General features: G+C 33.1%; 4 protein-coding genes and 2 long non-coding RNA genes across 7 annotated transcripts; all 6 read right to left on the reverse strand.

The window, feature by feature from the left end:
• Positions 1–19,553: 19,553 nt before the first annotated feature.
• Positions 19,554–21,172, reverse strand: LOC146951054 (uncharacterized). Its single transcript, XR_015027775.1, has 4 exons — positions 20,947–21,172; positions 20,773–20,867; positions 20,535–20,593; positions 19,554–19,728 (listed from the first exon to the last, which is right to left on the reverse strand). It is a non-coding gene; the product is annotated as an uncharacterized LOC146951054 (long non-coding RNA).
• Positions 21,173–24,795: 3,623 nt separating this feature from the next.
• Positions 24,796–25,212, reverse strand: LOC146951055 (uncharacterized). Its single transcript, XR_015027776.1, has 2 exons — positions 25,022–25,212; positions 24,796–24,940 (listed from the first exon to the last, which is right to left on the reverse strand). It is a non-coding gene; the product is annotated as an uncharacterized LOC146951055 (long non-coding RNA).
• Positions 25,213–27,157: 1,945 nt separating this feature from the next.
• On the reverse strand, positions 27,158–36,336 carry LOC146951056 (uncharacterized). Its single transcript, XM_085747014.1, has 8 exons — positions 36,066–36,336; positions 35,339–35,566; positions 34,758–34,960; positions 34,206–34,650; positions 33,753–34,112; positions 33,497–33,675; positions 30,396–33,374; positions 27,158–30,061 (listed from the first exon to the last, which is right to left on the reverse strand). The coding sequence occupies exons 2-8, from the start codon at positions 35,538–35,540 to the stop codon at positions 27,431–27,433; spliced, it is 6,999 nt and encodes a 2,332-aa protein (XP_085603140.1). The 5' UTR covers positions 35,541–35,566; positions 36,066–36,336; the 3' UTR covers positions 27,158–27,430.
• Positions 36,337–38,341: 2,005 nt separating this feature from the next.
• On the reverse strand, positions 38,342–44,159 carry LOC146951057 (NAD(P)-binding Rossmann-fold superfamily protein). Of its 2 annotated transcripts, none has more exons than XM_085747016.1 (12): positions 43,827–44,159; positions 42,500–42,548; positions 42,287–42,304; positions 41,133–41,248; positions 40,951–41,064; positions 40,446–40,496; positions 39,815–39,903; positions 39,674–39,734; positions 39,472–39,546; positions 39,210–39,320; positions 38,825–38,948; positions 38,342–38,735 (listed from the first exon to the last, which is right to left on the reverse strand). In XM_085747016.1, exons 1-11 carry the CDS (start codon positions 44,088–44,090, stop codon positions 38,826–38,828), a joined length of 1,071 nt encoding a protein of 356 aa, XP_085603142.1. In that variant the 5' UTR covers positions 44,091–44,159; the 3' UTR covers positions 38,342–38,735; position 38,825. The 2 variants fall into 2 exon arrangements, with proteins under 2 accessions (XP_085603142.1, XP_085603141.1); XM_085747015.1 differs by having other exon boundaries at positions 38,342–38,744.
• A 2,881-nt stretch (positions 44,160–47,040) lies between these two features.
• TOP6B (topoisomerase 6 subunit B) lies at positions 47,041–54,288 on the reverse strand. Its single transcript, XM_085747017.1, has 19 exons — positions 54,109–54,288; positions 53,966–54,018; positions 53,765–53,862; positions 53,566–53,671; positions 52,632–52,769; positions 52,376–52,427; positions 52,204–52,268; positions 51,960–52,066; positions 51,784–51,886; positions 51,552–51,637; positions 51,273–51,469; positions 50,579–50,694; positions 50,364–50,449; positions 49,973–50,045; positions 48,652–48,743; positions 48,370–48,508; positions 48,188–48,282; positions 47,899–48,073; positions 47,041–47,394 (listed from the first exon to the last, which is right to left on the reverse strand). The coding sequence occupies exons 1-19, from the start codon at positions 54,194–54,196 to the stop codon at positions 47,248–47,250; spliced, it is 2,016 nt and encodes a 671-aa protein (XP_085603143.1). The 5' UTR covers positions 54,197–54,288; the 3' UTR covers positions 47,041–47,247.
• Positions 54,289–61,390: 7,102 nt separating this feature from the next.
• On the reverse strand, positions 61,391–66,749 carry LOC146951059 (cyanogenic beta-glucosidase-like). The gene is made up of 13 exons (XM_085747018.1): positions 66,336–66,749; positions 66,045–66,114; positions 65,288–65,346; positions 64,651–64,726; positions 64,475–64,552; positions 64,278–64,365; positions 63,829–64,084; positions 63,639–63,754; positions 62,415–62,632; positions 62,290–62,321; positions 62,103–62,205; positions 61,783–61,891; positions 61,391–61,659 (listed from the first exon to the last, which is right to left on the reverse strand). Exons 1-13 carry the CDS (start codon positions 66,498–66,500, stop codon positions 61,488–61,490), a joined length of 1,542 nt encoding a protein of 513 aa, XP_085603144.1. The 5' UTR covers positions 66,501–66,749; the 3' UTR covers positions 61,391–61,487.
• Between the last annotated feature and the right edge of the window lie 5,340 nt (positions 66,750–72,089).

The raw sequence follows: 72,089 nt of genomic DNA on the forward strand, positions 1-72,089 counted from the left end.
ATATGCGGAACAGTTCTTCTAAAATTCCTGGCTAGTTGAGGTTCCTTGATTGTTATTTTACCAAATTATCCTTGTTAACTATATATTTGTTTTCCACCAAAGTAAAATAAAACTTTGAGAATAGCGTACATAATATTTATTGGAGGGTATAATTGGACAGAAAAATTATTCCATCGAAAACTGAAAATGACATCTATTTTAAAACAATTTTTTTACTAAAATGAAATTCATTTTAAAACGAAGGGAGTACATCGCAATTTTGACTTGATATGCTTCTTCTCTTTCTCAATTTTCAGTCACCTTTTTATTTATATTTTCAACTTGAAAAAAAAAATTGTATGCTTTAGACCATCCGAGTTGCAAAAACATTGGTCACAAATTTTGACTTGTATGCTTTATACCAGACCGAACCGAACACCTTTCAAGTTTTCGGCTCAACCAGCTGATCCGTACCGATTTTTAAAACATTGGTATGAATACTCCAATTATTCATGTTAGATGTGGATTTCTAATCACTGAAGTCACAAATTTTGAAGAATTTTTTAATATAAGACTTGATTAAAAATATCAAAAAATTAGGAGCCACACACATTCCTTTTTCCTTCACTTGTCACGTGACTCTATGAGATCCCTTATTTGTTTCTCTTCTTCCTGCGTCAAACCAGATACGTTTTCTTCTCAGTCGTAGCCTTTGCATGCTGACCATTCGACCTCTATTTACAGCGCACAACCTCTCAAACACTTCTTCAGGTATTCCACCTTTCCTTTCTCTATTCTTTTTCTTTTTCGATCGATCCATTTTTTTCCTTCCATTTTATGATCTCTCACGTTCATATTGTCTCGCTTTTCGTTTCTTTTTCCTTTCAACTATTTTAAGTAATTTTGATTGTGTTTTTTGTGAGATATCGTCGGTTACGATTTCTGAGTTATCACCGATCTAATATAAACTGCATTTAATGTAAATGAATTGAATTGATCGAGTGTGAAATGATAATTATGTGTGTTTTCACAGTACTCGAGAATTTCTTCAATAGATTTATTTTTATAATGTAATGCTAGATGAATCTCAATTAATTGTACTTGCAGATTCTACTATTCTGAGAAACAGGTTTATTGAAAACACATGGAAGTTTGAAGTTTTAAGCATAATTTTATTTACCGAAGATCCGACCCTCTCCGGTCAGATTTCGACTCCCACCTTACACCTTTTAAAAAAAACTATCACCATAGAAATAACCCCCTCTATCTATTCTACAAATCCGAGAATTGAGATGAAATAAGCATATAATTGGTTAAAATTCACTCAAAGTTATTGATGGGGAAAATGAGAAACGTGAATTTTTATTTAAATTTTTGTAGTTTACAATTTTTTTTATATGAATTTGGATGGATTTAGTTTCTTATTTAGAGTTAGGGTATTGACTAACATTTATATATGTTCGAGTTAGGGTTTGGGAAATCACGCTGCATCTTCCATATCTGTTGTGTTGTACCTTTTTATTTTTATTTATTATATTTTCTATTTTGCCTAAAAGAAAAAATCACAAATTTTGAAGAATTTTTTAAAGGGTTAAATATGTTTTTAGTCCTTACACTTTGCGCCCATTTGAAGAATAGTCCTTACATTTCATTAAATATTTTTAAAATCCTCACATTTTCTCTCCGTTATCAAAATTAGTCTCTGGTGTTAATTCTCTAACGAAATGTTGATGTGACAGTTAGTTGGTCCCAATTATTTTAAGGTTAAATATGTTTTTGGTCCCTACATTTTTCGTGACTTTGAAAAATAGTCCTTGCATTTCAATAAACGTTTTTAAAATCCCTAAAATAATAAGGACAATTCTTCAAAGTCATGCAAAATGTAGGGACCAAAAACATATTTAACCCAAAAATAATTGGGACCCACTAACTACCAGATCAGCATTTCGTTAGAGAATTAGGAGCAGAGATTAATTTTGATAACAGAGATAAAATGTGAGGATTTTAAAAACATTTAATAAAATATAGGGACTATTCTTCAAAACACCATAAACTAATTTTGATGACGGAGATAAAATGTGAGGATTTTAAAAACATTTAATAAAATATATGGACTATTCTTCAAAGGGGTGCAAAATGTAAGGGTTAAAAACATATTTAACCCATTTTTAAATTCTAATGTACTCCCTCCTTCCCGGAATATCTGACCCATTTACTAAAAAAAAGTGTCCCAAAATAACTGAGTCATTTCAATTTTCAATACAACTTTCATCATTCCCAATACAATATAACTCTAATTAATACTACTTTCATCATTCCCAATTCAATATATTTCACTTTCCCCTTTATTTATATATTTTTCTTAATCAATGTGAAAAACCAAACTGACTTAGATATTCCGGAACTGAGCGAGTAATAGTTAAAGACTTGATTTCTTATTTTATTCAAAAATGAGAAAAAAATTAGGAGCCACACACATTCCTTTCATTGGTCACGTGACTCACTCACCTTTTCGGATACCTTTTTCTTTCTCTTCTTCCTACAGCCATACATTCATTCTCATTTAACACAGAATGAGAAAGCAGATAAGCTCTCTTCTCTCTTCCAACATCAGAGTTGTAGCCTTGCATGCCAACCGTTCGACCTCCATTTAAGAACACAATCACCACCATTGTTCTTCTCTCATATAGATTTTGCGATGGTGGAGGACAACAGACATGCAACGCCACCGAGGATCGAGATGGTAAAAACTCACTCAAAGTTATTGATTTTATTTTCAGTAGTTCACAATTTTTTTATCTGTATTTGGATGGGTTTAATTTTTCATTTGAGTTAAGAGTATTGACCAACGTTTATATATTTTCGAGTTAGGGTTTCATAGAAGGTTTTTATTTTAATGTTTTTCAGAGTTTTGATTTCTAATTTGATTTTTTGTTGATGTTTCTTCAAAAGACGGAGGATGAAGCATTGTACAAGAAGAACGACACTTGTAAATGTACTCAAATTAAAGTATAAGCCTCTGCATGTGAGTTTTGTAGATTTCTATTTGTTTTGAACATCTATGTATCTTGGTTTCTTATTGATCTATGAAATTTAAATTGGTTTTTTCAAAAAATCTTAAGTGTATGCTAAATGGGCTAATCTGCTTTGTATGATAAGTATGCTTTTTGTAATGAATATTCATCCACCTCAATGTCTCAATTTTTAGTAAAGGCTTTTTGTTCATAAATTTGTATTAATGTGGTTGGATATGTATTGGTGCCATATTTATATGTATTTTTCATATTGTTTCTCATGTTATGTAGTCATCACTTCCATTCATGCACACAAGTTGCAATAATTATCATATAGATGCATTTTTTAAGAACAAGCCTTTACTAAAAATGTTAGTATTTTCCTAACTAACCTTGTCAATTTACTGATCTAATATTTAAGAACATGAATTGAGCCGCTACTGCTATAAAATAATTCAAACAAAGCTAAATCTCACTTTTTTTTTACTTTTTACTTCCATTTCATACTTTATCGTGATATGCCTCTGTTGATCTTTATTCCTGGAGTATTATGTTTGATATCGTTTCATACTTTCTCATGATATGTTTTTTTTAATTTTTATTCCTGGAGTATTTTGTCAAAACTAAATATCTACTTTATGTCAGTTTATTTTCATTTGTATCTCTTTGGTCTTTAGAACTTTGAAGTTTCTAGCTTTCTCATGTTTTTTATACTTAATTTGTTGTTTTATGGACTAATAGAAAAAGGGTTTAAAGTCACAAATGCTGCAATTTGACAGAAAAATAAAGCAGGCCATGTTAAATATAGAGCTACATATATATGGAAATAATTCTGTCATGGAAGGAGCAACCTGTTTGATGATTACCACTTCAAAAATCAAATTAATGATACTCATATATGAATATATTTCATAAAATGTATAAGCTTGCATATTTTTTCTTTGTAGAAACACAAATTGACTGTGTCAAATTGGTCGAGAATAAGATTATGGGCAAATAGTAACATATCAAAGGCCAATCAATACAAATGATGTAGAAGAAAATTAAAAATATATGGAATGCATTGACTAATCAAGTATGTATATATATAGTAATATGCAATAGCAACTTGCAGGTCCGCATTTTTAGGCAATACCAATAATAATATGAAATAGCAGTACCGACTTGCAAATTGCAATCTATGGCAACGATACATAACACATGCCATTTAAATCAACTCGCTTTAATAATCAACCCTATTAGTAATAAATATAACCGAATACAATTACTAATTTAATGACCTAACATTAGTGGAAGCTACTTCGAATTTTTTTCACTTATTTGTTCACAAAATTGAATTTGGTCAGTCCTTGTCATGTGTTTACGTTATCGATGTCATGGTTTCTTCCCAAAATCAGTTGATTGTGAACATGAATATGGTTCTAATTTGAAGTTGCTAGAGTGAAGAACTTGAAGTTATATTAAATTATTAAATTTCAATTCCATACTGATCAAGGCCCATTCCTTACATGTGATGGTGGCGGCTGTACTATCGTTGCAACAGAAAAGTCGCATCCAACATCAGAGACTAAGCACAGCAGAAAAATCGCCTTCAACATCAGAGCAGGTATTTAACCTTCTGCTTTCTGGTAAATTGGAAGTCAATTAGTTCCATTTAAAATGTGATGTTTTTACAAACTCCACCATGACAGTCTCTATCAATTTAACAACATTATTTTAAGGATTTTTAAGATCTTATGTGAAGTTATTTTACGATGGCAATCCTATTTTTAAGACCTCATTGTTCATCACTTTTATTTGCTACATGTTGGGTTTTGCCAAGTCTATACTTCTAAAATGTAAACGTTTCTGTACCTGATGAAAATTGAAATTATGTTTCAAATTGGTAAACACGTCCTTATGCATCCGATGAAATCTAGATACGAATAGTATTATTCATCATTTGGCAAAACCCAACATCATTTGTAAATGTTACATGTTGGGTTTTGCCATGTATATACTTCTAAAATGTAAATGTAATCTTGTCCCTTATGCCAATTGTCATAGAATAAACTATCCTTTATTAAGCTTGATGAGTAGTTCTTCAATAATCAATTTCTCCTTTTACTGTTTTATTGTATCTTGCTTGTTTAATTTCATTTTTGTTTTGTTTTAATATTTAATATGTTTTGTTTCTTGTTTGATTGTTTGTTTGTTAGTATTGGATGTGGTTGAGTTTGGGGAGCTGCTAGAAGCAACAGTTCTGCAAGGAGTCAATAGTTAGACATGATGAAAACAAAGGCATGTAAGTTTTCCTTTTCTATCTAATACCTCTTTTTCTCTTATTAGATAAGCATAACCAACCCTTTCTAAAAGAATTGAGAAAGAAAGAAGATTGTGTTCTGAATTAATATGTTTAAAGAATGCATAGGGATTTCTTTTCCTAATAAAGTCTTTTTTCCATATACTTGCTATACAACTTCGAAATTTTAAAAAGCTAGGTGTAGAAGTGACTTGTGAGCATTTAAAAGGTGAATACACAAAGAACTTCCAAAAAAAATATTTTGTTTTTAAAATGCTTACATTTGCCTCCTCATTAAGATATTATAACAAGGGTATCCAACTGCAAAAAATGAAGAGGATGATAGAAATTTTATGAATACCATTAAATGATAAGTTAAAAAGTGAAAAGCAATTGTTGTTTTTAGTTTTGGTTATCATTTTGTGAAAAAAAATCCAGCTTTGCATTAGAATTTATTAGTTTGAGTTTAAGTATAACTTCTGTATAGTTTTTTGATTTATAGAAAAAAAAATCCAGTTTTAAACCTAATTTCTTGGGTTTGAATTTTAGTTTAAGTTTTGTATGATAATAAATACCATAAAATGATGTATAGCAGAATAAAGAGGTTAATCTGTATTGGATAGTTGGCTGTTTTAAACAATCTCTCCCAGACATATGCAAACCTTCAAAGCTGCATATGCGATTCTTCCCGTGGACTTGGACTTGATTTGAAGTTGACTCTCAATGAGTATACATTGTAAAATGCTGCATCAATTTTTGAATCTTCTTATCCAGAATACAACTGATGAAATATGATACTTGGTTTGAGTTCAAAAGTGAAAACTGAGATGTGCGAGTTACATTTGAGCATTCATAGGTTCGGTCGTGTAGGTTTCTTGTGCTGTGCCTAAAATTGACAAGATTTTTTATAAATTAGTAACACTACCCTAAAACTTATGCATATCTTTCCATAACAAAAAATACTTATGCATATCTTATTGGTCTTATTGAACTGTTTAAAATATGTACAACGAGCTTATTGTTCAGTGCTGTTTTCTTAGTATTGTATAACCATCTTCTACTTTGATTTATAACACATTATAATTCTTAATCCTATTTCTTGTATATCTTGCTTCCCTAACGTGCAATTACGAATGCATTCTTACTCTATTGGTTGGCTTATGATACTGGGATGTCAGTGGCTCAATTGTTCATTTGAGAATTCACAAATAACTTTCAAGTATTGATCTGGAGGACTTCTAATCCTAAAGAACTCTTTGAAGTATTGATCTGCAGGACTTCTGATCTTGTTTCTTAAGCTAATGTGAAAATCTCTTTGAACTATTGATCAGCATGAAGATAAAAATTCATCATCAAAACCATTTGGTGGGTTTGGAGAAAACAACTATTTGAAGAAGCATATGACCGAAGGTAGTATAGCGTATATGAGAAAGCTGAAGAACTAACAGACAGAACATATTGGACTTCAATTCTTGGAGGAAATTCACAAAGATAAGGAAACGTTGCCTTATAGCAGCCATGAAGGTACTATTATTTTTATTTTAGATTGTTTTTAATCTTTTGGCTAACCTAAAAACAAATTGATTCATATATTTTTATGACCAACTCACTAAAAATTGAAACCAATAGTGAAAAAACAACCAAGTAGTCTATATTGCTTACATGAAAAGAATCAAATTAAATTTAAAATTTGTGAATTGAGAGTTTCTTCTAAATTAGGATACATCATGTAGATTCTTTTTAGTATCTCTTATGCGTTCAACTGATTGCTCTTGTTTTTTGTGGTTAATATGCACATTTCCAGGGCAGCAACTTAGTGAGTTATGATGAGAGACACCCACTTCCCCCAGCTAGATTCACATACTGTACGTTTTTCCGTCCATTTTAATTAAGTTTATTCTTTAATCAATTTACTTTGTTTTGTATTTATAGCCTAAGTGTAACGCCCCATTTTTATTCTATTATTTTTAGTGGATGTTTGAGTGTTTTATATAATTTTATATGATTTATTTGGTATTTGATGTGTTGTATATTATTTAAATGAATATGGCTTTATTATTTGTGGAAATATTAGGAGAAATAAAAATAGGAGTAAAATATTAATATTTTGGTTAATGGGAGTTAATTAGTAATTATGAGAGTTTAGTGGGAGTTAAATGAAAAGAAAGAAGTTATATTTTTGGGAGAAAAAGAAAGAGAAGCAGAGATAAACAGTTTCACGTACAAACAATAGAAAAACTGGTTTTTGGAGAGAAAAAGGAGAAGAACCAAGAGAAAGCTAGGAGAAGAGCTAGAAAGAGAGAATCCAATCGTTTTTGCTGTAGAATTTGCTGAGATAAGGTAAGGGTGGGATTCCTTTCAATAATCATAATATATAATTTGAAAATTGATGAATTTGTTGTTCTTGGTTTTTAGGGTTTGAGAAGTTATGTTAGATGATGAATTATGATGAAACTTGTTGTTGAATTGCATGATTATATGTTGTTTTATCCCCTAAGTTGTCTAATAAACCTGTAAACATGTTTCTAATTCATTTTGGGTGATTAGGGGATCAAAAATTGGGTTTTGGAGTGAAAACTGGTCTGTTCTCGTAAATCTGTCCATGTCCCATCGTAGTACGATGCTGGGAAATCGTACTACGATTTTTCCAGCAGCAAACAAGACTTTTTCAGTGTATCCCATCGTAGTACGATGCATTCCATCGTAGTACGATGTAATAGTGACAGCATTCCCCTGTTTCGTGTTCTTGCGTCTTTTTCACCCGTTTCTGTTTTGAACTGGCCTTAGGTGTAAACATGAAAGTTGTAGATAATTAAGTTAGCTTTAAAATGGCCTTGGTTTGGAGTGGAAAAGATTTGTAGATTTTGAGTTATGATAAAAATAGTCCAAGTGGATCTTCAGAAAACTTTAAGAAAACTTAGCATAACCAATCCCAAGTTAGTCCAAAAACATATGGTTGGTTTCCCAACTTCAAACTTAAGTGTTAGGGACTTAGTTGAGGTGTTTTATGGGTATTTGGCTTATGTCCTATTGATCAAAACTTAATTGCTTTTGAAGGATGTTTTAGACTTAGAGATGAATGTAATTGATTTATATATATGCTATGTTGTTTGATTTCCGTTGTTGATGTCGTTGTATCATCTGATGTCGAAGTTGGGGAGTGTGTCATAATTGTTGTAGGCACATATGTTGTTGTTGTAGTCGTTGTTGAAGTTGTATGTTGATATACACAAGTCGAGTCCATATGCATACTCATGTTCTGTTGGGGGCTTATGCCCTGGAATGTTTATCATTCAAATCGTTGGGGGCTTATGCCCTGGAATGTTTATCATTCACCTGTTGGGGGCTTATGCCCTGGGATGCTTTAACCATCCAAATCGTTGGGGGCTTATGCCCTGGAATGCTTAGCATTCAACGCGCGTAGATTGGTACCACCTGCATGATGCATTAGTTGTTGTTGTCGTAGCATTGTTGGGTTGTTGTTGTCGTTGTAGCATTGTCGAGTTGTTGTCGTTGTCGCATTGTCGAGTTGTCGGTGTCGTTGTGGATAACGTTGTTGTTGTTGTTGTTGCTGTACCTTGTTGCTGAAAATAATTATGTCGTTGCCTATGTGTTTATTTAAATACATTATTAATAATGCCTGTTGTGATATGCTTTGTTGTCTTCATTAATTTGATGAATTATATATTATTATTATTGGATAAGTTTCTCACCCCTTCTGCGTATATGTTGCCTCGACCGTGGGTAATGTGCAGGTACTGATGACTTGTAGGTTTGGTCGGCTCAAGTGTCTAGGGCTCTGATACATACTAGGATGGGGAAATCGTTGCGAATGTCTTCTCATTTCTTTTATGTATCACATATTTTGGAAAAGACTTGCTATTAGAGTTTATCGTTGTTGAAAATAAAGTTGATTTATGTTGGGGCCTATGTGCCAAGATTTTCATTGATGTTGAATTTTGGTTGAAATTATATTTTTAAAGAATTATTCCGCTGCGGTTTATTAAGATTCTTTATGTTGGTCTTAAATAAATAGATATTTTCTATTTATGAGTTTTTCGAAAAGTAGTGTGACACTCCGTTGTGTGAATACTCTGATTATAATAATTAATATTACGTTGTTGGGAGAACGGGGTGTTACAATTGGTATCAGAGCAGGTCGGTCCGTCCGGCCAATTAGTAGAGTCGTGTCGAGCCATGTAGAGTTGTTTGACAATTTATATTGTCTTAGTTGTGCTGATTTTTGTTGTTATGTAGAGTAGAGACCTGGAGGCTACGAATATTATCTGTTACAAGAGAAATAGAATGGCTGGAAGAAACGATGCTGCGGTGGCTGCTTCATTGGAAGCTGTGGCCCAAGCTATAGGACAACAACAGAATGCTGGTGCTGGTGTTAATGCTGATGTAAGAATGTTGGAGGCCTTTCTGAGGAATCATCCTCCTACTTTCAAAGGAAGGTACGACCCTGACGGAGCACAGACATGGCTCAAAGAAGTTGAAAGAGTTTTCAGGGTTATGCAATGTACTGATGACCAGAAGGTGCGTTTTGGTACGCACATGCTAGCTGAGGAAGCTGATGATTGGTGGGTGAGTCTCTTACCTGAATTAGAGCAAGGTGATGCAGTTGTGACTTGGGCTGTGTTTAGGAGGGAGTTCCTAAACAGATATTTCCCTGAGGATGTTCGCGGAAGGAAAGAGATTGAGTTCCTTGACTTGAAGCAAGGAAACATGTCAGTGACGGAGTATGCAGCCAAGTTTGTGGAGTTGGCTCAGTTCTATCCACACTATACTGGAGACAATGCTGAATTTTCTAAGTGCATAAAGTTTGAGAATGGTTTGCGTGCTGATATTAAGCGAGCCATTGGTTACCAGCAGGTCCGTGACTTTTCTGCTTTGGTGAGCAGATGCAGAATCTATGAAGATGATACCAAAGCTCACTACAAGGTGATGAGTGACCGTAGGGGTAAGGGACAGCAGAGTCGTCCGAAGCCTTACAGTGCCCCAGCTGACAAGGGCAAACAGAGGATGCCTGAGGAAAGGAGACCCAAGGGAAGAGATGTTCAAGCTGAGATAGTTTGTTACAAGTGTGGTGAGAAAGGCCACAAGAGTAATGCATGTACTCAACGGGATGAGAAGAAGTGTCATCGTTGTGGCAAGAAAGGGCATATCATGGCTGAGTGCAAGCGTGGTGACATGGTTTGCTTCAATTGTGATGAAGAGGGTCATCTTAGTTCTCAGTGCAAGAAGCCTAAGAAGACTCAGACTAGTGGGAAGGTGTTTGCATTGGCCGGTACACGAACGGCTAATGAAGATCGACTTATCAGAGGTACTTGTTTCTTTAATGGTACTCCTTTAATTGCTATTATTGATACTGGTGCTACACATTGTTTCATTGCTGTTGATTGTGCAAATAAGTTGGGTTTAGTTATGTCAAGTATGCCTGTGGAAATGGTTGTTGAAACTCCAGCTAAGGGTTCAGTAACCACATCGTTTGTTTGTCAGAGTTGCCCTATATCCATGTATGGTAGAGATTTTGAAGTTGATCTTGTATGTTTGCCATTGACGGGTATGGATGTGATCCTTGGTATGAACTGGTTGGAATACAACCATGTGCATATTAATTGTTTTAGAAAGACGGTGTACTTTTCTTCTGCTGAAGAAGAGAGTGGAGCAGAATTTTTATCTACCAAGCAGCTGAAGCGGTTAGAGCATGATGGAAACTTAATGTTTTCCTTGATGGCGTATTTGTCTGTAGAGAGTCAGTCGATAATTGATAGATTGCCCGTGGTGAATGAATTTCCTGAAGTTTTTCCTGATGAGATTCCAGATGTACCACCAGAGAGGGAGGTTGAATTTTCGATCGATCTTGTGCCGGGTACGAAGCCTGTGTCGATGGCTCCTTACCGTATGTCAGCCTCCGAGTTGGCAGAATTGAAGAAGCAGTTGGAAGAATTGCTTGATAAGAAGTTTATAAGACCAAGTGTGTCACCTTGGGGAGCACCTGTGTTGCTAGTTAAGAAGAAGGATGGTAGCATGAGATTGTGCATAGATTACCGTCAGCTGAATAAAGTGACAATAAAGAATAGGTATCCACTTCCGAGAATTGACGACTTGATGGATCAATTAGTGGGTGCTCGCGTGTTTAGTAAAATTGATTTGAGGTCAGGTTACCATCAGATTAAGGTGAAGGATGAAGATATGCAGAAAACGGCCTTTAGGACACGGTATGGACACTATGAATATAAAGTGATGCCTTTCGGTGTTACTAACGCGCCTGGTGTGTTCATGGAGTATATGAACAGAATTTTTCATGCTTTTCTGGATAAGTTTGTTGTTGTATTTATTGATGATATCTTGATTTATTCTAAGACTGAAGAAGAGCATGCAGAACATTTGAAGATTGTGTTGCAGGTGCTGAAAGAAAAGAAATTGTATGCAAAGTTGTCAAAGTGCGAGTTCTGGTTAAGGGAAGTAAGTTTCCTTGGCCATATTATTTCTGGTAGTGGTATTGCAGTGGACCCATCGAAGGTTGAAGCGGTATCACAGTGGGAGGCTCCTAAGTCAGTTACAGAGATTAGAAGTTTTCTTGGTTTGGCTGGTTATTACAGAAGATTTATCGAAGGATTTTCGAAGTTGGCACTTCCATTGACTCAGTTGACCTGTAAAGGTAAAGCTTTTGTGTGGGATGCTCAGTGTGAGAATAATTTCAATGAGTTGAAGCGGAGATTGACAACGGCTCCAATTTTGATTTTGCCAGAGCCAGATAAACCTTTTGTTGTATATTGTGATGCGTCCAAGTTGGGCTTAGGTGGTGTGCTTATGCAAGATGGCAAGGTAGTGGCTTATGCTTCGAGACAATTGAGAATACATGAGAAGAACTACCCTACACATGATTTAGAGTTGGCTGCTGTGGTTTTTGTGTTGAAAATTTGGAGACACTATTTGTACGGTTCCAGATTTGAAGTGTTTAGTGATCATAAAAGTCTGGAATATCTATTTGATCAAAAGGAGTTAAATATGAGGCAGAGAAGGTGGCTAGAGTTGTTGAAAGATTATGATTTTGGCTTAAATTACCATCCGGGTAAAGCTAATGTGGTTGCAGATGCCTTGAGTAGGAAAACGTTGCACATGTCGGCTATGATGGTGAAAGAATTTGAATTGCTGGAACAGTTTAGAGACTTAAGTCTTGTTTGTGAATTGGCACCTCAGAGTGTGCAGTTGGGTATGTTGAAAATTAATAATGATTTCTTGAAGAGTATCAAAGAAGCCCAGGAGGTTGATGTGAAATTTGTAGACTTGATGGGTGCTAGTAATCAGAATGCAGATGGTGATTTTCAGGTTGATGATCAAGGAGTGTTGAGATTCCGAGGTAGGATTTGTATTCCTGATAATAATGAATTGAAAAAGTTGATTTTAGAAGAAAGTCACAGAAGCAACTTGAGTATCCATCCGGGAGCTACAAAGATGTACCACGACTTGAAGAAACTGTTTTGGTGGTCTGGGTTGAAGCGAGATGCCGCACAATTTGTATATGCTTGTTTGATTTGTTAGAAATCGAAAGTTGAACATCAGAAGCCTGCTGGTTTGTTGACACCTTTAGATGTGCCGGAATGGAAATGGGATAGCATCTCCATGGACTTTGTGACGAGTTTACCAAACACTCAAAGAGGGCATGATGCCATTTGGGTTGTTGTCGATAGATTGACGAAGTCAGCACACTTTATTCCAATTAATATCACTTATTCGGTAGCTCAGTTGGCGGAGATCTATATTCATAATATTGTGAAGTTGCATGGTGTCCCGTCGAGTATTGTGTCGGATAGAGATCCGAGGTTCGCTTCGAGATTTTGGAAGAGCTTGCAAGAAGCTTTGGGCTCTCAGCTGAAGTTGAGTTCAGCTTATCATCCGCAAACAGATGGTCAGTCGGAAAGGACGATTCAATCATTAGAAGATTTGTTGAGGGTGTGTGTACTTGAGCAAGGTGGAGCTTGGGACAGTCACCTACCATTGATAGAGTTCACGTACAACAATAGTTACCATTCGAGTATTGGTATGGCACCTTTCGAAGCTTTATATGGTCGAAGGTGTAGGACTCCTTTATGTTGGTTTGAGTCGGGTGAAAGTATTGTGTTGGGACCTGAAATAGTTCAGCAGACTACGGAGAAGGTCAAGATGATAAGAGAGCATATGAAAGCATCGCAGAGTCGACGGAAGAGTTATCATGACAAGCGTAGGAAGGACCTTGAATTTCAAGAGGGTGACCATGTGTTCTTGAGAGTCACCCCTATGACCGGTGTGGGTCGTGCATTGAAGTCCAAGAAGTTGACTCCAAAGTTTATTGGTCCTTATCAGATATCTGAGAGAATTGGCACGATGGCTTATAGAGTTGGTTTACCACCACATCTTTCGAACTTGCATGATATGTTTCATCTGTCGCAACTTCGGAAGTATGTAGCGGATCCTTCACATGTTATTCCTAGAGATGATGTGCAAGTTAGAGACAACCTTACGGTGGAGACTTTACCTTTGAGGATTGATGATCGCAAGGTGAAGACGTTGAGAGGCAAGGAGATACCTCTAGTGAGGGTTGTTTGGGGAGGAGCAACTGGTGAAAATCTTACTTGGGAGTTGGAAAGTAAGATGCAGGAGTCATATCCTGAGTTGTTTGCTTGAGGTAATATTTCGAGGACGAAATTCTATAAGTTGGGGAGAGTTGTAACGCCCCATTTTTATTCTATTATTTTTAGTGGATGTTTGAGTGTTTTATATAATTTTATATGATTTATTTGGTATTTGATGTGTTGTATATTATTTAAATGAATATGGCTTTATTATTTGTGGAAATATTAGGAGAAATAAAAATAGGAGTAAAATATTAATATTTTGGTTAATGGGAGTTAATTAGTATTTATGAGAGTTTAGTGGGAGTTAAATGAAAAGAAAGAAGTTATATTTTTGGGAGAAAAAGAAAGAGAAGCAGAGATAAACAGTTTCACGTACAAACAATAGAAAAACTGGTTTTTGGAGAGAAAAAGGAGAAGAACCAAGAGAAAGCTAGGAGAAGAGCTAGAAAGAGAGAATCCAATCGTTTTTGCTGTAGAATTTGCTGAGATAAGGTAAGGGTGGGATTCCTTTCAATAATCATAATATATAATTTGAAAATTGATGAATTTGTTGTTCTTGGTTTTTAGGGTTTGAGAAGTTATGTTAGATGATGAATTATGATGAAACTTGTTGTTGAATTGCATGATTATATGTTGTTTTATCCCCTATGTTGTCTAATAAACCTGTAAACATGTTTCTAATTCATTTTGGGTGATTAGGGGATCAAAAATTGGGTTTTGGAGTGAAAACTGGTCTGTTCTCGTAAATCTGTCCATGTCCCATCGTAGTACGATGCTGGGAAATCGTACTACGATTTTTCCAGCAGCAAACAAGACTTTTTCAGTGTATCCCATCGTAGTACGATGCATTCCATCGTAGTACGATGTAATAGTGACAGCATTCCCCTGTTTCGTGTTCTTGCGTCTTTTTCACCCGTTTCTGTTTTGAACTGGCCTTAGGTGTAAACATGAAAGTTGTAGATAATTAAGTTAGCTTTAAAATGGCCTTGGTTTGGAGTGGAAAAGATTTGTAGATTTTGAGTTATGATAAAAATAGTCCAAGTGGATCTTCAGAAAACTTTAAGAAAACTTAGCATAACCAATCCCAAGTTAGTCCAAAAACATATGGTTGGTTTCCCAACTTCAAACTTAAGTGTTAGGGACTTAGTTGAGGTGTTTTATGGGTATTTGGCTTATGTCCTATTGATCAAAACTTAATTGCTTTTGAAGGATGTTTTAGACTTAGAGATGAATGTAATTGATTTATATATATGCTATGTTGTTTGATTTCCGTTGTTGATGTCGTTGTATCATCTGATGTCGAAGTTGGGGAGTGTGTCATAATTGTTGTAGGCACATATGTTGTTGTTGTAGTCGTTGTTGAAGTTGTATGTTGATATACACAAGTCGAGTCCATATGCATACTCATGTTCTGTTGGGGGCTTATGCCCTGGAATGTTTATCATTCAAATCGTTGGGGGCTTATGCCCTGGAATGTTTATCATTCACCTGTTGGGGGCTTATGCCCTGGGATGCTTTAACCATCCAAATCGTTGGGGGCTTATGCCCTGGAATGCTTAGCATTCAACGCGCGTAGATTGGTACCACCTGCATGATGCATTAGTTGTTGTTGTCGTAGCATTGTTGGGTTGTTGTTGTCGTTGTAGCATTGTCGAGTTGTTGTCGTTGTCGCATTGTCGAGTTGTCGGTGTCGTTGTGGATAACGTTGTTGTTGTTGTTGTTGCTGTACCTTGTTGCTGAAAATAATTATGTCGTTGCCTATGTGTTTATTTAAATACATTATTAATAATGCCTGTTGTGATATGCTTTGTTGTCTTCATTAATTTGATGAATTATATATTATTATTATTGGATAAGTTTCTCACCCCTTCTGCGTATATGTTGCCTCGACCGTGGGTAATGTGCAGGTACTGATGACTTGTAGGTTTGGTCGGCTCAAGTGTCTAGGGCTCTGATACATACTAGGATGGGGAAATCGTTGCGAATGTCTTCTCATTTCTTTTATGTATCACATATTTTGGAAAAGACTTGCTATTAGAGTTTATCGTTGTTGAAAATAAAGTTGATTTATGTTGGGGCCTATGTGCCAAGATTTTCATTGATGTTGAATTTTGGTTGAAATTATATTTTTAAAGAATTATTCCGCTGCGGTTTATTAAGATTCTTTATGTTGGTCTTAAATAAATAGATATTTTCTATTTATGAGTTTTTCGAAAAGTAGTGTGACACTCCGTTGTGTGAATACTCTGATTATAATAATTAATATTACGTTGTTGGGAGAACGGGGTGTTACACTAAGCATTTCTAATAGATGTGATGGGACAAAAGGCTTATTAGCATAGTGGAATAATGTAATTTTGACAACTTTTGTATCTTCTGGCCAACACTAATATAAAAAGTTCCTGATTTTAAATAATATTTCTAATTAGGACATTCAAGTAATCTTGACCCTTATGCAAATTGTCATAAGATAAGCAACAATTTATCAAGCTTAATGTATAGTTCTTCAATAATTAATTTCTCCTTATTTAGTGAATACTGTTTTATTGTATCTCGCTTGATTAGATTCATTTTTGTTTTGTTTTAATATTTAATATGTTTTGGTTTGATTTTTCTTTGTTTGTTAGCAATGGGATATGGTTGAGTTTGGGGATATGGAAGAAGCATTAGTTCAGCAAGGAGTCAAAAGTAGACATGATGAAAACAAAGACATGTAAGTTTTTCTTTTCTATCTAATACCTCTTTTTCTGTTGTTAGACAAGCATAACCAACCCTTTCTGAATGCATAGGGGTTGTGTTCTGAATGAATATATTGAAAGAATGCATAGGGGTTATGCCGTTTCCTATTGAAGTCTTTTTCCACATACTTACTATACAACATAGAAATTTTAGAAAGCTAGTTGTAGAAGTGACTTGTGAGCATTTAAATGGTGAATACATAAAGAACTTCCAATAAAACAATATTACGTTTTTAAAAAACTTATAATTGCCTCCTTATTGAGATGTTATAACTTAAACTTCTGAATTTAGAGAAGATATATAATTTACTTTATAATAAGGGCATGCAACTGCAAAAATGAAGAGGATGATAGAAATTCAATGATTTATTTGAACTATAGTCTCAATTGTTTTACCTTTGACTATGTGATAGGACCCTTTCCTTGACCCTGCGTATGCGGGAGTTTTAGTGCACCAGGTTGCCCTTTTTTTAAATTATGTGTTTCCTTTCTCATACACTTTTAAGTGATAATGGGTATAATCTACAGCATCAACATTGTATTTGGGATTCTAAATTCTTGTAATGATTTTGTAAAAACAATAGTTTTTATTTGGATTTTATATAAAAAACGAAATAAACATGTTTTGAAGGCAGAGTCGAGTATTATAAGGTGGGATGTTGTGTCAAAGCTTCAACTTGTATCTACATATAGCATAGTAATGGTAGGTTGTGATGTTTGTCAATGATGCAATATGTTTGTTCCCTGCCAGTCTTGAGGGTGGTGTTTACGCTCAGAATTGGTGATCTTTGTATTTAGTTCAAGGATAGTTCTTTATAATAAGTATCATTGGAGTAATGTTTTAATGTAATTTGCCTTTTCGAATAGTATAAGATATTTAGTTTCACCAAATTTATCAAGATTTGGGTACTTAGTATATGCCTTGTTCCATGGCCCTTTTATATGAAGGATAGTTTTTTTTAGTATATGCCTTGTTCCATGGCCCTTTTATATGAAGGATAGTTTTTTTTGTTTTGTTTCAATTTGCTTCCGTTATTATCTATTCTTCTTGGGGTGGCATTTACAAGTTCTCTCCTAGGTTACTTGATAATTAGTCATACTAAATCATGATGCTTTATTAAGCCAGAATTTGATGTGATATTTCAGTGACGTATCAAATGGACGGATGGCTACGATGGGCGTATACATATACATCTATGATTTCCTCTTTTGACAGGTCTGTTATCTATTTCAAGCCTAATAAATCATATGTTTGACCATATATATAGCAAACTTAGAGAATTTTGTTCATGACTAAATGTTTTAGTTATTAGTAGCCAAAATACGATAAATGGCAATTTCTTAATAATTTTATGATCATTCTCAATATAGACAAGCATTCTCAATCTCAATAAAGACAAGCAGTAAGGAAGGGAAATTAAAATCACTTCATGGATTTACTAATCTTGGAGGTTAACCCCTCCATTCTCCTTATTGTATATAGACTTGTTTGGGAAATTTAAAGGACTCAGAGGTATTTGGCCTAAAGAATCCAAGACTCGGACTATTAATATTTTAAAAAATTGCATACATCCCTCTCATTTATATCTATTAATCATTTTTTTTCTTGAATAAGCTAAATTAGCTCACCTAAATTGGTATAACTATTAATCATTATTTTAGAACCATTTTTTTAACTATTTATCACATAAAAGAAAATAAATTAATCGATAATAGGACCGAGTTCAATCAAGTATGACTTCACAACAATTTATGTCCAATCTTTGAGATATCAAAAAAATTCTTGATATGATACTTCAAAAATCTTGATGGAGCCATGGACAATTTTAAAATATTCATAATTTTAAAGACTTATTTGAGATTGTCTTACAAAATTAGAGACAGTTTACTCTAACATAAACTAAATACCCTTCTACATCGATCCCATTAGATTTATATGCACTCAAGTGAGATTCATGTATATTTTAATCAATAAAATAATAAAGAGTTTGTTGAAAAGTGTGATAAATAACATTTGCTAATACTTTTATCTATTTAGAATTAAATATTGAATATTGATTTTGTTCTCATAATTTTATCAAACAAACCTCTTTGTTTAAGCTAGTACCATTTACTACAAATTATTTTCAAGGCTATGTTGTTATTTATGTTGCTATTTGAAAAGGAAATCAAATAAATAATTACAGCCAATACAGTTATTTCTAAGTAGCTAAATAAAATTACTTCTTTGATTATATTTTTAAGAAATATTTTTAAATCAACAAAAAAAGAAAGATATATTTGATTCAAATTTTAGATGAAGTATATCATTGATTTAAATATTTTTTATAAATAGGATCATAGCGAATAATTACTATGACTCGAGTTTTACAAAATTTTCAATAAAATAAGGCCACATTTTTACTCATAATAATTTTAGCTTATCCTTGTGTATTTTTTTAGGGGTAGCGATGAATTATTATTTCTTTCTTGATGAAAAGCACATGTGGCTGCCTTATGTGCCTCTCTCACACGTGTCAGCATCACCAATGCTTATCTTTATGTCATTATCCATAGTGTTAGGGCTGGACATCGGTCGGTTTCGGTCGGAAATCGGTCCGAAAACCTAAACCCACACTAACCCACGGTTTCAACTCCTAAACCCACTTCCGACTGTTTAGAGACTCGGTTTAGTCGGTTTCGGTTTCGTCGGATAAGACGGTAACATCGGTCGGTTCAGTCGGTTCACCACTTAAAGGCCAATTTGAATTTGGACAATCATTTTAGAAAAAAATACTTATCAATAGAAAAATTCTGTTTTTTTTCCCTTAGTTATTCTAAAACTGGGCCTGTGTTGAGATTAATATAGTATAGTTTTTCAAATTGGAGCATTCAACGTATTTTTAAGCTCATTCATACTTATCTCAAGGTTAATCAATTGGCACAACATGCTTAATAAATTACAATTTTAAACCACTTCAAAGTTCCATAACAAGACATTAATTACAGTCATCCAATATAAAAACTAAACATAAGCTTTTTCACCATCATTATAAATCAATGGAGCAAGCTTCTTGCTGATTTTTCAACATAAAGAAACTTGAACCAGATTGCTGCAGAAAACAATGAAAACCCATAAGCAATGATAATTATTGTTAATCTTAAAAGGAGAACAAAATAGCAGAAATGGTGGTTATTTATATAAACATTTGTTAAGAGCTTCCAAGTGAAAGTTATTCTAAAAAGGTATAGAATAAAACTAGGAAATAAAGCCATCAATATACACAACTGATCAAGGAAAAAGAAGCAGAGAGCGCATTATTTGCATACACTTTGAATACACATTACATCAACTTGATTACATGTTTTCATCATACACTTTGAATAAGCCAATGGAACCAAGAAATAACCAATATAGGAAGCAAAGAAACAGAACTCAATCTTAATCACGTTTAGAAAATTGATTTTAAACATGTTAAATATAAACCTTACCAAAAGCAAAGACAAACATGTTTACTTGCATACATAGATACATAAATACATACATACACTTAAAACAAAGAAAGGAAACCATGTTTACTTACAACTCCATACACCAACACTGATTATCATCTGTAATTCTTAAAACCAAACCCAACCTTGACTTTCTTGATTGCTATTGTGTATCATCATTCTACGTTTAAAACAATATGTCTCCAATACATCAAAAACAGAAGTTACATATCTACATTAATCATTAAAAAAATGAAATGATATATTTACAATTACAACAATAAACAAATACAAGTGATCAAATACACACAAATCAGTATTATGTTTTCAGAGAAAATATCAACATATCAGTACAAAAAATGATTATATCGTTTATCATCATCCCTAACTAATGAAAAATCAAACAACATATCTTAATAGCTTTTACCTTTTTATCAGTTATAGTGATAAGATCAATTTCCTTCCTCATGCTCTACAAGTAATAAGCTGAAATAAAAGTAACAAAAAAAAAGTGTTAATCAAATCAAATAAATAACAAATAAGCGTATAAATCAAATCAAAGATGTGTTCTTTATAGAAAAAAAACCACAAACTAAGAACTGTAAATGTCAATTTTACTCATCTTCCAAAATTAAAAATGACAAAATCAAAACCCTAGCTCCTACCTTTTATCAATCAACGATAAGAAATGAACAAAATTAAATCTTTTTAAATGATAGACCACCATAGCTCAACAGTATTGGATAGGAGATGAACAAACCTAGGTCAAGACAGAAGTGTGTGAGACAAATGTTAAACTATGAATATAGGGAAAACGGAAAAAAAAAACCATTACATACTATGTAACGATGATGGTGGATAGTCGTTGATGAGACGAGAGAGCTGGAACAGGCGAAATCTGGAAGTTGAACGGAGGAGGAGTGAAACAGCGGTGGAGTGAAACGGCGGAGGAGTGGTTTTAGGGTTTTACTGGGATGGGGAAATGAGTCTGAGTGGTGTTTTATATAAGAATGACAAACGACATCGTTTAAGAGTGGAGTCTAAACTTTTTTTATTATATTTTGTAACTTGTGACAGCCTGTGTGTTGCTGTGTTACATGTGTTATATTTTATTAATAAATGATGATAATTATATAAGAACTGGGCCGGTCGGCTGCGGTTTCCGTTGGGCCTGAATAAAGAAACCGAACCGATCCATTCATAACCAACACTACCCAGTTTTATTGACCCGTGTCAACCGGTCAACCCGTGTGACCCGCCCGCTTCGGTTTCATGTGGGCCGGATATTACGGTTTCGGGCGGAAATGAATTATTTGTCCAGCGCTACATAGTGTTAATATTATGTGGTTCCCATTTGCCTGCATGTGTTCCCTTCTTACCCTTCTCTTTTCTTTCTTTTTTTCACCTTTTCCTTCTCCACCACCATTGCATCCACCTTCTCTCTTCTTTTTTCATCAACTCCGACCGCTTCATACTAAAATAAAACCACCATCATGATCCCCCCTTTCTCCTCTATAAAACTCTTATCTTTAGTTTTTAGATCTACAAACTCTATTTTTTAGACTGTCATTTCTGGTTCGTTTTCCAGCCATCACAAGCTTCCATTGACGAAACCAAGTTACAAAGTAGAACCTCCTTGATATTCACAATAAAACCCACAAATAAAAATATTAACTGGAGTATTTTCACCTCAGCTATTTGAAGGAATGTTGTTTGAGGTTTGTTTGTTCTTTTTCACTATTTTTGAGGATCTACCAATTTTTGCATCGGATAAAACAATGTTTAAATTGTCTAGAACAAAGCCTCGTTTCTTGTAAAAATATAGAATAAAAATCCATCTTCTTTTATATGTACATTTTTTTTATTTGAGTAAAAATTAATCACAATTTTTTTTCTGGAAAATTTCTTTCTCTATTTTTGTCTTTGTACTCTGCCATTTTTTTAATTCTAAATTTGTTTGTAACAAAGTCTCAACTTTATTCCATTAGTTTATATTTTGTTTATTTGTGTAAAAAAAGTAGTCTTTTTCTTCTTTCTATTATTATTGTTATTATTATTATTTTCTTGGGTTAAGAAAAAAAATGTGACTCCTCTATATTTGTGATTTAGCATTTTGGTATTTTGAAGATTTTTTTTTATTTTAAAAATCTGTCTATAACAAAGTATTTTCATCTTCTCAATATGTTTCTAATGACATGTTAATGAAGGTATGAGTTTTATCCTTTGAGTGTTAATTTTGTTTTCTACAACTTGCATTTGTTGTGTCCATATTGTCTTTGTTGATACTCATATCCCGATTCAAATGGAAATAATAATAATAAGATGATAATCTGATCTAAAGGTCTTACTCATCCAATTTCCCATGTTATGATGAGAGCCATTACACCTCGGCCAAATTTGATAAGAATTAAAACTTTAAGGATACACCTTATGCATTTGATTATTATGTGGAACATGCTTTCAAGTACCTTTCTTGGACTTTTGGTGTTGTAAATCAACGATTTTTGAATGGAATGCAAGCACTGCATAAAATGTGTTAGTTTTCTTTCTAAATGTATGTTTAGAAAAGTTGCATTTTTGGATATAATTTACTGGTGTGGGTGCTTCAAGCACTGTCTAGAATATAAATCAACAACTTGAATATAACAAGCAAGCACTGCTCAATAATAGATAAACTGCATTCTTTAATATAACATGAGAACCTTTTTGTTAAATTATATTAACACCTTGGACTTATTGCATAAAAAATAATCATATGTGCTTCAAAAATTTAAAATAATTTGTGTTAGATTCAAACATACTTTATGACTTGGCTGTAAGTGAGGTAAATTTGGGTTGTTTATCATTTTTTTTTTATTGGTGGTAAATAAGTCTAAATGGTTGAATATTCTTACATATGTTGAAAGAGAAATAACAATCTATGACACTGCACTCTAACATATTGTCTTATGTTCCTGCACTTTCTATTAACATTTTTATTTCGTGCACTGATAACTTTGTTTCTTCTTGGTTTTGGATTAGGGGGGGAGATGAACCTGACATCATTGCAACTTTCAAAGTCATTGATGGTGCCTGAAACATCAACGGTCTATGAAGTTTTTCGTCGAATGGCTGTTTGCAGAGTAGATGCTCAATTTCTAACTGATTCAAATGGTAATTTACGAACTTCTTCACTATGGAATGGATTACTTAATTATGATTTGGTGATATAGTGATCATTTGAAGAAAAAACAACTTTGCTCGCTAATATCTTGGGTTTGAGTTAAAGTTTAACTTGTATGATTCAGTAAAAATCATCTTCACATGATACAGTCATCTTGAATCATACATTTGAACACTATCATAATTATTTCATACATTCAAACAAAGCAATTATATAATGTTAGCATCCTGAATTTAGCACCAATATCAAATAAACAAACAAACAAACCAAATTTCCCTTTGTTGACAAATAACTAAAGCAATTAATGATGATTAATTCGATCAGTTTGGTAATATCTGTTGGGAATCTTTCAAGCAAAAGTTATATTATTTCCTGCTTTATGTTCTTGATAAGTTCTATTATATTGCAGTGTTGCATAACCCAATTATACTCATAGACTAATTTATGGTTGTTTAGCCTCTTAAAAGGAATGCTTACATGAAAAGAAACAAATTAAATTTAAGCTTCTGAATTGAGTGTGTCTCTTATGCGTTCAACTGATTGCTCTTGTTTTTTGCAGTTAATATCCTTGAGGGTGATGAGACAACCACTTCCCTCGCCTAGATTCACCTACTGTACGTTTTTTTCTCTCCATTTTAATTATGTTTCTTCGCTAATCAATTTACATTGTTTTGTATTTATAGCCCAAGCATTTCAAATAGATGTGATGGGACAAAAGGCTTATTAAGTTATTAGCATAGTAGAATGACAATTTTTGTATCATCTGGACAACACTAAAATAAAAAGTTCCAAATTTTAAATAATATTTTTAATTAGGACATTTAAGTAATCTTGTCCCTTATGCCAATTGTCATAGAATAAGCTCTCCTTTTACTGTTTTATTGTATCTTGCTTGTTTAATTTCATTTTTGTTTTGTTTTAATATTTAACATGTTTTGTTTCTTGTTTCTTTGTCAGTATCTGATGTGGTTTAGTTTGGGGAGCTGCTAGAAGCAACAGTTCTGCAAGGAGTCAATAGTTAGACATGATGAAAACAAAGGCATGTAAGTTTTCCTTTTTCTACCGAATTTCTAAATGAAAAACATGAAGTCCTAATGTGATTACTAATAATATGACAAATTTTGGTTTCTCGGTAAAAGTAATATGAAAAATATGACACTTTGAAAAAGCTGCAATTCAAAGTATCATATTTACCGAAAAACCTGAAGTCTTAATCTTTTTGAAACCCATATGTTTTTTTACTTCAAAACCTGAATTTAATCTTTTAACTCTACATGAGATAATTCAACAAAGAAGCCTTTAACTCTAAATTACATGTACCTTTTTTGGACTCTTGGTGTGTTGTAAATCTTCAGTGGTTCTTGAATATTATGCAAGCATCCCTTAGAAAATATGTTACTTTCTTTTTAAATGTGGTTAGACAGATGTCATTTTATAATAAAAATTGGAATTTAAACTTGAACAATAAACTTTTCCTGGTGTGGGTACTTCAGGATGTTCAAAATTTAAATCATCAACTTAAATATAACAAATAAGCCCAGCTGAATACAAAAAATATTATAGATTGCTTCAGGATGTTCAGAATTTAAATCATCAACTTACAATTAGAGCCTTCAAAACTTTTTTGATGAACAAACATTGTCTTCACAATTTCTGCCTGCAAAGTACACCTAAAAAGGATGTATATTAGAATTAACATACATTAAAATGGTCCTAATTAGAAGGATGTATATTAGAAATATAAGGAATACCTTTGTATATCTGAGAAGCAAGAAATGAAGAGGTCAACCACTATGGTTTGGAGTAGTACACAATTTATCTCGTATTCCTTCATATTTGTTGTTGTCTCATTCATCAACTTTCTCATGTAATAGCTTTTCTAATAATTTTATCCATCTTCAAATTTTTTGCAGGGAATACAAAAGAAAAGGAAACAAATGAAAACTGATGAAGATTTCAATGACAGCTATATAGAGGTGGAAGGAAATGGAAATTGAAAAAGATCTGCAACGAAGGCATTGTGTATATATAGAAAAATAAAATCAAAACTTTCAAATTGTGTAGTGTTTAAAATAATGTTTTTTTGGCCATATAAGGTGGAGCGTCTGTATTGTTTGTAATATTAAACCAATTAGATGTACATTTTATATTAAGATATAATCAAACCATCACTTCCTAACAGCAGAAAGCGTTGAAACCGCAGAAAACACAGGTATTGGGGAGCGTGTTAATAGGGAATGCAGATCACATGGTCTTAAAAGAGGCAAAATCAGGAATTAAATATGTTAATAGGTGTACTTACCTATTCTTAGCAATAATGATGGGTTATTAAGCGGGCCACTCCCTATTAAAAACTCAAAACAAGAAAATTAACTCTAAATTACTCAGAAATTGCCAAATCAGCAGAACAGTTCCCTTGAAATAGCTCTATTTATATAAGGGTTTTGATTTACAACCTTCAAATAAGCCAAAGAAGGATGTAGGTCGTCCAAAGAAATTAACACATCACCGTCAATTCACCACTACTCATTCCAAACAGGAATAGTGTCCCCCATATCCATTGCACCATCTTTTTCCTTCTTTCACAAAAATTTGTGCATTCCAATTTCCAAATATTTTTTCCATACATATCTGGAATATATTGTGGCCAAACAATGCTAAGAGGAAATCACACTTAGGAAAGAACTTATCCTTGAATAATCGAGTGCAAGACAATGTTTCCCTGTACTTAAAATAATTGCGCCCCAAGGTTCATGCTATTGTATCCTTTAGTTTTAATGTACATTAAAGCAATATAATATAAGAATGGCTGATCCGAAGGACCAATTCCACCATCCACCAGCGAAGGACCCAACTAAAATCAGAGCAAAACTCTGTATAGACTGATCTAACACGTGAATTGTTTGCCTCTAAGTGATTCGAACTCGAAATCTATAAAGGAGCACACTCATAAGTCTCAATATTTCACCACGAAACAACCTTTGAGGGTTGGGCTATCAAATTATTAATATTTGCTTGAGGGATGAGATGAAACTACACATTAGTAGTCACATATCTATCAAGTCTCTTTTTAATTGCTCTATTTTAAAAGCCTGTCAATCATGTAAAAGTATAGTCTTCAAAAGAAAGGAAGAAAAGAAGAAAAAACATTCCTTTACTCATAGTCAATATGTGAGTTTTTTTTTTTTTTTGAGGGAATGCGAGTTATTATTATATAGTGGAACAAGTTTTACTATAGTGGAACAACAAAGTTTAGCCTATCACGTTGGAGCATCATAATTGAGTTATCCACACACTAATTTTAAATAAATCCACCTAAAATCTATAGTAGACAAAGCATTACACTGGAATATTGTCTCAATGAATCAATTTTGATCGTGATCCGTTGGTCTAAAACTTTGGAATAATGCTCTCGTCACACATATATAGATATTTATATAATTTAATAAAAATTGAGAGAGCAAGTTGTTATTTTAGAATCATTTACTACACATACTAACAAATTAATAAATTTTGTTACTTTTAATTGACTTATTTATCAGTTTTCCTTAATATTCTTAACTATTTATTATCTCATTTTATTTCTTTATTTACAATAAATATTTAAAAATATTTTGATAAAATAATAATTAATATTTAATTAAACTTTAAAGCCTTAAAAAAAATTGAATTGAACTTTAAAAATAACAAGTATATAGAATATTTCTCCTTCAAAAAAAGTATATAGAATATTTCTAAAAAATGACAAACAAAAATGAACGGAATAGATATATAATACAGTAATGAGTAATGACCCACATTATTATATGGTAACATATTATCATATATATATATATATATATATATATATATATATATATATATATTTTATCAAGAATCATATCACATCATTAAACAGCTTGGGATAATTCTTTATCATCATAAAAATCAAACCAGGAGTGTGTCCCTAGCATTTCTCAACATACAATATACCACATACACATAGTATGTATAATTCATGTTGCATATTACAATGACTTCACTGAATCATGATGAATCAATATAATTTTGTAAAAACTACACCGGGCATATAAAATCATGACATTTCACCATGTTTTCAACAAAGTCACCGTGATACCAAACATGCACAAAATATATAATTGAAATGAATATGATAATATCTATCTTGACCTAATGATTTCACCTTTCATGGCAAGAGACAAAGAAGCAAGACTTGCTTCACACTCAACTTCCACACCAGGCATAACCGCAGCTCTACTACCAACAAACCCATCTTCACCAATCTTAATCTCTCCATATTTCACCATTCCACCTTCTTCACCTTCATATATATGTCCAAACAACAATGCCTCTCTTCCAATACAACCACCTCTCTCAATCTTCACCATTTCAGGATTCAACATTGCTCCGTTACTATCCACATAAACACCATCCATTTCAATCTCAGCACCCATCATTTTCATCCAAATCACAGACAAAAATGAGCCATTTGTTATATCCATGAAGTAATCACCAACCAATGTTCTTATAGCTTGCCATGTGCTATCAAAGACAATTCTTTTACTCCATATAGGTATTGTTTCACCAAGTTTCCTTTTTCCTACAAGTACCCTTTTGGCTATAACACATGATAAAGCAGCTATAAAACCTGAGAGGATCCAAAAAAATGGAAGCAACCAATGGAGTGGAAGTTTTTTGACATCCTTAAAATAAACAACCATGTTTAGAGGAACAAAAACAGCTAAACCAATTACCATGTGAGGTAAAATTGTTTGTAGTAATGGCTGAATGAAGAGTGCTGAGAATGTTTGATACCATGTTCTTGTCAATGTTAATGCCGGTGTTAGTTTCTTTTTCAGCAATGGTTCTTTTTCAGGCAATGGAGCTGATGATGCTATTGGACAACAGGACAAGTCAACCTTAACATTGGATTGTTGTACAAGGTTTCTCCAAGCTTCTGGGAGTCGCTGTCTATTGCGCACGTGCTGACAAATTTCATAGATCAATGAACGGCCGTGATCAATTGAAGCACTTTGTGTGCTGGAAGTAGCTGAAATTGTATCTAACTCATTGCTTTTAAGATAAGGATTAAACTCAAGCTTTTGTGAATCTTCCATAGGAAGATTTTCATTGAGGTTAATCTCTCCAACATCAATGAAAGGGAATTCATTTTCATCCCATGGTTTAGTACAATCCAATGCAACCTCGCGGCCTTGTGTATCGTCTGGAACTGGCCTTACTTGAATTTGAAAAACATAAGAAACTCCATTGGAGGAACTAACACGGTTTTGAAAATCATTAGCAAGGAAAAGCAAAGGACGTGAATCATTTTCATCTCTAGGAATTGCACCTGTCTCTGGTGGCAGAATCCCTGTTGGATTAACTTTACCTTTGTCTTCACTGATGCTGGTGTCATGAGGCCTTAACTTGAATTTCACATACATTTGTTGTCCATCTTCGAACCGCATGAGCCTGCAATAGTTTGAGTAGTAATGCATTTCGGCATACGAATCAGCATGTCTTAGCGAATTCCACACTGCTTCACGAACATGTGGAGCACTCTTTACCAGTTCTTCCCTTGCAGCAAGTCCACACACAAGCCAGCTTGCAAAATCAGCAAGAGTTCGAGCGTAAAATGCATTTCCTGTTTTTAGTGTTAAGTCAATGAGAGTAGGAGGAGGAGAATCAGAAGAATCTGTAGCGGGTTCATCAGAAAATATCCTCAAAGCAGCGCCACGCGCATCAATTCTTGCATCATCATCAGCACTCAAGCTATTACTATGTCTTACTATGATAGGGTAGCTTTTCCCAGGGTAAAAAATCTTGTGCATTGGAATACCCTCAAGTTTGTTGTATATTTTTAAGTGCCCTTTTCCACTAACACCGATGCGATGAAAATATCTTGCTTTAGCATTCATAGTTGTTACAGCTAAATTTGCAGCCAAATTCGCAACTATTTTCTTGTAGTCAATGTCCATCTCCTCTATTCTTTCATCAAAATTAGCATTTCCCGAGTTCTGCATTGTAACTCGGGTCTGAGATCCAATGTAAACACTACCTTCATGTAGTATAGAGTTCATTGGAGCAACTGAAAGTGCGCCTAGAATGACATTCTTTTCAACAAGTGAACCAGGGAGAATTAGGCTTTGACTACCTACAACTGAGTTATCTTGAACCTCTATTTTTCCACAAGTGTATCCATCGGAATAGTTGAAACCAGTGATTATGCGGCTAAAGTCACCAAGATGAACACCATCACCAATTGACATTAACTCGGGGTTTGAAACTGGATTGATCGCTCTGATGGAACAATGCTTACCAATTTTGGCACCGATAAGGCGTAAGTATACGCAGAAGGCTTCTGTTCCTGAGAGAAGCTTTGCAAATCTAAGGTGGCAGGAAAGAGTCAATTGGTTTTGAAGCCAGGTTTTGAAGTGTGTTTGCTTTTGACTTTTGAGTAAACGAGTCAAAGAACATGTGAGAGAGGTGAGTATGAGACCATGAAGCAAGTAAGCACATGTAAATGAAATGGCAAAGGCAATGGGATTTGATTGAACTTCAGAAAACATGGTAGCATATGCAGTAATAGTGAATGGAATCCAATGAAAGGCACCACATATGCAAACAAATGAAAAGCTTTGGATTGAAGCAGGTTTTTGGAAGAACCATGTATACATGAAGTAAGTAATAGCTGCAGCAAGGGAACTAACAAAGGCAACAAGATAAATCCCAAGAAAATGGTATATAGCATCAGACTCGGTTTTGGTGGTAGTAACAAGCAACACCGCATTCTGAAACCAAAGAAAAAAATAAATAAATATCAATTTCTGTTATATATTTAATATATTGTGAATCATGGACAATTATTATAGACATGATTTTTTGACTCAAAATTTTGATGTTGAATTTGGATTTTGTGTGTGTTTTTGAAATGTGTGTAAGTTGTAGAGGATATAAAGTAAAAGAGAGATATTGATAAACACAGTGTCACATACGATGTTTGTAACTTCATGTCCAAATAACACAACTGCTAACCTCTAATTCTTGCATCTAATTACCGAAAAAAAAAAATTGAAACTTTTGCATGGTATTGGAATATAAAATGTTTTGGTACTTGGAACTAACCTCTTTAACATTATTAAGCTTTGCAGTTTTGAGAACATGTTGGCCTCCTTCAACTTTTTGTAGTGGTTGTATCTCAGCTCCTTCTTTGATAATACTTCCTTTTTGAATAACAGCATAAGGTCCAATCGAAGAATTTCGGCCAATCCTAATAGGATGGAGACTAAGAATTCCATTCTTTACCTCATGGCTTTGAACCAAAACCCCTTCAGAAATGACAGCTTCATCACCAATTGAAACTAGTGACGGGTCTGTGATGTCAACCGTGTCAAGCAAAACTGAGGAACCAATTCTTGCACCAAGTATCTCAAACCAGTAATTCAGAAACACAGTTCCTTTGAGGTGTGTTGCCAGAACTTTGGAAGAAATTTCCTGGCTTTTATAAAGCGCCCACCACTTGACAAAGGCAATTGAATAGATAGACATTTCAGGAGTAAGAGCATAATTTGGCCTCAAGAAAGAATTTCCAAAAAATGAAATGCAAATGCATGTAGAAGCAATGCAAAGGATCCAAGAAAGTGGTGCCAAGGCAAGTGAAAATATATAGTTTGACAAAGGAATTCCATATGCTGATTTACCGAAACTTGCGATGAGACTTTGAAAAGTAGTGATGGACAGATAAGCAGGAGAAACCAGAAGGATAGAAATGAAAACAAGTGCCAAGAGTTGAAGTAAATGTATACCCCACTGGTGAGGCTTGGACACATCCACAATAAATTCAGTAGACTCAGTTTCAGCTTCTGGAGCATAGGATGGATTGCTCAAAAGGTTAGGTTGTGACTTCAACAGAAGGTTCTCTGAGAAGTTGACCAATTCTTGAATGCAGGAAGCACTGAAAACATCTATAGCTGCAACAGTAACTCCAAGGAAATCTGAGAGTTTTTGAGTTGCTTTAACCACGCTGATTGAATCCATTCCATAGGTTGACATGTTGTCTGTAACAGAGATTTTGCTTACCGGGATTCCAGCCTGCTCAGAAATAAGCCTTTTCAAGAATTCCATAATTTCCTTGTTACCAATTCTTGGACTAGTTATAGGTGTGCTATTCGCTAGCTGTGCTCGGGGTGTTCTTCCTTCTTTACACGTTCCTGTAGTGAACGACCTTACCAGTTTTTTCTTTGTCAGAATAGGTTGTGGCACCAAATTCAGTGTTCCATCTGTAAACTGTTTGAGACATTCAAATCTTCTAATTTTTCCTGATGTTGTTTTGCTGATGGTTCTAGGCTTGATCAACTTGACAGAAGCAACATTGACTCCATGTTCTTCCGCCACGCGAGTCTGAATATCTTCAACCACATCTTTGCTAACTGGTTTACCATCCCTCAGTTCTGCAATCACAACCAAACCAACCTGATCAGAACCATCCGGCAAGGAAATCCCTTTTGCTGATAAAGTTTCTTCAGGGACGCCGATGACAGCACAACACCCTGGACGAAGAAGTTCAGACGAACTCTCTACCGTCTTCTCAACATCTGACGAATAGATGTTTCTTCCAGCAACAATTATAAGATCCTTGATTCTTCCAGTGATGAATAGCTTTCCATCAATTATCCTTCCCAAGTCTCCGGTTCTTGTGTAGAAGCGTCCAGGATGGTTCGGAAGCTGATTTTGGAAAGTTGACTGACTCAGTTCTTCCTTCCCCCAGTATCCTATTCCTGCACTTGGACTACTGATCCAGATTTCTCCTTCTTTTCCATCTTCCTGAAGCTCTTCAATGCCATCAGGATCAACTATTCTGATGTCAACATCTGCATTCCCTGGATGAACGTATCCACAACACACGCGTCCCTGCCAATCAACAAGAATAGGGTTGCCTTCTCCAAATGCGCAACTAACAAAAACGCAATTCTCTGCCAAGCCATATCCAGGAGCCATCGCCTTTTGAGACAAGCCATAAGGACCGGTCAGCTCAAGAAATCTTTTTAGAGTCTTCTGTCTCACTGGTTCAGCAGCCACCATAAGAAAAATCATGGATGAAAGGTCTAGATTCTGAAGTTTAGCCTTGTCAGAAGACTCTAACCTTCGAACCACTAACTCAAAAGCAAAGTTAGGTCCAGCACTGTGTGTTGCTTGATACTTGCTCATGGTTTCTATCCATAAGAGTGGTTTCTTGATGAATGTCATTGGTGAAAACAGAAGGGCAGTTCCACCACTAACAAGAGCTGTAAAAAGTCCTCCGATCAGCCCCATGTCATGATACTGAGGAAGCCAGCTCACTAGTACTGTCCTTGAGGTGCTCTTGTATCTGCTTTGCATCAGCTTCACATTGTGAATTAGCCCTCCATGGGTGATCATGACTCCTTTAGCATCACCAGTCGATCCTGAAGTAAACTGCAAGAAACATATATCACCAGGCTGAGATTCACGCTGATCATCATATAGATCTTCCATAGCAGAACTTCTTGAGTAATTGACCCAATTATCAGTGTGCAGCCACGGAAGACTCGGCCACCGAGCAGAGGATTTCCCATTTTTCAATGTGATAAAGTTTTTCACTAAACCTGCACGTACTGCTGAGTGATAAGCAACTGTTGATAAAATTGCCACTATGCCACATGACTTGGCAATGTTCTCAATTTTCAAAAGTGCTTGTCCGCCTCTTTGCATGGGATCTGGGGGAAGAACCGGGACTGGTATAACTCTAGCTCTTAGGCATCCAAAGAATGCATCAATGAAATCTAGACCGGGAACGTAGACTAGAAGAACCTTGTCACCGGGCTTGATAACCGGCTTTTGGCTTTTTAAGAGCTTACTTGCAATGCAAGAAGCATTTAAATGTTGCTCTCTGTATGTCCTCTTACTGGTCGCTGTCCCTTCTTCATTTATCCAACTATAAAGGGTTCTGTCTTCAGTGACGGGATGGGTTCCCCAGTGCTTTAAATAGCCATTCAAAGTAGGCAAATTGGGAAATTGTACGCCGGGCAATTCAGCTAGTTGTTTGGGTTCCTTTCTCTGAAACTCGGTTTGCAAAGGAAACAAACTCTGCATAAGACATACTTTTCGTAAGTACTTTATATACATGGAAAACATGACTTCCCAAAATTAATTAAAAGTCTGGAATATTCAAATTTATACCAGGTAATAATATATAAATGTCAAATTACCTTAGTGTAAGGAAACACTGGCAAATCACTGCTACTTGCAAAGTTCTTGCACATAAGAGCCATGGCATAAGATGAGTTTCTCTCCGTGAGCTCAAATGCCATAAGTCCACCGACATAATAAGTATTCCTTGAACCTTGGAGCTCTGATTCCAACTTTTCGTAGAATCCATTTTTCATATCTGCATTCAAACTTGAAAATTCAGAATCCTTACTACTTGAAAGGGAGAACATGGAAATTTAAAAACCTCTGAAATACCTTGGCTGCTAACATGAGGAAAATACTTAAAGCGACGCTGAAGAATGAAGCTCTCAACTTCTCCCCCTATAGCTTTTATTGCTTTGATTGCAAGTTCAGTGATAGTTGGTCCCTTAATATCAAAGGAGTTTCCATATGACCAGAACAAGAATATATCAGTATCAGCATAAAACTTCTGCATGGCAACTGGATTTCCGATTGTACTCGGATCATCCATGTATTCATTAAAATAATAAAATCCAACTGGCATATGATCCAGCCCTTTGATCTTAAAAGCAGTGGTGTAGTAGTCATTTATCTCTACTTTGCTGAATAACTCCTTTTCAATGTCACTAGCATCCATCACCTCTTCTTCAGAATCTGCAACAATACTTAACCTCATCAGGTATCTATCAGGATGAAGTAGTCAACAAACATAATAAGTAAATATGGAGCAGTTAGAAGTTTACATACCTATGCAATTTGAAGGCGCTGATCTGTAAGTTCTTCCATATTTTAGTGGAAAGTTACCGGAGACTATGATCTTATCAAATTCCATCGTCTCAATTTCATTTGAGATCTTGACATTAACATTGACACTGTCAGAATTCCGCCTTATTGCCAACACTTCAGTGTTACAGTGAAGCTTTGTAGGAAGTGAGTCTGCAATCTTCTTCCATAGACTAGTATATCCACCTTTAAATCGTCGAATTTTTCCAGCCATGGATGTTCTGGTAAATTCATGAATGTAAGCATAAGGCATGTCTTGTATGAATCCGTATCCTGAAGCTGTGTAACCATATGCAACAGAATTAGGAACTGATTTCAGTCCATGATGTTTAAGAAATTCTGTAGTTAAGTCCGCGGCAACTTCACTGACAGCGTGGACCCCAAAACGACTGGAATTCTTCACCTTTTCCTGTTAATATCACAAGAAGAATTAACAATATTCAACTTTCAATTGTCAACTCATAGGAACTAAATTATTTTCTTTATGTATCTGTCTAAGATAAACGGAAGACTAACTTGGATTTTCAGTGTAAGTGACATAACAGATACATAATCATCAGCAACTTTAATATCTTGGTATTTTCCTGAGGAAGTGTCAATAATAGCTAGCTTGTGAGAGTCCAATTCTTCTAGCGCAGATTCTGTCTCTTTTGCCAAGTGAAAGATGACAGGAGCACTGCTTGCAGCCAGAACTTGCCCTCCCAGATCATAAACTTTTCCTACATAAACATATATAGGGCTCGTTTGTTAAAGTTTTTTTGTACAAAACTCTTTTAAAATAAATAAATAAACTAATCGCTTTCAATATTTTTATCCGTTTCTTGCGGATTTTTTTAAAAAATGAGAGTCTAAAGAAATTAAAAACTGCTTCGAATGAGAAGTTGTTTTAAGTAGCTTCTTTTAAGAATAATTTTCGATAACTGTTTTTTTTTTTCTAAAATGATTTTCATTATGGTAAACAAACACAAAATTCTGTTATTTTTTTTTAAATCTCTAAAATTTATTGAATATCAAAGTCACTTTAGTTATATTCATAGTCAATTGAATCAGCTGTAGAGTATAGTTAATAGAGTGTTGTTATGGTATAGCTAGTGTACCTTCAATTTCTACTGATTCACACATGCCACCAACTGCATGGTGTTTCTCCAAGACAGTGATATTATTATAACCAAGCCTTGATAATGCATAAGCAGCTGATATGCCACTTGGACCAGCACCTACTATTCCAATTCTGGTGTTTAATGGCAAGGAAGGATGTAGCTTGGAGAATTGCTCCTCTATTGATCTTTCAGGATCCATCTTTGAATTAAATACCTATGAGAAAGCTGCCGAAATCAGTTGAAGAAATCAGTACTACTACAATGACTGCATTCGTCTTTACAAGAATTTAACAAGAATTGAAATACGGGAACATGTTTGGATAAACAATGTAATTAGGCGCTTATCGTATAAGTGTTTTTGTATAAGATAGCTATGTCTATAACTAAAGTAAACTGAAGTCAAACTATTCTCATATAAGCTATAAGTCATTTTTACAAGCTATCCTGGAGAACTTAAGGAAATAAGCTTAAAACAGCTTATGGACATGTTATACATTGTTTCCATCGGCACTTCCAAACAGTAGTGTTTATGCCAGTAGGTAAACTCAAATAAATAAACCAAAACAGGTCCTAAAGGAAGTTGCTAAACAAGTTTGGTTATTCAGGGAATTTAATATGATCTTCTGAACAAGTTTTTTTCCTTTCCTTAAGGGATAAGTTACTAAATTTAGAAAAGACATGATTCACTAGTTTTAGAGATAAATGGGGAGACAGATATACATACCTTTGAGATGAGAAGTGTGCAGTGTATTATCAATCTTGATGAGGACTTAACCAGCTAGGAGCATTGCATGCAATACTTGCTGTGATGATTGCAATATCATTATCAGCATAAACTCTTGATATTTTGAAGTGAATAATGCATGACATATAGTTCCATATACATGTTTATGTTGTGGGAAAATATCAGACAATTTCTCATACCAAATATGAAACATGTTGGTATAGAAATGAGTTAAAGCTAGCAAAAAATGATAAGCAAGAAAAAATGTAGTAAAGAGAAGAAAAGTAGTAACTTGTATTATAGTTACCTGAGTGATGATGAAACACATTAATTTGGTTATTCTTAGTGAATGCCAAATGGCATGTAAGGAAATATGAATGAAACTGCTGAGCTCACTGGTGTAGTATATATAATATGAATGAAAGGGTTCAATTTATAAGATTATAAAATCCATAGAGTAGTGACAAGATGAAAATATTGTTTACCTGGTCCTCGATAACTACTAGAATTTTACTGTGTATCCAACAGATGCCAACATAGGATTATCTAAGGAATATTACCTTGGAAAAATACGTCTGATGGTGACATTTTTTTTATCATCCTTGTGATCATTAACGTTGTTAGATCAAAAAAATTTCTACATGTACAAACACATGCAACTAAATCACATTGTTATAGTGTTGGAATTTAAATGTGAGTGGTTGGTTATACATTGATTAGAAATGAACTAAATGAAAGATATATTAGAGATGTGATTCATATACTCAATGCTATAAGGTTTCGAGTAAAAATGTGTTGTCAAATTCTCTTGGTGGTCTTTAGCTCACTTATGATGCTCCCTCAACAAATGTTTTTCAAATATTCATATTTATGTAATTAATCACATATTTAAACGATAATATTCATATTCATGTAATTAATCACATATTTAAACAATGATCAAATTATTGTCGATTTATGTGTAACAATATGCAAAGAGTTTGGTACCTCTCATCCAATATGCAAACATGATTTACTCACTGTGGATAATTATATGCTTTTCAAGATTCGGAATCATCACAATGTGCTTATTTATATATTACTCATTGAAGCTTAACGGAATTTTCGAAGCATGATGAAATGTACATTATTTTATTTTTTGTCTTTCCTGTAGTTTAGGTATCAAGTTCTGCATATATTATTTTATGAAGAAAATAACCAATAATATATTCACCAGAAAAACCAATAGTATCTATGTGGTAAGCACCCGTCAATAATATATTCTGACTTGCTTTATAACTTCTAAGTTTTTGGTTCATTTTCGAGTCAATTTGGAATTTGCTATATAAAATGTATTCTTAATTATTATTATTATTATTATTTTGAAGGAATGTATTCTTAATTTCTTATTACTACTATATAGATATTATAGGTATTCTATAATATCTAAATAACATAGAAAAAAAAACATTCAAAATAAAAATTCATATATTCTCGAGTCCTATTTTTATTTTTATTTTTATTTTTGGGATATTCTTGAGTCCTATTATTTGGTCATATTGTTTAATATTAACTTATTGTAGGAAAAATAATTGCATACATATACATGGGGATGCAATATATCAGATAATTTTTTTTTTCCATTTGCTTGAGAGTTGAGTTTTTCTTTTCCAGAATTTTTTAGTAGTTGAACTGTAACTGGACATATAAATGTATAAAAATAAAGTAAACTCTTATAACAAAACACTGACATTAGCTTATTAACAAGTCAAATAAATTTGTAAAAAAAAAGTCAAATAAATAAATGATGATTATGAATGTTTATTTAAGTTAATTATTGGGTTAAACAGTATACTTTAGTCTCCCACTATGCCACAGATTTTAGCAGGCCGTTACGGTTTCGTTTTCGCTATGACTCAAACAAGAATATACTCCAAAACTATATTAGATGCATTGACAAATGGTACCTTTTTTATGAAAGAGACATATCTACATATATCAAAACAAAACAAGAGGAGACATTTCTATAACAAATATAAAAATTTCATTCTTGATTCAGTCTTAAAAGGGTACAAAATCAAGGATGTGGCAGTGTGCTAAGACATTGCATCATACCATGGTGTCTCACGTAATCATTGGTTCCAAGATTCTGATTATGTTTGTCATTAGACAAAAACTACAAAGTCTTCATTGTTGGAGTTGGATGTATGGCTTCAAGGACCAAGAAATGAAAAATCTTACGAAACGATACAAAAATAAAAAAATGCATAATAATAGACTTCAAAACAATCACAATCTGCATAATAAAATTCTATCAAGTACTCAAAGCGTGTCAGGTTTACATCCGATTGAAATAAACAAAGTTCATGAATCAAGATGAAAAGTTAATTTGTGCCCAAGATTAGCATTTTCTTTTGGGCACAAACACGCAAGATTTGCCGTGCAGTAAAAGAAAATATGAGAGCACCTAATTTGTCCCTGTATCAACAGATGCATGGGACACTATAATAATTCAACTTACATTGCATTATTTCAAATACTTAACCTCGAGATATTAGAAGTTTCAGATGCATCAGCATGAGCATACCAGTCATAAATTTCAATAAATGTATACAAATCCTATAACTTCATCCAATCACATTGATCTCCCTGTTTGATCCACGGACTTGTTCATCTTCACTTGGTAAATATCTGTAGATTCTTTTTTTTTTTTTTTGGAACTCGGCATAAATATCTGTAGATATTGAATGAAGAGGCCATGCAAAGAGTTCTATGATTACCTCAAAACTTTTTCACATGAACTAGCTCGCCCTGCTTTGATCCAGACTCAAGCATTGCCTCTAAAAGAGCAACATCTCTCGCACCCTCGACAAAAGAGAGGCGATGCTCAGGCTGACCGCCCTTCTGCAAAATGGAAGTGAATTAGACTAGAGAATACCTCCCAGCATGAACTTTTTTTTTTTTTTTTTATCATTGTATACATGTATATCCATTAACTATTATGTGTATATGAAATTTTCTGAATCAACTGTTTGTGGTAAGTTTGGATATATAATTGAGAATAAGAAAGGAACACGATGAACAAAGATATAGACGAGGAATTTGTAATGGAACCAAAAAATGAGAAGGTAGAACTGAGGAAGCATTTTGCAAGAATCTAATTACCTTGAGGGTGTTTTCAGAAACATCATTGAAAAAAGATTTTAACTCTTCAGTTACTCCACTGAAAGGGAAAAAGGAACTTTTGCATTCTCCATGAGCATCATATAATGAAATCTGTATAGCATAATTACGTCAGATAGTAATGAAGATAACGGAAAGTGATTTAGTTGAAGTAATTGCAAATTAAGTGGATATTGAAGGAAAAGCTCGGATCCTACCTAAGATATTATTTATGAAAACCTGTAACTGTAACTATAGTACATACCAGGTAACCATGTTGTCCTTGGAATCCACGCTCAATCTGAAGGGTTCCATTCATGCCAACGACTCGCCACAAGATCTATAATGTGTTCAATTCCATGAGTAAAAACTTGCAAGAACAAATGATTGAGTTATGAGCATATCTACTGTTTGGGATGCGTAGCATGTGTGTGTATTTGTAAGATGAATGATCATTTACCACATGCCTTGGGTGATCTGGAGGAGACAACCATTACAAATACTCCCGAGCATCCATTCTCCAAATGACTGAGGATAAACATTCCAACAATATTTTCAGACTTCCGGTCGAGTGTTTGTAAAGTTATTTCTGGAAAATAGAGGCTTACAAGACAGATGATATATTATCTGGCGGTGGTAAGGTAAAATCCACATGAGATGTCATAGCTGAAACTGAAACCACCTCACATCCAACAAGCTGTCGAGAGTAAAAGGATACCACCATCAAATCATTGTATAGAAGTAAAGCCTAATTACTAAGTTTCTAATATAGAGGTAACTCTGTATCAGAGATTCAGAGCTGTCCATTAATTCTTTTCATCTTTTGACTTCCTAAGGAGACAGGAAATTTCATCAACTTCTAGAATCATAAGCAACTTTACAGATCGAGCCTCAAATTGGTGCCAAAATGAAAGCAGTTCTCTATCACAATTTATGCATTCCATGAAGTGAGAAACATTTCAAAATACATTCTTTCACAAAACGTTTAAATCAGACAAGCAATGGCTTTTCCATACTCAAGTTTATTTCGGCAGAAAAGCATTAAACATTAATAAGAAAGTTTTTGTAAAGAGTGAATCATTCATAATTTAATATTCAGATGCCAAAGAGTCCCAGTTGATTAGACCAAAGATAATCAGCATTTATCAGCACCATAAATTGCGCAACAAAATACAGAAGAACGAGAGTTAATGAATAAAAGTAGTTTTGTGAATTATACAGTAAAAACTTTAATATTACCATCCTTAACCCTGCAATGAAATGCACACCCATATCAAGAATGAAACCTCCCTGCCAGAAAGGAAAAATAATACCTTAACATAAGGAACCAAATACTGTTGAGAGAAAACAAGATTAAACTTTTGTGCTACATGTAAGGGAAGTTAATAAGAATTTCTGAATTTTAATTAGTCATGCTAGTATAACCAGATATAAGGAAATACATAAAACCGTGATGAACTGAAAGTGAATGAATATATGTTTGACTTTCTCAGTACTCCGCGGCCATGTCATCTAAACTAAAAGGATTTCATATCTGAGAAAGAAATCTCAATCTTAGTCTTTACTTTCATAAAGTTTGTGGTTTTAGGATAAATATTCTTCAATTATTAAATCATAAAGTGAATTTTTCCCCTTCATTTTTATGCCAGAATAGTAGAGTTGATTAAGTGATTCAAAGCTAGTACAAATGATCCCCTGAACTTAAACAAATACAGATTGTGTAACTTAATTACATAGCACTTACAGTAAAATTGCGCCTCCAAGAGCTTGAAAAATAAGGGTTTGAACTGTTCATTGATCCTTCTATAATAACTTGCACACTCATCATTTTCCCAAGGTCAGCAATTAGTTTCTTGCCCTGACAAAATAAATTATGTGAATGGACAGCCAGATTCATAGGTTAAAATGTCAAACAGAAACAAATACCTCAACTAAGGCAGGCTCAAAACGATAATTTTCAGCCACAGACCAAATTATTTGCCCAGGAGCATCAGCAGAAATCGATTTGTAGTTAGATAATGCAGTTTCCAGCTCAGTTATACCTGCAGTATCAGATTAATATATAATTACGCTAAGAGTTTAGAATAGGGTAACTGCAACTTTCCATCTAATAGAGAGGCAAATAATATATGTGATCAGCTAATATGAAAGTTATCAATGTGATAGAGGGTAAAGTGTTTTTCCAAGTCACTACTAAGTATCATCGGCCTTTCATTACATATAAGTGAGATGGGATGGTTAATGACAACCCCTGCTGAAATTCCATAATCCAGCTAGCGTGCAGCTTAATACTTGACTCATGATTGCTACAAATAGGCTTGGCTTGGCTATCACATCAACTAAGCAGTTATATCACCCTCTTTCGTGTTATTTCAAAGGGAAATGTTAACTTGTGCCCTTGGGGCATAAGTTAAGGAACCAAATGTAGAAACTTTTTCTTAAAAGTTGTGCATTCAATGCTTTGAAAGTTTCAAAAGTTATCATTTAAATATAAAATTTATTTGTTAATTCTATTTTAATCTCCTTAACTTGTGCCCTTAGGGCACAAGTTAACATGACCCTATTTCAAATATTTCTTTCTTTTCTTACGTTTTTTTTTTCTTCACGAAACCCCACTATAACTGCTGCAAGACTAGAATGTAACTTGCAATAGTACCTTGTCAGTAAAAAAAAGTGGCATCTTTCATGACTTACATTTTGATTTAAATCAAGAAAATTCCAATAGATAAGTATTTAGCGTTAGAAAGTGTGCAGGTCCTCAAGTGTGCTTAAATGCAACAAATTTCATTTTGATTTCAGTATTATTACGTTGTACATACGTTCAATATGTTTTTCCTCAAATATCTTCTTAATTAGGTTAATAGAATCTTAGAAGCTAGGGAGGAGAAGCATCCTAAATTAAGTTAGCAATATAGTCAAGTGATCGCATGCAGACTAAGAAAGTATGGTCTGTAGTTTTCCTAGAATCATGCAAAAACAAGACAATGCTCTTATGATTTGCTCCATAAAAGAAAAATGATTTATATACAAAAGTAGATAATAGATACATAGTACAATATAAAGTTATAGCTGCTACTTACCAGATGCTGCCGGTTTCTCTTCATATCCACCAAATCAGTCCCCCAATGCATACCATCCAAATAAAGAGAAATTTAGTCAGTGGCACAAAATAATTCATGATAAAAGTAATGAGTAACAAATGTCAATACAGTAGGATAATGAGTAGTGGCCAGACAATTGCGCGCGTGCACACACGCGCACACACACACAACAACATTTGCAACAATCATTACCTTGAAGGACATGTTTACCAGCCTTTAACAATTTGAGTGAGATGTCAACCTGCAAGAATTGATAATTTGTTAACAAAAATGCCTGAAAAATAAACTCCAGCAAAAAACATGATTCCAATGACTCTTTTTTCCCAATAAAGTTTAGGGTGAGGGGACAGTGACCCAGTCCAAGGCAGAGAAGACCTTAGGGCTCCAAGAGCACTTAGATAGGTATTTATATTGACCTCCCTCCAGGGGCACTGGCAGAGCTCAGACCCGAAACCTCCAGATCCAACACCTGTGTTTTTACCACTAGACCAATCCCTTGGAGTTTCAATGACTCTACATTTGACGTATTGTAACCCGCTATATATTTGATTAATTAAGTGAATACAAAATTTAGTCCTTCAAATTGTAAAATAGTGTCAACTTGGTCCCTAAAATTAAAGAAAATTCAAAATGACCGCAAGTAAATAACCAATTTAATCCTTAAAATTGTATCAACCTAGTCCTTCATGAGCACATTACCATGATTTCAAAATGATCCCTGGAATTGCAAAATGTTAATCAAGTTCGTACCTTTATTAGTATTTGGAATGACTATTAATAATGACATTAAATTGGTAATGTCGAGGATAAATTTGAAACTAAGGGTCTGTTTGGCAAGACCCATTTTTGAGCTTATAATTTATGTCTTATAAGCTCATTTGACTAATAAAGACATTTTTGGTAATTGTTCACTTTCTCACAAGCTTATAGCTTACTTTTATTAGCTTATAGTGGTTTTTGTCAAGCTAATTCAAGTAGATTATAACTTATCATTATTTATCTCAATTTTACCCCTCTAATCTTAATTGAAAAAAATTAAATATTAATTAAATGTAGCATTTTTATGTCATTTCATTTCATATTGATAAGCTAGTTCAACTAGCTTATCCCTATCACCTATCCATTATAAGCTCACCTGATATAAGCTAAGCTTATCAACTATTTGCTATAAGCTCACCCGCTATTCACTATTTTTTTACCAAACAGAACCTTAGTGAAGATACATCTAGATAGAGGGAAAAACTTTCTACAATTTTATCGACCAGAACAAGTTATTTACTCAAATGATAATTTAGTTAACGCAAAATTGTACCTACAATTTCAGATAACGATTTAGTTATTTATCTTTTATTTACGTCATTTTGGTCACTCACTCGTGTTTACATATGAATTTATCAATAACTTTAGAGAATAAATACAATACAATACAATACAATTTTAATTAATATGATAAAAGTTAGTTATCCAATGATTGAGTTTTGAAAAAGTAGTTATGGAAGAATGGAATATAAGAGAGTACCTGATATTGTCCAGCCAAAACGACAAGAACAGCGGTTATGGAAGAATCTTGAATGATATCATTGAGACCGTTATCTCCAAATTTAGATTCCACATTTCCACCAAAAAGTTTGTTAGCAATTTGAACAGCGGCATTTGCAGAATCTTGAGTTCGACTCCAAATGGATTTGAGATTGAAAAGATGTGAGATCTCAGAGAGTCTTGGAAGGTATTGATTCTTCACAAATGTACCTGCTCCTAGAATCGCGATCTGTATTGGAGCCATTGTTATTGTTATCAACCGATTTCGATCCAATCCAATTCTGTACTAGCTTACTGAAAAATGAATGAAACTAGATTGAGCTAAACAGAAAAATGAAACATATACACGAGAGAAGAAAGAAATAGTGAAATACAGTACCACCTTCGTAATCATAATTTAATACTATATATTAATTAAATTAAAAATAATTTACACGAGAAAATTACTAGTAACAAATATTATAGTAGTAGTTTCTTTTGTATTTTTCGTGATAAAAATATTGAATAAATTGATTTTACTTAAAAAGTGAATTAAATATAAAATAACTTATGTTTGATATTTTAGTTGAACAATAAATTCAGAAAAAATTTCTTGACAAAAAAAATTTCAGTAAATTTTTTGACTCAATACATCAAATAGTACTGACAAATCATTTTTACTTGACAACATTCATGTAAGTTGGTCATCATTTAACTTTGAAGAGTGTTGTATAGTTCCTTAACTTGACAACATTGATACATGATGGTCTTTTGTTTCGCACTCCATTAATTCAATCCAATTATGGTAATTGTTATGGTGGAAATGTTCTTATACGGTTACATTTTGGGTTTATGGTTTTCTTTGAATATGTACGTTTTTACACATAAATAAAACAGTCATGTTTGTTTGATTGTGCCAGTCCCCACACCAACATCTAACCACCCAACAAACTGTATCATGGGAATTTGAGAGACAGTAATTATTGTTTAGATTTTGGAGGATTCTACTTGTGAGTTTCATGAAAAACGACAATAGACATTCTGATTTGTATTTACAAAAATGTTAAAAAATTTGGGGAAGAAGAAATCGCAATTAAAAAACCTTTTTTCCATGATTGGATTTGTCAAATCAGAACAAACTACTAACACCTTTTATGTGTATTTTACCGAAAGGAGACAAATTGTAGTAACTTTGCAAGTTAAGAGACCAAATTGACACATTTAACATTACATTTATTAGCGCATCTATGTTTGTTTCTTTCAATTCAAGCAATCATAACAATGACGAATTTGAGAGTAAGAGAGAATGAGAAAGGTGGTTATGGAGAGAGAAAAAGTTTATTGGAAGTTTGTTATTTCATTGATTAATGAAAATAGAAGAGTACAATCTATTTATATACACATAACTTGGAGTGCAAGTTATTAGGTAACTCGCTAACAAACTTTTCAAAGTAAATAAATGAGACCTAATACACCTTATAATCACAATCTATTTCTTGTGATTATGGATTAATCAAATAATATACCCCTTAAATCCATAATCCTAACAATCAATGAGACCTAGCCTGTCTCTCAAGTAAATAAATGAATAGGTTTAAATGTGTGATTAGTCCCTGCAGTTACACCAAATTTTGGGTTTGGTCCCTGCATTTTTTTTTGTTTGGTTTCAGTCCCTACACTTTATATAAAAATTGGTTTTGGTCCCTGCTGTTAGTCAACAGTTAAAAAAAGAGTCAAAAATAACTGAGTTCCACATGACCCAATTGTTACATGCCATGTGGCACAATAAAAAATATTTACAAATTTAATTAAATCAAATAAAGAAATTGATTTATAATTAATTTTATTATTATAAGTTAACCTTGTCATCTCAGTTCACACCACACCACAGTTCACACCACCACCAAAAGTCCAAAACACTTCACAAAATCGAAAAGAGATAATCGTAACGTAGCTAGCAATGGACTTCGAACAGTACGAATACTTGGAGAAGACGGTGGAGTAGCAACCGGCAAGACAAGGATTCATCTCCGACATTAAATCCGAGAGGACTTACCGGAAGCACGGCCTCGACGACGATCTCGACGGCGGCGAAGATAGGCGAAGCAAAAGGTCACGCGGAGGAGACGACGAGAATGGCTCTAAGAAAGATCGCGATAGGGACAGAGACCGTGAACATGACCGTGACCACCGTGAACGATCTTCCGATCGTCACCGGAAGAAGGAACGGGATGAGGGAGAAAAACATCTCTGTTGCTTTTGAATAACTTTACTCTTGTATACACTTCTCTCCAAATCTATAATCCAAATTGGTTTTCAGAAATCAGAACCTCCCTAGTTGTTTCCTTCGTTAGAAAATCACATACCCACGTTTGTTTTGAATTTTTATTTTGAATATATATTAAAAATATCACATATTTCAATTCAAGTCACCTTCCACATTTTAGTCAAGACACCAAATGCTACTATCCATGCTATAAAAAGGACTCTAAACCTTTCATACTTCACAAACTAATATCAACGTAAACAAACTTCATCCTTCCTTCTCTATTTGTATTTCAAATTTCCCATTTTCAAATTTTATAACTTTTATAAAACATGAAAAGCATCGTGCACAAAACTGAGGCATCCTTAGTTCTCTTTATGTTGATGAAGTATGTTTTTGTGATATTAGAAGCACATCGTATCATTGACACAAAAACTCAGCTACTAAAGAGAAAGAGAGACGAAGAAGGAGTATGGGTCGTCCTGAGAGAGACGAAGGAGAGCGAGATTTCGAAAACAGAGATGGCAGCTAAAAATTAAATTTCGAAAACAGAGTAATAAAACTAATTATAAATCAATTTCTTTATTTGATTTAATTAAATTTGTAAATATTTTTTATTGTGCCACATGGCATGTAACAATTGGGCCATGTGGAAATCAGTTAGTTTTGACTCTTTATTTAACCGTTGACTAACAGCAGGGACCAAAACCAATTTTTATATAAAGTGTAGGGACTGAAACCAAACAAAAAAAAGTGCAGGGACCAAACCTAAAATTTGGTGTAACTGCAGGGACTAATCACATATATAAGCCTAAATGAATATTACGTCGTTGTCATCAAGCACCTGCACAATTCCAGGACAGTTCGTTTGTGAGGCGGCATTTTCTAATTTGCATGATGTATATTTAGCAGGATATGAATGTGTATTACTTCTCAAGTAAGCATGCAATTTAATAACTTGGTCGGTTCAGACTTTGGGGTAGTTTCATTATGATGTACACATACACACTTTCAGAATCCACTGTTAAATCTTATGGCAATTCCTACAAATAAAAAGAATTGATAAAATAAATGTCCTTTATGTACTGTGATATAAATTTAATTTGAAAAATCAATTTCACACATTTCTTTTGATTATCAAATCAATTTTCTAAATCTACTGAATGACTCTAAAAACAAAAAGTGGAGCGTGTAAGTCAATAGTCTTATTTTCAGCATCCAATGCTTGTATGTATATTGTTTCCCTGGGCTCCTCGCTTACTCCACTCTGTGTGGCAAACTCCAATGCCATTTCATAATCCACCTGCATATACACATTATATACAAAATTTCAGCAACATATTCAAATTCCAGCAATGGGAGACTATCCTAGAGGTATTGCCTAAAGCTCCATTTGTTGATTTTGTCAAAGCTATTGAAACTGCCCACTATTGCTCTGAAAGATGGACTCAGCTCTGAAAGATGGACTCGGATAAAAGCTATAAGCAGTTCATCATATGATCCGGGTTTTAAGGAAAATATCCTGAACAAGATATACATTATAAAATTCTTATATAGAAAATTTTATCAGGCTAATTTGTAGCTCTTCAAGCTGCACCAAGCAACAGCAATAACTAAACCTATATTTCAACTTAAGCTGGATTAGTGGATGTGATCACATGACAAACAACCAAGAGATGTTCCTTTAGATAAGTTTAACTGTCGCTCCAACAATTTCCATCTAGTTAGGCTGGTTTACCCTTTTAGTTTGTAAATTTTGAAAAAACTGAAATTTTCAGATCAAAAAAAAAAGTTAAGAGGGAAATACCTGTTCAACGTGTTTAGCAAGCTTTTCGCTAAATGTTTCTTTAGTAACCAAATCCTCAGAGACTTTTCTTAGTAATTCTACATCATCATCCCCATAACGACTCTTCTTTGATGGATTTAATGGTAACATTTGTTTCAAAACATTATAAAATGCACCACTAGCATCAGGAATGTACCTGCCAATTGGTAGGAACCATATATCATAATTCATACCAAACAAAAAGCAGAAGCAAGTGCAGCATCATTCAATTGATTCCTGAAATTATGGGACAAATTAAACTTATGCCTACCTGCTTAGATTTCGTTTCCTCTCCTGCTGCTCACGGGCCTGTATCCTTTTCATAATCTTGGATTTTAATTGGATACAACATTGTTGAATGGCAGACTGGAAATAATAGCAAAAAAGAATTAGAATTAGCTTGCTTGCTTAACATTGCTAAAATTGAAAATTTGTTAACTACAAACTTCAAACCTTGACAGCAGAAGCAATCTCCGTTATGTCATCTCCAATGTATTCTTTTCCAGTTCCTTTAAATGGGATTTTTGTGCTCACAATACTTACAAAGACACCAATCTTGTCTTGTACCTGGTTAATTTTGTAACTACTCCAGCTGAAAAAGTATTAAGTTTCACTTGTTATTCTTGTGTTGTGATTGCTAGAGAACTTTGTAAAGCAATTATTGACACTTATTCTGTGACCTCATCTCAAAATTAGAAAGTCAAGGGGAAACCATATGCTTCTATGCGTACTTACTTGATTCTTTTAAGCGCAGTCCTGGTGACAACATCTGCACCTTGCTCGAAAAGTAGTGGAATTCTATTGGCAAAACGAAATATATTCAAACCCTGAAAGCAAGTATTGTATATTTTTCAGGACAAACCATTACTAATTTACTATTGTTTAAAAATACAGCGACACATCACTGTATAACTAGCTCTTCATAGAGTTCTAGCAAGCTTTGAACTATAAAAATGAATGAGCATTGAAGAGAGAACTTGAGAAGAATAGAATCAGATAATTAGTGAAAATGACTTCATAACAGCTTGTATGTACAATGCAGGTTTATATAGACACAACCTAAGATAAGTTACCTAGCTCACTAAGCATAACATAATCATAACCACAGTAACTGAACTGATAAAATGTGCAGAGTCGGCAAATTCTGTTATGTAGAAGAGGAACGGAGGTCACAACTTTGCTAGAGACATTCGACTACTGTAAAAAACTTAGCTAGAGACATCCAGCTACCATTTAAGTGCAAAGCTCCCCTGGTTGCAAAATTTTATCAGCAACTCAATCCCAGAGACTTTTCCCAGGCTCCGGTAATTCTAACTTAGGCACTCACCGGTAGAAGGGCTGTTTAGCATAGTGAATAGTGATGTTAATAATGTCTTTCCCAATGGGGATCTTCATGAAGAAATTTACATAATGTAACCTCCCAAGTTTGAAGCATTCTATATATTATGGGTTTGCAGACTTAACAAGGCTCTCTATGGCCTTGAACAAACACCTCATGTTTGGTATGAGCGGATTATATCTGCCTTGTGACAAGTTGAGTTCATTTCTACTAGTGTGATCCCTCTTTATTCCTTCTCTCATTGCTACCACTTGTCTCTATGTTTTTATCTATATAGATGACACTATTATTATTGGATCTTAAGCTTCTCTTATTGATGATTTGATCAACAAGCTTAGTGCATAAGTTGCACTTAAACACCTAGGATCTCTTGATTACTTTTTGGGAGTTGAGGTCAAACAGCTTCATGATGGTGCTTTTCTACTTAATCAGAATACATAAGGGATCTGTTAAAAGGAGCAAACATAGCAAAAGCAGCGGACATTTCTTTTCCTACAGTCAGTAATTACAAGCTAAGTATGGTACTCACGTGCTTCCAAACCTCACTTATGCAGGTTTATTGTGGAGGCCCTTCAGTATGCTAGTTTGATAAGACCAAAGTAATTTAACACTCTCCAACTATTTTTTCAGGAAAAAAAAATTGATATTTTTAGCACATGCATGAATTTCAAACTAAACTGCTATCTAACATAGTTATTGCTGGAAGCGAAACTTAACTTGCTTGACATCTTTTCCACCTACACTGACTCCTGCTTCGACAATGAACGGGTGGCCTTCAAAAACTTGAGCACTGTGCAGTAGTCACAAGAAAACAACTTTTAAGCATACCGAATTATCTACTACCAGAAAAATCAAGCAAAGCACATAGCTAACATTGAGAAATCTCTAATGGACCTCTAGCATAGGGGCATCCCTAACCCCTCAGAAGTCAGAACATAGTCAGAAAGATCAGATAGAATTATAGAAAGTAAGCTAAATGCCCATGATGGTCCACGGCGAGAAGGACTAAAAATAATGATTAATTAAAATATATATAAGGTACAAGAAGAAATAATTTGAGGTAACGGTGAGAGTAAGGTTTAGCAAAACTTTGATATTGAATCACAACCTGCCTGAATATGTTGCAACCATGTCTGGGTGAAGCTCTTTTATAATTCCTAGTCGAAGGTTGTATTCACCAGCAGGGCTAAGACACTGATAATAGATAGGAAGGACATAAGCAATGACATAAGTAGACATAAGTAACATAATAAAAAAGTTAATTGTGGAACAGAGTTTGATGAATGAATAGAAAAGGGGCCACTAATAGACTTCATCACTTACATGACCACTAGGATCATCAAATTTGGCTTGACGAAACAACTGATGAATGCGTACTAATTGCTGTGATGTTAGAGACTTCACAGCCATTTTTGAACTGAAATCTGGACCCATTTCTCCTGAAAAAGAAAAGGTAAAGAGTGTAGTAGATAACAAATTGGGATCTAGAATATGCACATTGAAATATGTGAATACTGAATATCAACTTTATGAGCCAAATTAACTGTCAATAATTTACTGAAATTCAGCAGTTATTCAAAGCATCTCTTTATGAGCCTTGGGGAGAAAAGCGTCTACTTACAACAGAACTGCAGCAGGCAACCTAGCTCATTACTCATTCATTAAAGCAAAGGTGAATATAAAATAAAGAGAGATCTTAACCATTATCATGGTCCAATATCAACAAAGAAAGTGAGGGATGTCTTCTCTCTCCGCATAAATATCTCACATTTACATTGCTTAAACATCAAGGAAAATTGACTATTATAAGGTCGAGAAACTTTTATTATCTTTCCTGTAAACAAATGAAATACCAGTTTTATTAATTTTAACTGATGCATGGTTGCATCCAAGCAGGCAACTTGAGCACATAAATACCATGAGAAATGTTCCTTTACAAGAAAGGCATGATACGCTCTCAATTAAGAATCACAAAGAATCTCCAACAAATTATCAATGAAATTAGTATTTTCCTTACCTATCAATCTTTCAGCATGGGGTTTACTGATATTTACAAATTCATGCTGAAGAAACTGCAAAAGGTTCTGCTTCGAAGTTTCAGTAATAAGTCGTTTAATTAGCAGCAAATCAACAGAGGATGGATGATGTTTTGTCTCCAAAGGAATGGGTGGCATTACATCTGTTCTGCGAGCAAACCTTACAGTGACATTCTTGCTGCAAAAGAAAACAGATGGTATAAGATGAATGTGCATAGTAGTTCTTGGAGGGGAGAATCTGATTTGATATATTTACATACTCAGGTGCATCTGACACAAATTTGAATTGAAACTGTGCATAAGGGGTGATGACAGCCATTTGTCGCATGTAATGCAATATTTTTGACTGCAATGCAAACAGAGGAGGTTATATTAACAAAACGTGTTCAGTTAATAGACATGAAAACATTGTCTTTTGGAAAATGGAACTGCTTAAATACATCTGAAGTTTCCAGCAAATTTAATAAAACAACGTCAAATTAAATTACATACGCGGTAGGTTGTCCAGTTACCCTCTATGACAACTTGAATTTCAGCTCCATGCCAATTTTGATTGTTCTCCCGTTTTTCATGTAAATGTACATGAGGAATATTCCTGATAATTGACGCTTTGATTATTTGGAGTAGGAGTTTGAATATCAATTCAATTATAATATTTGAAAACATACTTATGAATGTCAATATCCAGCCTGCAAAATGAAATATAATTTTGCTTTTTCATTGATGAAGAGATCTCAATAGGAAGTCCGGTACTCATTTTGGACCATATTAGTGCCTGCATACATGTAAAACACAGATCTATAAAACCACCCGAAACGTATGTAACTCACACTCGAGTGAAAAGCTGGCAACTCTTAAAAGCATGCTACATAGAGAGAAAATATATATATATCTAGTGCATGTTGTCAGTACCATCTTTGCACCAAGACCAAACTTTCCCCGAGTCTGCTTCAAGCCATACTTTGTCCCAGATAGAACTACAAGAATGGAAGAGTGTACAGACAGTGAGGTTACTAGCAACAACCAAAAAAAACTGTAGAAATGTTGTTTCACAAACAACTCGGGTAGCAGGTTACCAACTGACCTCGACCAAACATATTTGGGATGTCATCGTGTGGCATTCCTTTTCCATTGTCCTGAAATTAGTACCAAGCATGCTTCAATTAATGTACAGGAATGGGATAGATAAACACAGAAAAAGAGAAAGTATTTTCAAATTGGGTATCAAAATCAGATGAAACGGTTTTATAGATTGGATAAAAACCAAAACATAAATACCAATGGGTATCAATACAGCAGCACAAACAAAGGCGTAATTGTAAGGCAGAAAGAATATGCACCTTGCATGTAACTCTGTAAAATGAAGCCTCGCCTCGACCCTTCATACCCTTTGAAGCTAGAGTATCTTTCACTTTCTTTCCAAGGGCAGCATTTTTTGCTTGTAATTCTTGAGCACGAGCTTCTTTTGCTAATCGTTTCTATGCAAGAAGATATAATGTCAGACAGACAAAACCATATAAAGAAAACCTACTCAATTTCACCAAGTTGTATGCATCGTATAAACTCATTCATAATTTTAAATCATGTTTGTTTTCAGTGAATGTTTGATGGATGCATATGAAGCACTGAAACAAACAGAAACACTCGACACAACACTGACACATAGACATCGATATATCTTAAGAGAATAAAAGTGATTGAATTCTCCCTCCAAAAAAAAAGTGATTGAATTTAACAGCATTTATCCATTTTGTATCCGTGACAAACAACGAAGGCAGACTTGCCTTCAATTCAAAGTGTTGGGGCATATCAGAAATGAAGCTACACTTTGTAGCTTTGATAAAACCACAGTCACATTGTTTTTGGACACGATATATGGAAGTCCAACGCAATTCCAAACACATACTCAAATTTAATGCCATAACCAAATTAACAATTTATACAATCCAACCATACATTTGATCCATACTAATATATCTAAATCCAACAATAAATACAACAACAATCAAGCTTTATCCCACTGAGGTGGGCTATATGAATCAAATTATGCCATAATGTTCTATCATAAACCATATTTCTATCCATCTCAATAATCTCTAGATCTTTCTTAATGGTTTCTCTTATACTCCGCTTTTCTAGTGATTTGGCTATCCTGCATCTGATGTACTCTCCTTACTACAGAATCTAAAGGTTTTCTCTCTACATGCCCAAACTACCTAAGCCTAGTTTCCAATCAATCCAACAATCAAAGCTGCAAAATAAAATTGAACAAACCTCACGAGCCTTTGCGGTTTCAAAATCATCGTACAATGCTGCATCAACACGCTCACGATCAACTAGACCAATCATAGAATTGAATTTGCTTTTAATTATCTCCTCGCTACAAAAACCAAATCCACATTTAATTAAATCATTAATTAATTCAATGCACTGAAAAATTCAATTAACCACACACTTGTAGTTGCAAACTCACATAGTTATTTCAACCACCGGAAGCTCCGATATCGATTCCGCAGAATCAAGTGCATTCTCCACCAATTCTCTAACAGTAGTATATAGAGATTTTCCAGGCTGAATCCAAGTCCATGCAAGTCCAAAAAATTAAATACGCAAAAAAAAAAAAAAACTCACAAAAATGCAATTATACTAAATCAAATTGTGTAATTATACTTACATTGTCAAATCCTGCTATGTTCTTGTTCTCCGCGAAGAATTCAGCTGGAGATTCTACAATTTTCAACAAAAAAAAAACAAAAATTAAAATAAAATAAGTTGAAAATTAAGATAATGAAAAGTGAAATTGCAAGAGAGAGAGACTTTGTTTGAGAACGGTTTCTTTAGGTTTTCGCGGAGTTTTGGATTTGGATTTCTTTGATTCAATTGGACTTTCACTGTTTTCATCCATGGAGAATTCAAATTGAACGTGAATTTGAATGAAGTTTGAGTTGAGATTCAGAATCTGAGATTGAGAGTGATGATTCTCGATTCAGCAAGTGTAACACTAGGGTTTTTGAAAAATCTGAAAGTGGTTTTGGTTTTGACTGCGTTCCGGTGGTGTCGTCCGTATTGTAGATGATGCTGCTGCAGAACGGATTTGAGAGATCGACGGTTCATGTTTTTTGAGCTATTTCCCGCCAACGCTGTTTCTTTCTTACAATTGGTCAATTGCATTTTATGTTGACGGTCCACCTATGTTAATCAGCTGCATTTCCACCCCTTGTCCATCTTTTTAATCTTTTTCCTTAAAAAAAAAAATCTTTTTAATTTTTTATTTCTACTACATTATAATGTCTGTAAAATTGACAATATAAAAGTTGTTTGTTTAACTTCAATTATTCATGAATCAATTTTATTTTGATCGACGATTATTATTTATGTGAATTGTTTACTGATCGTATTATAATGTGAAAAGTCGTTATATGCATATGTTGGGATGCACAGGATTAGAGGCCACTTATTATGTGGTATAAATCCACTGAAATAAGTAGGTCTTGCATCTTTTTGTATTTTAGATAGACATGTGAAGATTGTGAAGGATTCGACTTGGTCATTTGAAGAATAGTCTCCAAGAGTTAATTAATGTATGAATCATAGATTATGTAAACTTTTAGTGTATCTTGTTCTGATGTAAGAGGAAAAAAAAGTCTTGTAATTCGACTCATGTTATTAATTGTCCAATATCAGATGATAATATCTTGTATAATATTCTAAAAGTTAAGTCATTCTAGAGTATATTTCATGACAAATTAATTATGTGAAGTACAAGTATCTAATGGTTCAAGTTTCACTCCTAAACAATCTATGTAGCAAAATGAGCAAAATAGTGACAGCCTGTCAAAATTACGAGTTGTATAATTTTATCTCTCTTTTCTTTGTTATGCTCACTTACTCAATTGATTCAACTCATACAATCTTGGAGTCTTTCAAGGCCCCCAAACCCGACCCAAAATTCAGCATACATAGTAAAACAAATCCCATAACATATCATACACATTAAATTCTGACTTTAATATTCTATTAAGCAAAACATCAAACATGTAATAAGCATATTCATCATGTAACAATTTATCAATTTAACACTAATATGCATGGATGATGATTTTGTTTCATAGTTAAAATCCTCAAATCACAATAGTTAAAACCCTACCCAATGCATGAGGGATGAAGGAGGAGAACCCACCTCTTAATTCTAGGATGGTGATTTCTCCTAAAGCTTTCTCTTTGCTCCTAGTTCCTCCAAATCTAGTTTGTTTCCCGATTCTCTCTTACTAATCTTCTTCTCCTTACTGATTTCTCAAGAAATACTTCTTCTCCTTACTGATTTCTCAAGAAATAGGTGTGAAGGTCAATTACCATTTTTGTCCTTGATAACTTGGCAAGCCTTTAAATCCTTGTTTTACCATGACTCTTTCTAGTTTCACCCCATATAATCATAGTTACACCCAAATTTATTAAAATTTCTACAATAATACCAAAATTTCCCTCTTCATCTAAATCTCTAAAAACCCTTCTTTTATTATCATTCTGAACCCTCACCCCTTTTTCACCCACAAACCACCATGGATACGCAATCAATACCTACTAAAATCGTCAATTGAATCAACTTCTCTTCCATTGATACGTACTCGATTAATACAAGTAAGTGAATTTCATAAATTTCTTCAAGTTTCTATTTATCGTTTGCTCTATGATTTATTCGATGTTGTTAATTTTACCATGGATGTTTATAGTTGTTGTTAATTTCACGTTTGTCTATAGACATCGATTTGTTTGATTTAAGTTTTTGATTTAAGTTTACGTAGAAGGGTAACATAATTTAAGTTTACATATAGGTCTCACGTGAATTTAGTTTACGTACATATTCTAAAAAGGAATAACATACACATAAACTCAGTTTACTTGGTGTATGTAAACTCAGTTTACATGAACTAAAAACTCAGTCTTAACTTACTTATGTAAATTCAGTTTACGTAGTGTATGTAAACTCAGTTTACTTAACTCATGTAAACTGAATTTACATAAACTGCGTAAACTGAATTTACATACACTACGTCAACTGAGTTTACATACATTATGTAAACTGAATTTACGTATACGTAATTAATGTGCAGTGAACATGAATAAAGGGTATATTAGTAACTTTGGGGTGTAACTTGGATTATTTAGGTTGTGGGTAGTATCTGTCTTTTACCATTTGCATAGATTTAATCATTAATTTAATATATTGCTAAACTTTTAATAGTTTTAATTACACTTAGAAATACTCGTAATTATCTACTAATTTTAATTCCAAGAGTGGGGATATTACATTCTACTCCCTCCGTTTCAAAATGAATATCGTTTTAGGTGTTTACACACATATTAAGAAATGCAATGATTAAAAGAAAGAGAATGATTATTTTACCAAATTATCCTTATTAACTATTGGTTAGTTTTAAAAGTAATACTTTGGAAGTAGTGTGCAGAGTATTAATTGGATGGTACAATTGAAAAGAAAAAGTTATTATTGCATTGGAAACTGAAAGCGACATTCATTTTGAAACAAATTTTTTTGGCTAAAGCGACACTCATTTTGAAACGGAGGGAGTACCATCCTAGAATTTCGTCTTCGAAATTCCGTTGTTTCACTACATCTCTGAGTCTTTGTTGCACTACTCAGACGAATTTCTAAATCTAATTTGGAAAATAAAAATTATACTTCTAGTTTTTTTTTTCTTCACTCACTCCTAAACAATACTTGAAATGCATCATATATATATATATATATATATATATATATATATATATATATATATATATATATATATATATATATATATATATCTTTGTAAAGGAAACTTGAGTTATTCTCATGCAAGCTTTGTGATGATGTGACACTCTACAAAGAGTTATATGTCTCTCTTAAAATCTTACAATACAACTCTCCTCTATTTCAGTTAAATGTCTAACCTATTTCTTGAAAAACTTTGCAACTCTCCACTTTATCAATTTCCATTATTTTTGAAGAATTAAAGAAGTAATTAAATATCAAATTGAAATAGTTTCCTCCACTATTGAAAAAACAGAAGAATGAAAAGGAAAAACAAAAGGTTGCTTGAAAGTTACTATAATACCTCAAAGAAAAATATGATGTATGCTACAATTAAATAATTAAATCTATATGTCCACGTAAAATATGTCCACGTAAAAAAAACAAATGTATACACTAACGAAAACTGTCAAAGTTAATGGAAAGTAAGTCCTAACATTATAAGAACATTAAAAGGATTATGCTATCTAAATAAATTCCATTCATTGGATTGAAAATTTTAAAAATGAACGTTTTAATTTTTTCAATAAAATCTTGCCCCATCTTATCTTATATATGCATGATTTCCCAACTCTACTACCATGATCATTTATGATTTTATGCTTTGTTAAGGCGATGTGGTTCTCCTTTTCCTTTCCTCTCCTTTCCTTTATTTTTTGTGTTTGGATATACATTTTCGGTTCATAAATGGGTTGATATGTTTTCTCAAAAAGAAGTTCATATATGCCACTAGGGGTGTTCGCGGTTTGGTTCGATTTTGAAGGTAAAAGTCACCCGAACCGCAAGATAAAAAAACTTGCGGTTTGGTTCGGTTCGGTTTACTTTAAAAATAAAATCCGAACCAACCCAAACCAAACCAATGCGGTTTGGGTTGGATCGGTTTGTGCGGTTTTTTTTAGACGATACAATGTTTTGCTTCCAACATTAAAATCAAATTAAAAAGCTTAAACACAACATTTTTTCTGCAATGTTTTAAATTTCATCAAATATTGCAATTTCATTTTACAATGTTTCCAACAACATAAACCAAGTTAAAAACATGGACAAAACATAATCCTATTTAGTAAGAAATGCAAAAGACTAAGATTTAATCTTTTTGAAATACTTTTATACATTTATTTGGATATTTCGTCATCTTACATTTTCATAGAACGTATTTTATTTAGGTTTGTTTGTTATCTAACTCATGGTGACATATTTTTTTTCAGGAACTATGATTAACATTGATATTTTTTTTTTGATTGCGTGATATTGGAGAAGGTTATATATTGTATGAAATTTCATCTCAAGCTAAGATGAATTGAAGTTTTCTAGAATATCACAAGTTATGTTGATTTATGTTTTGAGGAAGTTAGTTTGGTAAAGCTTACCATTTTTTTAAGTCAAACTTAGATAAGTTGAAGTTTTCTTGAATCTCAAAAGCTATGTATATTCATGTGTAAAAGTTGCATTGTACTTATAGTATATACTACGAGGGTTATGGAATTTGAGCAATTGTTTGTTAGAAGTAAATTATCAATTCGATCTTTGAATTTGTCATATTCAGTCAATTCAATTCAAAAATAATTGGTCAATTTCCCCCTAATTTTTCATCTTAATGTTAATGATTCAATATTTGTTTTGATAGGAAAAAAATTGTGCATATTTCAATAATTAGTTGGGAATAAAGCCAAATTCACGAAATGGTAGATAAATAATTTTTTATTTTTGGAGTAGATATTAAAAAATAAAGGTTTGATTATAGTTTTGGTCTCTTTATTTTCACTCACAAAATTTGTCCACTATATTAAAATTCAACAATAATGGTCCCGCATTAATACAATAGACTTGAGTTATTATAGTATTAGTATTATCCAACAATTTTATATTTTTCTTAACAAAGTACGTATAATTGACTCGAGCTTTAATAGAATTAAAAAAAAATGAAACAATATATGTTAATTTGATTCTTTGCTATTATTTTTTTATTGAAATGTTACTAAAAAGCATTCATTTAAGTTAGTGTCTTAGGTTGAACATGTATTTTTATTTTTGGAGTAGATATTAAAAAATAAAGGTTTGATTATAGTTTTGGTCTCTTTATTTTCACTCACAAAATTTGCCCACTATATTAAAATTCAACAATAATGGTCCCACATTAATACAATAGACTTGAGTTATTATAGCATTGGTATTATCCAACAATGTTATATTTTTCTTAACAAAGTATAATAGACTCGAGCTTTAATAGAATTAAAAAAAATGAAACAATATATGTTAATTTGATTCTTTGCTATTATTTTTTTTATTGAAATGTTACTAAAAAGCATTCATTTAAGTTAGTGTCTTAGGTTGAACATGTATCTATGATCTTTAAAGCATATTAATATTAGTGTAACAAAGAAAAACATATTAATATTAGAATGTGTCTTTGAAATTTTGAAAGCTTGGATGTTGTCTTAAGCTAGAACCGTGATGATGTGCAACTCTTACAGAAAATCTTCACTCTTATTCCATCAAATAATCACTAATATTAATGTAATTAAGCATAGGTTACAAAAAAATACATCACCCTTTATTATTCCATAATGTCTATATATGATTAAATAAAAAATAAGCAAACAAAAATATGAATTAAGCAAACTGACAAGATGGTAAACCAAACCGCTGGCTAAAATAATTTGGACCAAAAAATGTCAAAATAAAATGTTAGAAATGAAGGTTTGATAGGAAAGTTCAAAATAAGTTAATTTATCATCATAAGGATTATCTTTTTGATGAATATAGGAGACCTTAAATAAGAAATAGGAACGTAAAAATAAGCGGTTAGGTCACGTTGTGTAATTTCAAAAAACGTGGTCAAAAGATAAAAAAGACAAAACCACCAAAGATTAATCATATCATAACTTGAATTTATTTCAACCTTTCTTATGAGTAGGATTGACATCAAGCATGAATGACTCTAATATGATTGCATTATTAAGATAAACGATACCATAAAAGAATTTTCTTATATGATTGCATTATTAAGATAATCTATGATATATGTCTTTCAACTTATTAAATATTATAGGATCCACCAACAACTATATTATTTGTCCTTAAAATATTTACACAAATTTACAACATAAATAAATACAAATTGTCCTTAAAATATCTACACAAATCTATGATATAAATCAATACAAATACTCATATGTTTTAAGGAGCACTCATATTTTAGTATAAATTGATATATTATAAATCAATAAAATATATGTGATTATACTTATCATAAATTTTATTTCCTCAAATAAAAGTTATAATTCAACCCGTGCAACGCACAGGTTAAATACCTAGTATAATTCCTAAACAATACTTGAAATGCACCATATAGAGAACTACTTTAGATGCATTGTTGTTCAAAATAAACAGTTGTAGCTAAATCATTTGAGTATATAAGGGTGTAAGAAAAAATGAGTGCAACTGAAAGGAGAAGAGCTAGTAAATTAAAAGCAAGTCAATTTTCCATTTTGTAAATAACTCAATTTCTCTTACCAATAGGTATTTCACCCGAATAAATACTAGGTTGAATAATCACAAATACAATCTTTAAAATCTTTATATCATACTAACAAATTACGTCAATTATTCGAGGATAATTCAGTTTCAACATAAAATCTACTAAAATTTGAAATTTTTCCAATGAAAAAATAACAATGGAAAAGTAGTAGGAAAATTTTGACTAACAAGGGAAGACCGTCTTACATTGAGGTATATGACAATACACCATCTGCTAGGATAAATTATTATTCTTACTCAATGTTTTTCTATAATTAGAACATTCACACTTGTGAAAAAGTGATCCAAAAATGTATATCTAGGAAGGTAATGGAGAAACTTTTGTCATGAATGTATTGAGATATTCTTGATAGTTAGAAATCATTCAGGTTGGTGAATTCATAACAACTTAACATAGCATCTTTATGAAGTGGCAACATTTATTAGACATATTTTTCGCTAACATAGATATTTTTTTTGGCCTAATAAGCATATTTACGTTATAAATTAATAGGTCAAATTATAAAAAATGATCCAAATATGTAATGATGTATTAAAATTTTGAGAAAGGAAAAATAGGGGGACCAAAACTTGGTTTTTAGAAAAAAGGGGACCAAAACTTCATATTTTTGAAAGTAGGAGAACAAAAGTGCATTGAAGTCTTTCAATTTTAATGTTAATTGTGTAAAAATAAAAAATATATTGCACATTAGTCCTTTTCATCTTTCGTGAGGCACACTCCCTCTTTTAGGACAAAATTAGAGGTTAAACTAAAGGAAGAAGAAGCAACAATCTACTAATTAAAATTAAACTTGTTTGATATGTTTAATTACATTCTTAATTATTGGAAACATCGAGTATAGAAATTTTAATATCTATTGAGAAAATTCTTAAACCACTTTGCAGACAACTTTTGGTGTCTTTTCAAACCATTTTTGTAATCTACAAAATTCATGCCAAATCGTGTTGTATAACCCGATGTCCATTCAAAATTGTCGAGAAATGACCATGCAAAATATCCTTTTACATTTACGCCATTCCTAATAAAACAAAACAAAAATTAAATCATGTATGAGAAGGGAACTATACTTATATAACCACTCTAAAAAACACTTAAAAAACCTACTCCCAAAAAGTTAAATATATAATAATTATTCACTTACTTGATTGCAGATCGAATATAAAAGAGATGACGATGATGATAGTCAATTCTATAAGTGTCCATAAGGGCTTCCTCTAATGATAATGTTGGATCATTGAACTCATCAATACCTAAAAATTAAGTTTATAAAAAAGATTGTGATCAAATATATGCTAGATAAAAATATTAAACTAAAATGTTGGCATAAACATCAATTTTTAATTTTCTCAAAAAAACATCAATTTTAAAAAAAAAAATATATATACTTATGCGCACTTTATCTCACATTTACATCATATAATAACATTCAGGTATAAACAATATGAAGTAAAGTGTGTTTACCATTTTCGGTGATGTAAATCAAAGGATTGTTGTACACTTTCTTGACATAGAGTAACAATTCTTGAATTCCTTTAGGATAAACGTATAACCAATTTGAAGCCGCCTGCACACATATAATTGAAAAAGTAAACTAAACATAAATACACTTAAAAAAATATAAAGGTATAATATGTTGTGGTATACGTACCCTTGGACCTATTGGAATACCATTACGCTCACCTTCCATCACAAAAACAAAAGAAATCATTTTATCATCAAATTCAAAAATATTCATTAATTTCGACAATGATCAATAAATAAATACATGCTTACTTGTAAAATTGACATGAGAATCAGTGTCGTAACTGAGTCTACCATTTCTAGGTTGTGGTGCATTGGTAGCATACATAGAGGTATAATAGTTTAGTCCAATGAAATCAAATGACCCTTTAAGTAGTATGGCTTGCTTTTTAGAGAACTTTGGCAATCGTTTTCCAACAAGAGAATGCATGCTTTGTGGATATTTTCCTGTTGTTAGTGGTTCCATAAACCTGTAATCAATGTTACAAACAGAAAGAAAAAAAAAACAATTTCACGCACAATTGTTATTTTTGAGAAGTAGTATACAATATAGTCCAACAAATTAAAGAGAGATATAAAATGCTAGAGATGGATTGGTTTTGGAATTGATAGTGTGATGATTAAAAATGAATGTACGAATGAAAACTTTTTACGGTGATCCTAGAGTAACTAATATAACAACTAACATTTCAAGAAAGTTACTTCAAACTTCTTGTTTGCACCATTGATAAAGTATCATTTAGGTTTTGGGGTCTTCCGGTAGGTGAAAATCTAAGGAGGTTGGAAACATAGAAAACAAGGTTGGACTCTGTGATGAAGATATTATCTTGGTGGAAAGGAAGGCACCTTTTGATACGAGGAAGGGTGGTGCTCGTAAATTTGGTTCATAGTACTAGCATCATTCTATTGTTCTATTTTTCTTTCTTTAAAGCTCCTTGGAATGTCTTAAACGAAAGTGTCTAAATTCAATGAATGTTTTTACGGGGATGAGGTTTAGAGAAGAAATCAATTAATTGGGTAAGGTGGAACAAGGTATGCCTACCAAGGGAGGAAGAAGGATTAGGAGTAAAAAAATAATTGAAATTGTGTAATTTGGCCCTCTTGAGTAAGTGAAGATGAAGGTGTGCCATGGAGATGGACGCAATATGGCATCATCTTATTTATCATATATACATAGAGGCGGTGAATACATTTTTAGATACGAAGGAGAGTCCAATTGGAATACATGGCTTATTTTGGTAGTTAAGTTGCAAGTTTGCGGCTTTTGTAGTTAACTCCTTGGTAGTATGGAAGGTTTATGCATACACATAGATAGTTTTAAACTATTTTGGAGCAAATTTTCACGTCGTGTACTAGAATGCTCATGATTACAAAAAACAACTAATTTCTAACTTCTATAAATAAAATTAAACTAATACTAATTAATAATTTTCAACTATATCTAACTAGTATTCCAATGTAGAGTTAAGCACTTACCATCCAAGCATGAAGTCTAGTCCTCGTTCAACAGCGTTTTGATCGGATTTGCTATCAGAAAGTGGAAGGAACCAATGAGACGCCAAGGTTATGCCTATCACACCCTTTTGAGATTCCTGCATATAGATCATGTTTTGGTTATTAGGTATCTTGAACTTTAAGTTCTTATCTAAGTTATAACAAACCAGACCTGATACTTCTTCTTGTACACATGGGCAGCTACGGCATGAGCGAGAAGTTGGTGATGCGTAACGATGTAAGGCTCTTTCCCTGAATCACCACCAGTACAATTTGAACTAAACCATTTAGAACATCGACCTGGTGCAAAGAAACCTAATGCATAGGCAAAATTGCTGTAAGCGAATGGCTCATTGAAAGTGGTCCAATACTTCACCCTATCTCCAAACTCTTTGAAACAAAGTTCCGCATAATCTTGAAAATCATTTCTGAAAATTAGCCATGTATTAAGATGTTAATGCTTAGTATTGTTGCTTGTTGATATACAATTTGTTCAAAATACAAATTATCTTAATCAGGATCTTGATATACAAAGCTATTACAGATAAATAACATAAAAAATGAATTAACACCTTACTAATATTTATCTAAACAAGATTTAGGTAATTTTGTATCACTTACACAATGAGAGGGCTTAAGAAGCCGCCATACTCGTCCTCTAAAGCTTGAGGAAGATCCCAATGAAATAAAGTTACGAATGGCTGTAGACCTACAATATTGATATTCAAATAATTTTTTGATGATTATTAATGTTGCATAAAATGTGAAAACGTGTAGTAGTTTAATAAAAAATTCAAGTAAACTAAGTATGGACTAACCATTAGCCAACAACTCATTGATGAGGTTGTTGTAATATTTTACTCCTTCTTGGTTTATACCTCCACTAAGTTTTCCTTCTATTGATAGTTTATTAAAATTGAAAGAAAAAAATGTGTGAAACATCAGCATAATTATGTAGAATTAAATAGGAGTTAGTCGTTTATGTTTTACTCACTTGGGAGGATTCTAGACCAAGAGATTGAGAATCTATAAGCATCCAAATTCATATTCCTCATGATGCCAACATCTTCCTGCGATATTTAAGTGTATAACGTACAAGTACCATACTTTTGTCAAATAACATACTATCATTTTATTGTATAGAACAAAATAGCTAATATAATACAAAATAGTAATCAATTGCAGTGCAATTTTGAATTTTATTTTTCTATATTGAATTTCATTATCTTTATAATAATTATTTACTATTTTTGTATCTTATGAAAGGTTCTATGGATTAATTAATTCTCATTAAGGAAGTGAAAAAATATTATATGTGGTATTTTAGTTGATTTCATATTATCATCACTTGGACTTTTTAACAATATTGACTAAGATTTTTTGTAGTTTATAGACAGAAGTGATAATATACCATCTAAAACTCATACATACAGCTCTAAGGTTCCAAATTCAAATACGGGTGCATGTCTTTAGTCTAACAACATAGGAATTGGCAGTTGAGCTTGAGCTAGACCTCACAAACAATCATGAACTTTAAATTGATAATCTCTTAAACAATTCACAATTTTCAACATGAATCATCACTCATAATATTTTAAGGACCCTCATTCATTTGATCATATATACAATACCTTATAACGGTAATATTCGTCAACTGCAACATCTCCGTTGCTTCTGTCTCGTATCTTTTCTGCATGTTGAACATTTGTTTAATTTTAAAAGGGTAAAAACACAATTACAACACAAGTGCGTCTAATATGGAACTATATTGTAATTATGAAAAACTAAATTATATATCCAATCAAAACTCATACATACAGTCATTACACACATTGAACAATTAAAAAATAAAAACTAAGTTATATATCCAATCATGTGTCACGTCGTCGTCAACGAATATCTTAAGTCAGATGAGTCAGGGGGTATTTTTGGAGAATCTTTATTCCACAAGGGTGGAATCTAAAAAAATTATAGGGAAAAACTGAAAGTGAACTATATTACAGGTGTGTAATCATATATTAACCCAAATAAATATAAGTGTTTCATCTAAAAAAATTCTCCCTTTCTTGACTAAAAGAAATCAAGCGTCTATTTTTACTAACCTTGTTTAAATTATATTGTTTCAAAAAAACGATCATTAAAAAAAAAATATTCAATATTATTTATGGTAGGACATTTTTATTTTTGTGAAAAAAGTGTAAAATTTATACATATTATAAAATTTTCAACTCATCGTAAAAGTACTCTTTATCCCTTTTAGTTAAATCAAGTCGTAAATTCAATCTTGATAAAAAAAAAAACATTGAGTCGTTACTAAAGCAAAATTAATTTTAATACTTTGCATGCATCTTGAATTCAATCCAAAAAATGGATGGAGAGATCATATACCTGGATACTTATGAGTGTAGGTGTCCCATATACTTGCTCCTCTCCCACCTTCTTTTGCAGCGCCTTCGTACTGCATGATATGTATTATGACATCAACCAAATTGGGATTTTGAATATTTTATGAAACGTTAACCCGTTAATTTTTCTTTTTAAATCAATGCTCATATATTAAAAACTATATTTTGGTCCAAGTGAAATTGAACTAAAATTTTGTAAGAATGTCTCATTGAAATAATGAGCTACCACTCGGTCATATTTCATATAACATATTAACAAAAATGAAATATTTACCTGGTATGATGAGGATCCTGTCCCAAAAATGAAGCTTGTGGGAAAACTAGTTCGATTAAGTGAAGAAACATCAAGAATTGGTGAAACAGCCTCCGTAGATGGTAGTGTGGTGAAGAGATTCAAGAGGGTGAGAATTAAAAAGGCTCTGAGTAATGCCATATTCATGTGATGAATGAAAAACTAATTGACTATTGTGCAAGATCCATCGAAAGTATGGTTCCTTTTATAATTTAATATTTAAAGCCAAATATAGAGAAAAATTGGTGTTAATAGTTAAGAAACAAACAAATATAGGTTGTAAGTATTTTTCAAATATAGAGCCAAAAATTGGTGTAGGTTGTATTCGTCTATATTTATCTGTAGCTACATCCTGCAGATAAAATTGATTTTATTAGTGAAGAAATTGACAAATATAGACCTCACAAACAACCATGAACTTTAAATTGAAAATCTATTAAACTTTTCACAGTTTTCAACATTAATCATTATTCATAATATTTTAGTGGCCCTCATTCATAATTTTGATCATATATACAATACCTTATAGCGGTAATTTGGTTAACCGCAACATCTCTTCTGTTGTTGTTCTTGTCTTGTATCTTATTTGCATGTTGGACATTCGTTGTATTTGTAAAAGGGTAAAAACTGAATTATAATATAGGTGTGTCTAATATGGAACAAATAAAATTATAATATTAGAGGTGCATATAGAAAGAAAAAAAAAATCAATAAAAGTTTAGAACAAATGTAAACCTCCATTTATAATATCAATGGTATTTTTAACTGAGATAGTAACAGTTTTTAAAATTGTTATTAATTGTATTTTAAATCCACTTCATTATGTGTACGTTACATTAGGTTATATTTTTTTTTTGTTTAATATCACTATTTTGTACATTACTTTTTTTTTGGTTACCACTATTATGTCCATTACTAATAATATCATTACGTTACTTCCTAAAAAAAAAAATATCCGCCATCATGACATCAACAGTTACTAATACTATATCACCAATTCACCATTATGACATCACGTTATCAGCTCTTTCTGCAAAGTCTACGTTACTATATCACCAATGGTGATTCACCATTTTGATAAACATTTAAACCTACGATTGTTTGTAACTTCAATATGCAATTTTCTTTCGTTTTCTTGAAAGCAAGTACAACATGAATCCAATAATCTGGTAATTCAAAGTAAGAACTACGAAGACCTAAGTTTAATTAGAATGATCAATGCTAATTTTCTTAAATAGTGAAATTATTTGTTAAGATTGACTCAATATACTTTGTAATAGTTCTTTAACTTATAGAGTTATCATATTTTTCTTTGTTATTCTAGTTAAATTCCGGAATAATTTAAGCATTACTGAAAGATTGCTCAAACAATAAAGATCTTTTATGATATAGTTCTTAAAGAACTACTTTTTCATTTAATATTAAATCATCTCTGAAAGATTTCTCAAAGAATGAATATATTTTTTTCTATTATTTATAAAGATTTGAAATATAGTTCTAGAAGAACTAATAATTTAACATCAATTGTTCGTGAAAGATTGCAAAATAAAAATATTGTGATTTTCCTTTGTCATTGTCGATAAAGGTTTGTGGCCGAGTTTTCGAAGAACTAGATCTTTGTTTACAATTGAAATATTTAAGATATATTAGATCGTAATATAAGTTAGACGAAATAAAAAAAATTAAAAACTTGTCCCTTGAATCTGCTCATGAAGTAGCGAAATCGAGAAAATAATATAAAAAATTGATAAAGTAGAGATTATCATTGATATGATACACGTGAAGAAGATAAAGTTTAATCCAACTCCGCTCGGGTCCGGCCCGAGTCCATTAAGCAGGCGACACCATATGATGGACACAACCTAAAATCCACAAGATTAGGGTGAGAGTCGAGGGTTGCTCACGAGGTCTGGGGGTTGACCACGCCCACACAGGCCAGAGGCAGCTCACCCAAGACAGAGGGTTGCCCATGTCCGTACCTACAAGTACGATTGTCAGAATAAGGTTTTTCAATCAAGCCCCACCTAACCATTATTTAGACCTAGGCCTTAGCCTTGGGACATGTATTCTTACCCTAAACTTGTGACTGCTCCTCTTGAGCCCCCACTGACTTGGGCGTTGGAGCGTATGCATGTATACAACCCCCCTTCGTCTCATCGGGGGCTGACGATCAACTCCACCGAATCCATTATCTCACCACAGCTCAACTGACCTAGGCAGATGGTGGATAGACCAGTGGCTCAACCCCGACAAGCGGCAGATCCAGGCAGCTTAACCATCCTCTTACGCTAACCGGGTCATTTATTATTTATGGCTTATGATGATTATGATCTTTACTACTAATGAGTTCTCACAAGACATATAAATTAGAGGTGTTGTCATCTATGTCATTTCTTATCAAAACTAAATAAAAATGACTAAAAAATATGCTAAAAATAACGTAAGATGACTTGTCATCAAGTGAGTAATTAGGAGAGAAGAAAAATGATGTGGAAAAAAGATGTACAAAAGTTTTGTGGGAGAAGATCCAAATCTTTGAAATTTTAGATAGAAATGTGATGTCATAATAACGTATGATCGATTATGAAAAAGAAACATATGATCGCAGGGGCAAGAAGAAGGACACCCAAACATGATGAAATCGTGTTTGAGGAGCTAGAATGTGCGTTCAACACTTCTAAAAAGTAATCAATGAAACAAGTATTGAAAATTAAATTTTGCTTAGATCAGATTTTAAACCAATGTGTCGTTTTGATCTTTCACATTAGGCATAAATGTATTTTTGAATTTTTCAAAAAATAAGTTTATGTCCTCCTATTTAAAAAAAAAAACAAGTTTTTTGGTTCCACTAATTTTTTTGAAATATTGTTATTAATTTATGAAGTGGCGGCATTTATTAGACATATTATTTCGTTAACATAGATATTTTGTGTGGCCTAATAAGCATTTTTATGTTCTTCCTTCAAAAAAAAAGCATTTTTATGTTCTTAAAAAAAATCACGTTATAAGTTAATAGGTCAAATTATAATAAAAAAAAAAAGTGATCCAAATATGCAATGTATTAAAATTTTGAGAAAAGAAAAATAGGGGGGCCAAAAATTGGCTTTTTAGTAAAAGGGGACCAAAACTTTATTTTCTTGAAAGCGGGAGAACCAAAAGTGCATTTAAGTCTTTCCATTTTAATGTTAATTGTCTAAAAATCATAAATATATTGCACATTAGTCCTTTTCATCTTCCGTGAGACATACTTCCTCTTTGAGGAGAAGAAACAACAACCATACTTCCTCTTTGAGGAGAAGAAACAACAACTTATCACCATATTTCTATTTTATTTTTCTTAATTGCACTTTTGACCCTCAAAGTATTACAATTATACGATTTAGCCTCCTATTTACCTTTTCAGCGATTTTGGTCTATCTTACATTCTTCTTTCCTTTTGTAATTCAATGGTACCCCCTCAATGTGTACGTTAAGTTAACATCATTTATCGAGATGTCATCCATGTCTCTTGTATACCCAACATTAAACATGTTCATACTATCCTTAAAAAATGGCAAAATTACACTTTTAGTTCCTTAACTTAATTTCAGGTAACGGTTTGGTCCTTTATCTTTTTTTTCATTTCAATTTAATCCTTTTTGTCCATTTTCATATGAATTTTTAAGCTTAAAATTCATGATTTTATTTTCTTATGGTCTTTCAGTCTTCAAATCTATGATCCTCGTCTATGTTTGCATAAGAATATTAGATATGAAAATGGACAAAAATGACCAAATTGAAATGGAAAAAAATAAAGGACCAAACTGTTACATGAAATTAAGTTAAGGGACTAAAAGTGTAATTTTGCCCACAAAAATTAAACATGTTCATACTCATATTTCCAACGTCTTAGGGGTTTCGGTTTAGATGTAGTATCACGATCTCTTGATAATACAAATCATTAATTCTTTGTTGCTCCTGATGCTCAAACATCCTAACAGGTGGTATCAAAGCCTTAGTTCGGCTTGGTGGGGGAGCGAGAGTGGGGTCATGGTATTTGAGCTAATTATAGTGATGTGATATATTCACATTTGAGGGAGAGATTGCTGTTATTCAAGTGTAAATTAATGGTATTCTCACATCGATTGTAATTGTGTTCAACGTTTGATATACATAAGATGTGTCTCATATTTATAATTCATTGTAATTTAATTTCAATCATCACCGACACCCCTCTCCAACAAAAACATTGTAAGTGAATGGAGAAAGATGATAAGAAAAAATGAGATGGTAACTAGGAGAAAAGAAAGATGACGTAGAAAAAAGATGAAGAAAAGTTGTGGGAGAAGATCCAAATAATTGAAATTTTGAATAGAAATGCAGTGTCATTGTATCTTGTTAGTAATAGATCATTAATCTTTTTCTTGTTCTTGTTTCACAAACTTCCCAACAAACTGATGATTGATTGATTATTATATTGATATAATTTGAATCGCTATTTTCAATTTAATTACACATGGAAGATGTAACACACATACTAGACGTATCTAGAAAGTCTAGCAAGTGCGTTAATTTAGTACTGGATACATTAAAAATTTACAACAATAAAACTTTGAATGAATATAAAAGACAACAAGGGCGTTCGTACGATGATAATACAACTTAACTTTTCTAAATCATAATAAAAGCATCCTTTAAAATCCACACCATCTAGCTGCGAGTACGAACGAACACTTGTCGCATCATCCATTCGGCTACTAGCTTGCTAATCCACCTGATATCTGAAACAAATAAGGATTGGGATGAGACATGATGTCTTAGTGAGTTCCACCTAATCCTAGGCTATAGGTAACCTCAGGGGAAACCTACGGTCACCACGTGTCTACACTACAACCTGACGGTTGATTATACGTGTGTGGTCATGTTTCCTAGACGGTAGTGCATGCTAGACCCGTCATAGGCTTATCTCACTTGTTATAGGTTTCACTTCCTATACGTGTCATGGCGGTCGAGGGGGAATCTAGAACCGCATTGCCAAGAATACGATCTACGTATCATGGCCTAAGCTTATCATGATCATGGCACGATTCTAAACCGGACGATTAGGGAAAACCTAAGATCGTCATCGGTATCATGTTCATTACTTGTTCTATACATGACTTATACTTGTCTTATAGCATCTAATGCTCTTAACTTAAACATACTTGAAATCATGCTTGCATAAACATAAACATAATCTACATAATCGTGCATAAGTTCATTATTATGTTAGCGTTGAACAAACAATCATTATCTTGGTTCATTTTATGGAGAGCCCCAGGTGGAGTAACCCCGAGAACAATCCCATACATGACCGATGTACGTACATCGGACTCCCTCGGTGTCGTGCGGGTCCCTTGCAGCTTGAACCGTTCCCCTTAGGTCGAGAACCTCCTGTATCCCCCTGGCGTTGATAACAAGAGACACGAGCACCGCCATGCGGTTATAATCTTAGTCTTGCGTTTTCGGTGACATGCGGGTCCCTTACGGCTTGAATCGTTCTCATAAAGAGAACCCCTTGTATCCCCCTGATGTGGATATCAAGAGACATGTCACCTACTTATATTAATCATAATCTTAACATTCATGTGGGATTAAACCTATTCTTGCTTTCTTATTACCTCAGACCCTTGAGTCGATCCGATTAGCGGTAACCTTATACTTGTTCTTGCTTATACATTATTATTCTTAGTGGAGAGATTAACTAATCAATCCATG

Source organism: Medicago sativa, chromosome 2, assembly GCF_051527215.1.
Source record: "Medicago sativa cultivar Bolivia chromosome 2, Bolivia_mono, whole genome shotgun sequence".
NCBI lineage: Eukaryota > Viridiplantae > Streptophyta > Magnoliopsida > Fabales > Fabaceae > Medicago > Medicago sativa.

Excerpts from the sequence above, each read along its gene's own strand:
- LOC146951056 (XM_085747014.1), bottom strand. The coding sequence starts at position 35,540 with ATGGATCCTGAAAGATCAATAGAGGAGCAATTCTCCAAGCTACATCCT. Across the intron at positions 34,961-35,338 it reads TGAATCAGTAGAAATTGAAG|GAAAAGTTTATGATCTGGGA; the intron begins GTACACTAGCTA and ends ATGTTTATGTAG. Across the intron at positions 34,651-34,757 it reads CACTTACACTGAAAATCCAA|GAAAAGGTGAAGAATTCCAG; the intron begins GTTAGTCTTCCG and ends TGATATTAACAG.
- LOC146951057 (XM_085747016.1), bottom strand. The coding sequence starts at position 44,090 with ATGGCTCCAATACAGATCGCGATTCTAGGAGCAGGTACATTTGTGAAG. Across the intron at positions 42,549-43,826 it reads TTTTGGCTGGACAATATCAG|GTTGACATCTCACTCAAATT; the intron begins GTACTCTCTTAT and ends CAATTCTTGCAG. Across the intron at positions 41,065-41,132 it reads TTGAGCCTGCCTTAGTTGAG|GGCAAGAAACTAATTGCTGA; the intron begins GTATTTGTTTCT and ends TTATTTTGTCAG.
- TOP6B (XM_085747017.1), bottom strand. The coding sequence starts at position 54,196 with ATGGATGAAAACAGTGAAAGTCCAATTGAATCAAAGAAATCCAAATCC. Across the intron at positions 53,863-53,965 it reads ACATAGCAGGATTTGACAAT|CCTGGAAAATCTCTATATAC; the intron begins GTAAGTATAATT and ends ACTTGGATTCAG. Across the intron at positions 47,395-47,898 it reads TTGCTAAACACGTTGAACAG|GTGGATTATGAAATGGCATT; the intron begins GTATTTCCCTCT and ends GTGTATATGCAG.
- LOC146951059 (XM_085747018.1), bottom strand. The coding sequence starts at position 66,500 with ATGAATATGGCATTACTCAGAGCCTTTTTAATTCTCACCCTCTTGAAT. Across the intron at positions 65,347-66,044 it reads CTACACTCATAAGTATCCAG|AAAAGATACGAGACAGAAGC; the intron begins GTATATGATCTC and ends TTCAACATGCAG. Across the intron at positions 62,322-62,414 it reads TTCTCATGTCAATTTTACAA|GTGAGCGTAATGGTATTCCA; the intron begins GTAAGCATGTAT and ends TTGTGATGGAAG.